A 71,746-nucleotide genomic window follows, 5' to 3' on the forward strand; every position below is an offset into this window, starting at 1 on the left:
CCGTCAACTCTAGCTGGGTGTAGGCGCCTGCCAAATCCAGTGAGCAAAAAACTTTCGATCCCGAAAGGGTTGCAAAAATATCCTGAGCAAGAGGAAGTGGATATGCGTTAGGTATGATAACTTTGTTAACCGAAACTTTGCAATCTATCACAAGTCTCAAGTCATTATCCTTCTTGACAATAGCAATTACAGGCGATGCCCACTCACTAGCTTTAACCGGCGTTATAACACCGCTTTTTTCTAAAGAATTCAGGTGCTCAATAACCTTTTCTTTCAACCTTAATGGTACTGTATAAGCTTTTTTGAAAATTGGACGATCTTCTTTGAAAATTAAATCACCTTTGTAACCCTTAATAGGCGTTGAAAAATTTTGATCGAAAACTGTTTTAAATCTTAGTTTCAAATCATCTATGATTCGTTCCAGATCATTTTTAAAAACAAGATTGTTTACTTTCAAAAAACATGTAAAATTTTCTCTCCACTTCATAAAAAATACATCAAGCCAATCTCGTCCAATAAGAGGGACGAAATTATTTGATCCTTTCAACACAATCAGTGTTACGTTATGCTTTAAATTATTTAGAGAAACCTTAACATCAAGGCAGCCCAAAATCGTCAATTTTGCTCCATTTACAACAGACAATTTTCTATTGCAGGTTTCTAGAACATAATTTGATAATTTCTCCAAAAACATTTGTTCGCTAATTACGGAAACAGCTGATCCGCTGTCAACTTCCATACGAAATCTTACACCGTTTATAAAAACATAAATAAAAACAGGATCATTTACCTTGATCGACATGCATTGCAGTTCGTCATCTGAATCGCTTTGATTTGGTTTTGTTGTCCGCTTAAAATCGAAGCCCGGAGATGCGTTTTCCGTCGAATCATCCAAAAATCGAATAGATTGTTGAGATTGTTTCCTTTCGTAGCAGTTTCTTCTAACATGCCCTCTGGCATTGCAGAAACTACACACAACACTCCCTCTAATTCTGTCCCGTGAATATGATCGATTTCGTTGGTTGTAATTGAACCGAAAATTCGGACGATCACGAGACGACGGGTGAACTTCTCTTCTTCGATCGTCTCTTGGTCTTCTCCAGTTTTCCCGGTCATCATTCCGCCGGTGACCAAGTCGTTCAATTGCACTAACTCTCTCGTTAGGTTCATTCCTGAACGAATGTCTGGCCATTTGTTCACGAGCTATGAGAATTCGTTCGATTTCCTCTAAAGTTGGGTTTTCCAGCTCGTATATTCGTTCGCGAGCTTTCAAGTCCGATGCTCCAAGAGCAATGCGGTCGCGAATTTGCCCGTCTTTTTCTTCGGCACCGAATCCACAGCTTTCAGCCAATAACTTCACATCAAGAATGAAGTCCTCGACCATTTCATCTTTTCCCTGCGATCGATTGTAAAATTTTTCTTTTCTCTTCATCTTGCTATCGGTTTTATCATAACGGTGTTTGAGACGATTAATAACATCGTTGTACTGGAGCGTGTTCAAATCAACGCCAGGGAATAGCTTTTTGATCTCACTGAAAACCGTTGCTCCCCCGACCGTTATGAACAACGATTTCCTGCTAGTTTCAGGCACATTATTGTAGTTAAATACGTATTCTAAACGCTCTGCGTAATCGGCAAAGGAAGTACCGGGTATATAAGGTTCGACTGACCCAATGAAAGTATTCATTATATCGCGAATTTGGCTGTTGAAAAACAATAAAAAATGATGCTACAATAATATCTAACAAGAAATGTTCTTGGCTACAGAATGTCGCGCGACACTACATAAAATTTTGTCACGAGTAGATTTTTTGTTGCAGTGTTGCGCACGATTGAAATCGATTTATCGCAACGTATGTACACAGCAAGAAAAATTCGTGTAATTTTAGACCGAAAACGATGCACGAAAACGGAACATAGTTTTTGATGTAAAATTCTATCACGATGTATTTTTTTCAAGAATGTAATTTTTGAGGCGTGTAAATTTAGATCGAAAACAATGCACGAAATCGGACGACGAAAGCCGTCGTGTAAAAATAGACGGCGATGTAAATTTTAAGATTTATTATCGTAAATATTAGAAATCTTTGCTAAACATTCAGGTTTTGCTGTTGTCCATGAATGAATACGCTGCTTTTAAAAATTTAATTTCGCATATATTTCCAAAAATAACCTAAAAGATATACACCATCACGCACAGCTTCAGCCTGGAATTTTTGTTTCATCCGATGATTCCCAGCACGGTGATGTTGAACAGATAGCCGTCACCAGGATCCTCGATTCGTCCCAGAACACCATTATTTTTCGGTCCGCGTCACCTCCGCCTGACGAAAATTTCTGCGAAAAATCACTGCCACTGCAAAAAATCTGATCTTGCTGTAATGAAGAGGAAACTGATTAATTTCAACATCTTTCTTTTTTCAATATGACATTATTATGAACCTACCAGCTTTTGAAGGATTATGGAAATGCTAGAGCTACGCCTACGACTCGTTTTCGAAAAATTTTCATACTTGTTTACTTTGTATCCGACGCGCGCCACACAAGTTGCACATTTCCATTTAATTTTAAATCAAACATACAATTTTACACTGTTTGTGATATAAAATTCATTGACCGCTTGATTTTTACATCACGGAATGTAAAATTATAGCAAAACAATGTATTTCTATTCACTTTTTGAAAAAAGACTAAAATTACATCAAAAGGAGTTGAAAATTACATCGTCTTCGATTTACACTTGTAAAAAATTAGACTACTCGTGTTTTAGATTCCGTATACTTTTAGAAATTTTTTGCTGTGTATGTTTCGAGAGAATAATGAACCAAAATGGGTAACTCACCTGACCACTTATGATTTGCGTTTACACTCCTGCTCACGAGACTTGTCTCTCGGTTTACAGCTTGCTCGATTAACAGAGCTTGATCGATTAACAGCAGTCTTCCTCCGCCGAAAAATGCAATGGCGATAAAACAACGCTTCTTTAAACAATTGACTTTCAAGCCAAGATTTGGACAATTGAATCAGTCAAACAGCAGTAGATTTTTTCACAAAATTACCAAATCCGACTTCGGAACAATTGCTTCCGCCTACTTTTTGGCACCGCAAACAAAAGAAGCACTTGTTTCCAACCAAATGGTTTATCTTATGTTCCAATACAGAAACCCACTGTCACCACGATTTATGGTTTCTAAATACACTAAAATGCACTTTTGTTCGTTCTGTCGACAATTCCGATGTAATCCGAGGTCCGAGGTCCACAATTATCCTCGTCGCCACTTTTATGTCAGGGAATTTCCGGGAATTCTTCCGTGATAATCAATATTATAAAACACAAGTTTACTACTCAGCAGTCTAAACAGAACTGACTCCGACTTTTTATTCGAGATCCTCTCAGCCGTGCAACAGCTTTTCGCGTACCGTTCTCAACCAAATGTTGGACACAACAGCCATTACTATCAAAAGAAGAAGAAGATCATAGAAACGAAATAGATTCAATTCACGTGTTGGAAATGATGGGCTATGTATCGATCATCAAAAGGCGTGTAATCGAAGATTCCTCCATTCCGGTTAAGATACTGGAATTGTTCAATGCTGGTTGAACGGAACGGAAATCATCCAGGGTCTCGACAAAACACGCCGAGCGCAGATTCGTGAACCAGCATCAGCCAAATCACAAACGACGGCGACAGATTCCTAATTGAGGACTTGAGCTTCGATGGACAACGGGCCGAAGATGAAAGGTACTAATGAAGGGCTCAAAAGGCTGGCGTATTTCGAATATCTGCGTCATGGATGGGAAATTTGACATGGACACTGTACACAGCAAGAAAAATTCGTGTAAATTTAGATCGAAAACGATGCACGAAAACGGAACATCGATTTTGATGTAAAATTCTATCACGGTGTATTTTTTTCGAGGATGTAATTTTTGAGGCGTGTAAATTTAGATCGAAATCAATGCACGAGATTGGATCACAAAAGCCGTCGTGTAAAAATACACAGGGATGTAAATTTTAAAATTTATTATCGTAAATATTGATATTTTTTCTAAATATTAAGGTTTTTGCTTTTGTCTTGAATAAATACGCCGCATGTATCATTTTTAATTCACATTTATTTCCAAAACTGAACATAAAAAAAAACATTCGGAAAACGTCAGGCTGATATTGTTGTTGCATCCGATGATTCCCAGCACGGGGATGTTTTTCGAATCAGCATGATCAGCATTCTCGAATGGTTCCGGAAATCATAATTTTTCGGTCAGCATCCTGCACACTTGAATTGTTATGACAAAAGTTTCCCCGGATAATCACTGGCCGGATATCAGCCGCTGCGAAAAATCTGACCATGCTGTAATGGAGAGAAAATTAATCAGTTTCAACCATATTCTTCATTTCACGTCTCAAAAACTTACTACTTTAAAGACTCTCAAAGTGCTCCTCTAGCTACGCCTTTGAATGACTCGTTTCCGAATAATTTTCCGACTTGTTTACTTTGTGCCCGACGCGCAAACTAACTTGAAATATAAAAAGGCACAATTTAAATATTTGCATTCAATTTTAAATCAAACAGATATAATTTTACACTGTTTGTGATATAAATTTCATTGACCGGTTGATTTTTGCATGATGCAGTGTAAAATTAAATCAAAACAGTTTATTTCTATCCAATTTTGGAAAATAGACTAATATTACATCGAAAGAAGTTTAAAATTACATCTTTTTGTAATTACACTCAAGAAAAAATAGATCACTCGGGTTTTAGATTCCGTGTACTTTTAGAAATTTTTTGCTGTGTAATGTGCACCGTATAATAACAAGATTTTCCCACAGGTGTTCTTTATTATGAGCTCTAATTTGAGGCTTGATTTAAACCCTTTACTGATATTCACGGATTGGGGAAGATCCCAATTCGAGTGTCCACAGTGGCACGAGGGCTGTTACTTCCATTTGTCCAAGAACTTCATCTTTCTATCCATTGGAGGGGAAAAAGCCCATATGAATTAGATTGGATCTGTCTCCAATGCGCGTGAAAACACTAATCATTTGCATCGACAGATTACAATTGAGGCGCTTAGGATCAGAGGGGTGCAAGTGCCGAAATGATGATTTCGGGAAAACGGGCCTCAAAGTTTTTTTTCTAAATCAAAATTATCGAATCGCTTTTTCTACCCAATTTTCGATGGAGTGTGCCTCAAGAGGTCTAAAATGAATGATTCTGAAAGAAAAACCAAAGTTTTTGTGATATTTATGTTAAAACGGCGAACTACTTTTTTTGATTTTTTTCACTTGCACCCCTCTGATCCCAAGAATGACACTTGCACCCCTCTGACTCCAAACAATATGATCGCATCCTTTTGGAACCTGTATGTAACGAGTATTTTCAGTATGACAATAGCTGTTTTGTTTTTGTTCACAAATTTGATTTTTTGCGTTGTCGGGCTACAAATTTCCATGCAACTCATAATGGACGAGTTTTACCAGTTCCACAATCCTAATTCCCAGAATTTGTTGAAAACTTCCAATCTCTCTTTTTCCTTAATGGATACACAAGAATACCTGCTTATGTGTTCATCCATTGGAATCAACTGTTTAGTTGTTCTTTTTTTCCGATAGAATCAACTAACGTTTCCCCTTGGTTTCGTTTTTCGCAAGTTTAGTTTTCAGACTGTCTGATTTCGTTGGCATTTTCGGGGTCTTGAGGAATGGCCAGTTGACTATCCAGAAGTGGACTCATTCTCGTTAGCAACTGCAGCAGCAGCAACTTCTGATTCTCCAAAAGAACCGTGGATGTTTCATTTTTCTTTTTTTTGTCCAATCCTACCATGCTCCTTTGCAAAAATGTTATGTAAATGTTCCTTAAAAGACTTAATGTTATTTTTTGTAAAATATCTTCCGACAACGACTGATCTGAACTTTCCGAAGTTTCATTTTGTTCTTGGAATAGTATGTGACATCATGATCAGAGCCTATCGAAAAATGTGATTCTCCTGAGCTTTCATCCTAGAGATTTTTCTTAGATATATTTGGAAAAAAAATGTTGTTGCGTGCGTTTTGTGTCTGCCTTCTATCCTTATTAGCATAAGCTAAATTTGCCATAAAAAAAAACAAACCTTTTAGAATTTTTCATATACATGACAATTAGATTTTTCATGTTTATTAACCTGCCGACGAAGTTTCATCTGAATCTATTTTCATCACTTCTCTATCTGGGGACTTTGGATTATCCTGGTCAGAACCAGTAGAAAATTCTAAAAAGTCGGAGCTAGATTATGATTCCAAGTTTGTTTTTTCACTACTTGTTTTCAGCCTAAATGATTAATCCTTTGGTGTCAGAAGGGTGCAAGTGCACTTGCACCTTTCTGACACCAAACGAAACACGATTTCCATTAACACGTTATTTTTAAAACAGCCTAAAAATATCGAAATATTTTTTTTTCGAACTGTGTCTTCTACAGAATGTTAATCTATACTTCAAATTTCCAAAAAACAGTTTATCTCAGTTTTGATAAAAAATCACTTGCACCCCTCTGATCCCAAGTGCCTCAATTCTATTTGGTGTTCCGTCTCACGACATAATCTGATGAACAATATTCCTCCAATTCACTCAGTTTATGGCAACCGTTCTCTTCTAGGGCATCCCACATTCGCCAGATCATGCTCCACTTGGTCTAACCCGCTCTAACTGGCTCGTTGCGCCCCTGCTCGTCTCGTTCCTACCGGATTGGCAGCGAACATCTGTTTTGCAGGACAGTCGTCCGGCATTCTTGCAACATGTCCTGCCCAGCGTATCCGTCCAGCTTCGCCTCCACATTCCGTTCTCCTGCACGTGCCGTCAAAGATGGTTCTTGACACTCGTCGCTCGAATACTCCGAGTGAGCGCAGGTCCTCCTCGAGCAGTATCCACGACTCGTGCCCGTAGAGGACAACCGGTCTAATGAGCGTTGTGTACAGGTTACACTTCTTGCGCGGCTCGGTCGGTCTCGGATCTGCAGGCCAGCATATACTTCGTCTTGGACGTATTAATCATTAACACAATCCTTCCTGTTTCGCGTTTCAGTTTGCGAACGATCTCCCCCACCGCCGGCAAAGCAGATAAGTTGACTAGATCTGTTGAAAATCGTGTCCCGCATTTCGCCCACCGAATAGCATTTTTTAGCGCCACGTTGAACATCATGCGAAGATTCAAATGAACGCGACAATTCACCCGAAATCCGTACCCAGCACTGCGTTCCATTAACCGTCACCTTGATCAGTCTGGTCAGCTTCCCGGAAAAGCCGTTCTCGTCCATGATTGTCCATAGCTCGTCACGGTCGATCGTGTCGTATGCAGGGAAGCAAATCGAACAGATCTGATAATGATAACTGGTTTATCACTTGTGTTACACCTAGCGATAAATATGAGAACGTGATGACTTCTCATCCCTTTCCAATGCCGATCAAGATAACTCGTTCGAACTTAAATCTAGTGGGCATCAGATTTCTTGATGTGCGCCCCGTGCAATTGTTGGTATTTTTTGTTGGTGCGTCTACCGGTCGAGTCGGCCCGGCACCTTGTGCGTCATCAAGCAATTGTTGGTAATTTTGTTGGTGCGTCTACCGGTCGGGTCGGCCCGGCACCTTGTGTATCAAGCAATTGTTGGTGTCCTCCTTGGGTGCCTGCAAATTGTTGGTGCTTATCCTTAACGTTACAAGAGACGATAAATTTGAATCGGAATGCACAACTTATCGAGAGCTAAATTGAAGTTGATAAGCGCTAGGTATAGTGTTCTTGCGTGCGGATGAAAATCTCTCTCACGGGTGTTTTGATCGGCAAATTCTATCGGAGGATAACGATTTTTGGATTCCCTTGTCGTATGCGGCTTTGAAGTCGATAAATGAACGGTGCGTAGGGACTTGGTATTCAAGGCAGTTTTGGAGGATTTGCCGTAGTGTCCGTCGTTGACCGTCTCTCCATGAAACCGGCCTGATGACTTCCCACGAATCTGGGACAACACTTTGTAGGCGGAATTGAGGACAGTGATTGCTCGGTAATTCTCACAGTGAAATTTGTCGCCCTTCTTGTAGATGGGGCATATTGCCCCCTCCTTCCACTCCTCCGGTAGCTGTTCTATGTCCCAGATCCGGACTATCAACCGGTGTAGGCAATCGGCCAACTTGTCTGGGCCCATTTTGATGAGTTCAGCTGCGATGCCATCCTTCCCAGCCGACTTATTTCTATTCAGCTGGCGAATGGCTTCCTTAACTTCACTCATCGTTGGGATTGGCTCCTCTACGTCGTTGGCTACGCCGGCGATGTACCTTCCCCCACCGTCTTGATCTCCTGCATGTGCGCCGTTCAGGTGTTCATCGAAGTGCTGCTTCCACCTTTTCATCACCTCACGATTGTCCGTCAGGATGCCTCCGTCCTTATTCCGACACATTTCGGCTTGCGACACGAAACTTTTGCGGGATGCGCTGAGTTTCTGATAGAACTTTCGTGATTCTTGGGAACGATGCAGCTACTCCAGCTCCTCGAGCTCGTCCTCCTCCAGGGGCGCTTTTTCTCCTGGAAAATTCGGACTCACTTTCTCTTCCACTGTCGATGATTTTCCACGTTCCAGATCGGCACAGTAGATGGAACGCGGTTGTTGGACTACAGAGCTGCTGAAAATGCTTCAAAAAGTCAAAACGGAGGAAAAAAATGATTAAAGTATACCTCAGGTAACTACAATCTATTTAAAAAAAAATCGAAGTACAGCAACCTTGAACGATAAAGCCTTATTTAAAATTATTGGGTGGTTCCGTTTCCATTAATTTCTTTTACTTATACGTAATACAATCGTTTTACTATGAAATTCGGCAAATCCTGATTTTTCTCAATTTTCTATAGAAGAACAAAATCTTGCATTTCCAAAACAAATGCCTTTATACAAAACATCTTTGGTCCTTATGTTATATCCAGATAGCTCAGGGTGAAGCCAAGATTGTGTCGATAGCACTCGGGTACGTAGTTCGAATTGCTATCCAAATAGCGAACCGCGGTTCGGAACATCTGCTCCGATATTTCCACGTTAACCACATTGTAGTCCTGCATCCAAAAGTCGATTATGGGCTGATGGTCAAACTTCTCGTACCGATACATAACCTTCATCGCCCGGTGCCTGTCTAGATGAATAATTTTGTGAACTTTCTCGCTTGATTGCTGCTCTTCTTCGTTATCATCTGAATCGTCAACTTCGTTGTCATCAGTAGATTGTCTGCTGGTCTGTGGTCTCTGACTACTACTTGAATGGTCGGAGGACGAAGAATCTTCAGAATCTGAGGAAGGCTGGGAGATTTTGAAAACATTTAGATTGGCATCCATTATCTGCATCAGCATGTAAAACACGTCTCCGTTCAAACCGGGTCGACGCATCTCGAAAATGATTTTAAAAATTGGTGGTAATCCGAGATGTGAGATAAAGTTGAAATCGTTTACAGTTTTGCGCACCAGATACTGGAAGTGCGCCAAGTTTTGTTCAACTTTGAACAGACTCATCGAGACTGTGTTTGGCTCTACTATTTTCTGTGGAAGAAAATGAAATCAATGTTACTGTCTAATGATGATTTGAAATAGGCAAAAACTATACCTCAATTTGCTTCTCGAATCTCAAGTTCTCGTACCAGATCTTTGCACTTTGATTACGTTTCATGATTCCCAAATACTGCAGGCAGCGTTTGCAGTAGAAAAACCTATCCGCCTTCAAATGAACTCGTTTCATGTGTTTTCCATCCAACAGCGCATAGAACGGCCCGTAATATAAATCCTGTTCGGTTGGGGTGTAGCGGCTCGAATGTGGCGCCTTGGAGGAACATACTTCGTTCTCGGTGTTTCCTTCACTGCTGCCATTCTGATGGGGATGCTTATGGCAGTACCAATCGCTACTGTCCATAGTATCTGAGGGTAGTTCCAGGATCCTGTCAAATGCCACTGGTTGCTCATTGAGAGGGTTTTCGCAATTGCTACATACTATCTTATAGTTAACGTTCACTTCCAGAGCGCATTCCAGTCTCAAATTGGTACAGGCATTGTATTCATTGATCGCCAGCACCTCCGAGTGGAATTTGTTCTCGTTGGTATTGATTCGGAAGCAAATGTAGTTATTCTTGATCAGCAACGAGCTCAATGTTTGGGTGTGCAGTTTAAAATAATCACCCATTCGAAGCTCATAACGTTCGTCATTGTTCTGGGTGCTGATTATTATTCGATCTGAGCCCAAATCGATTTTTGTATTCCTTATCTCAGCAAATCGAATACTAAATAGTATGAAAAAGTTGGCACTTTGCAGTCTCGGTCGTAGTTCAACAAGCACACGATCTATGTTTCCGATAGGCATTTTTCTTGGTAAAATATTAGTATTTCAACTAGGTATAGTTATTATTGGATTAATTTAATTTTAGCTTTGATATGCGTCAAATAATTTATCTATTCTGCTAGCTTAACCCTTTTAGCCTCGGGTTCTTCGGTTCCGCTTCGGGCTGCTTTAAACTTCGCGTACAGTGTATCTGTTTCCTTAAGGACACAAGCCAATGTTGATTTTTGGTAGTATTCCGGTAACAATTCTAGATTGGAAATAACCGTGCTTAGGAGATGACTTTTCTCACACTTGATTCCTGGGGGATCGTGCTTTAGATAGGTAAAGTGAACGTGTAAGTGGTAGAAACTGGGTTGATAGTGCAGGTAGACTCGCAACTGATCCGGCGCTAGACCGTAGCGTTCTTTTATGGCTGCAGTTCCTTTGTCCCGGAGGTTTTTCAATAGAGGTAGATGGGCAGCAGTGAGATCACGCAACGATTTAATACCACGTGGTCGTACCAATGCTAGCAGATACAACTGTTCAAGGGTTCTACCGTCCCATTTTAGGTCCGGCAGGAGAATGAAACCGGTGTCGTCCGATGGGTCCTCGAATACGATACGTTCTTTTTCTTTGCGATGCTCGAGCACGTTGTACAGCCACTAAAAATATTTAAAAATAAAGTATAGTTTATAGGTTATCTATTTATTTATTTTAAAGTTCCTAAAAAAAACTTCTGCTAGTGGTTTTTTTTATCGTCGAAGTCAATATTTTCTTATCGATCCCCCTGGCGTAGAGGATAACCTTCCAGTCTTCTAAGCCAACGGTCATGAGATCAAATCCCGGTCACGGCATACATGGTACACTTTCTATGGGTTGGTGGTTTTAGCATTTGCAAGATGCTAGCCATCATGTCCTCGAAAGATGTACGCTCAGAGTAAAGGGAAAGGAATCTTTTCGAGGAAACATTAAGTTTCATTGAGATCCTGTACGTGTTTGTGTTCGTTTTTTAATAAGAAGATTCCCTGAAGGCATGGTGATTTAAGACGGTAGTTCCACCTGCTCGGGGTCTAAAGCAGACACGTGTGGTCATCGAGCCAGATGAAGGCGACGAATGAGGTCCGGCGCGTGCGTTGAAGAGGAGCAGTCCATCTTCAGGAGGAGCCGCCGAAGGCAGTAAGGAGACGCGAATGTGTATGTTGAGGAGGAGCGTTGAGATTTGTCTCTATCGTAGCATTCGATAGGACAATAACAACATGCACATAATTAACAAACAATTACTAAAGTAACTGTTGGGACACCTGATCACCCTAGAGGGTTTTTATCACTGGGCTCCTCCGCTGACATTATGCTGTCAACTGGATCGACGTCATCAAGTGAATGACAGGCATCAACGTGTTAGATCGTCATCTTGTAATCGCAACTTAAAGAGCGCGCACGCGATAAATTTTATATCCGTTTTTAATTAAAGTCTATTTTATTGTACCCCGATGTTCTTACTATAATGTAAATATCACCTCGTCAACGGGGATACAACAGTGGCGACGAATGTGCGTATTAATCGACGGTTTTTGCATCGCCCCGTAGATTAATCGCGAGAACCCGTGAGGACAGCAGTTAACCTCAAAACGCGCGCCAATTTCCACACACCACGATGGAAGAGCACAACCGGGGGATCAATCCGCCCGGCCAAGGAGGTCATCGTCCGGGATTCAATCCACCCGACCAAAACGGACCATCCTTCCAGCAGCAGCAGCAACCACCAACTACGGATGTCATCATCGTTCAGCTCCTCCAGCAGCTGCAGCAGCAGCAAACAATCACCAATCAACTCCTCCAGCAGCAGCGGGAATCGGCAAACCAGCATCAAGGCCTCCTCCAGCAGCAGGAGTCAATTTTCCGTGAGGCCATGTCCACCATCAAAGTGAGTGTACCACCCAATCCGGAAGCGATTCTGGATTCGCTAGCAGGGAACATCCGAGAGTTCCAGTATGACCCCGAAAGTCAAACGACTTTTGCTGTCTGGTTTGCCCGATACGAGGATCTTTTTGCGAAGGATGCAGAGCGGTTGGATGATGCAGCAAAAGTGCGGTTGCTGTTGCGACGTCTTGGCAGTAATGAGCACTACAGGTATGTCAGCTATATTTTACCTAGTGCTCCGAAAGATTTCACGTTCGACAGCACTGTGGCCAAACTAAAAGTGCTTTTCGGCAGCAAGGAGTCGGCCGTGAAAAAGCGGTTTTCGACCCTCAATGTTACCAAGACGTCGACCGAAGATTTCGTGACGTTTGGCTGCCGTGTGAACAAAATGTGCGTCGAGTTCGAGCTTACCAAGCTAACAGAAGAGCATTTTAAATGCTTAATTTTCGTCTGTGGCCTAAAGTCGGAATGCGACTCAGAAATAAGAACCAGGCTCCTGACGAAAATCGAACACGACGATGACGTCACGCTCGAATCATTGATGACCGAATGTCAACGGTTGATCAATCTTAAAAGTGATGCAGCGATGATTGAAGCCTCACCGAGCCAAGTTCAAGCCATCAAAGGCAAACAAAACTTCCGGAAGCAATTCCACAAGGCTTTTCCTAAACGAGAGCAGCAACAAAACAGCAACAACCGCAAAAAGGGACCCGCTACACCGTGCTGGAACTGTGGTGCAATGCACTTTTCAAACCACTGCAGTTTCCGCAACCACCAGTGTTCCGATTGTAAGCAACGGGGCCACAAGGAGGGCTATTGCCCCAGCTCAAGGCGTTCATCGAGTGGCCCGAATCAAAGAGGGAGGAAGTTCTCCACCAACACCATCACCCTAGCCATCAACTCGGTGGAAAGCAAACGTCGTTTTGTGTGGGTGGAGATCAACAACCATCCAGTCAAGCTGCAACTGGATACCGCATCGGACATCACCATCGTGTCGAACAAAACCTGGGAACGGATTGGCAAACCTGCTGCTCTTCCTATTACTCAAAGTGCCAAGTCCGCTTCCGGTGAGCAAGTTCCCCTCCAGTTCGAGTTCGACTGTAGCATCAGCATCAACGGAACAGCACACACCAGCCGCGTGTTTGTTTGCTCTGGTTCGCTCAACCTAATGGGTATCGACATCATCGACAAATTCATGCTCTGGTCCGTGCCCATCGACAACTTCTGCAGCCATGTAAGTAGCATCCAAACCAACACTAATTCCCTTCAGAAAGCATTTCCGAAACTGTTTAGTTCGACGTTGGGAAAATGCACGAAAACGGTGGTGAAATTCGAGCTAAAAGAAAACGTGCAGTGTTCCGTCCAAAGCGACCGGTCTCGTATGCTATGTTAGCAATTGTGGATCAAGAGCTCGACCGATTACAAAAGCTGAACATCATCTCGCCGGTCGATTACTCGGAGTGGGCCGCTCCGATCGTCGTCGTCCGCAAGGCTAATGGCACCATTAGAATTTGCGGAGATTATTCAACCGGATTGAACGACCGACTTCAGTCACATCAATATCCTCTGCCGGTTCCGCAAGACATCTTCTCCAAGCTCGCAGGGTGCACAATTTTCAGTCAAATTGACTTGACTGATGCGTTTCTGCAGATAGAGGTCGACGACAGTTGCAAACACCTTCTCACCATCAACACCCACCGCGGTTTGTACCAATATAACCGCCTTTCTCCGGGAGTAAAAGCAGCGCCAGGGGCCTTCCAACAATTGATCGATACGATGTTGGCTGGTCTCCCCGGAACGTCCGGATATTTCGACGACTTAGTAGTGGGTGGCCGGAACGAAAAAGAACATCAGCAGCATCTTTTCCAAACTCTCCAGCGACTGCAAGAGTTTGGTTTCACCATCCGTCCGGAAAAATGTTCTTTTGGGCAGAAACAAATCCGTTATTTGGGTCACATTCTGGACAGCCAAGGCCTTCGACCAGACCCAGCCAAAATTGAAGCCATCAAGAACCTGCCAGCACCCAATGACATCTCCGGCGTTCGGTCCTTCTTAGGGGCCATTAACTTCTACGGGAAATTTGTGCCGAATATGCGGGACCTACGGTATCCTTTGGATGAGCTTCTCAAAGCAAACAACTCATTCAACTGGAACAAATCCTGCCAGCAGTCTTTTATGAAATTTAAGGAGATCTTGTCGTCTGATCTTCTGTTAACCCATTATGACCCGCAAAAAGAAATCGTCGTTTCGGCAGATGCATCATCGATTGGCATTGGTGCAACCATTTGCCATAAGTTTCCCGATGGAAGGTTAAAGGTCGTGCAACATGCTTCCCGAGCCCTCACGGCCACTGAGCAGCGCTATTCCCAACCAGACCGTGAAGGACTTGCGATCGTCTATGCCGTCACCAAATTTCACAAGTTCCTTTTCGGCCGGCACTTCCGGCTCCAAACAGACCACATGCCCCTTCTACGAATCTTTGGCAGCAAGAAGGGCATCCCGAACTACACAGCCAACCGGCTCCAGCGGTGGGCGCTTACACTACTCTCATACGACTTTGCAATCGAGTACGTGTCCACAGACAAGTTCGGAAATGCTGACATCCTATCACGACTCATCAGTCAGCATGTCAAGCCGGATGAAGACTTCGTAGTCGCCTGCACCAACGTGGAAGAGGATTTAAGGTCAGTTATCACAAGTAATATTAATCACCTACCTCTCAGTTTTAGTATGGTGCAAAACGCAACACAATCCGATTCTTTACTGGGTAAGGTGGCCCGTTATACAAGTGCTGGATGGCCACGCAATCGTTCCGATCTTAAGGATTGGGAGCTACAATGTTTCTTCGACCGCCGTGAAAGTCTGACCGTGGTCCAAGTTTGCGTCGTATTCGGCGAAAGGCTTGTGGTTCCCCAAATCTACCGCAAACGTTGTCTCGCCCAGCTCCACAAAGGCCACCCGGGCATCCAGAGGATGAAATCCATCGCCCGAAGCTTCGTTTACTGGCCCAGTATCGATCAGCACATCATCGACTACGTCAAGGCTTGCCAGCCATGCGCTTCCGTTGCTCGCACTGCAGAAAAAGCTCCGCCTGTTCCTTGGCCTGCTACACCTGGTCCATGGTATCGGGTTCACATCGATTACGCAGGCCCACTCGACGGTGATTATTTCCTGGTAGTCGTCGATGCTCACAGCAAGTGGCCAGAAATATTCCCCACGAAAAGCATAACTTCAGGCGCCACAATCAACATTCTGCGCTCACTTTTTGCCAACAAGGGAATGCCCGAGGTTTTGGTCTCCGATAACGGCACGCAATTCACCAGCGCAGATTTTGGCAAATTCTGCAGCGAAAATGGCATCAACCACCTTACTACAGCCCCATTCCATCCGCAATCCAACGGCCAAGCCGAAAGATTTGTGGACAGTTTCAAGAGAGCGACGAAGAAAATCCAGCAGGGGGGAAGGATCCGTTAAGCAAGCTTTGAATACCTTTCTGCTTACTTAACGGACAACCCCGAATGCCAACGTACCTGAGGGTAAATCGCCAGCGGAATTAATGTACGGTCGACCGATTCGTACATGCCTGGATTTACTACGAATTCCACAACCAAAGCCGAAAGTCGAGATGGAAGAATCCAACAAACAACCAAGGTCGTTCGAGCGCAAACAACTAGTCTACGCCAAGGTTTACGCAAACAACAAGTGGACTTGGGAACCAGGAGAGGTGCTAGAGAAAGTCGGGCACGTGATGTACAACGTTTGGGTAAACGACCGGAAGCTGATTCGGTCTCACATCAACCAACTTCGTCAACGTTTTCCGGCTCAAGAAAAATCTGGTCCATCAACAACAAAAGACACCCATCTGCCTCTTAGCATCTTGTTGGATGAATGGGACCTCCCGTTCCAGACTGAAACGACACCGAATCCCGAGCCAGGGCTTGAACCAATGCTGCAATCACCTGCTCAACGTTCATCTGTCCATGTCCCGTCTTCGTTGTCCAGTGACCAGTCGTCAGCGTCTTCATCTTCGTCTACGTCAACATCTGCAGACTTCGAGTCTGCCAACGACTCTACTCCAGCTCTTAGGCGTTCTACCCGTACTCGTAGACCGCCTCAAAGGTTCCTGCCGTACCGTCGGTATTAGGAGGGAGATGTTGGGACACCTGATCACCCTAGAGGGTTTTTATCACTGGGCTCCTCCGCTGACATTATGCTGTCAACTGGATCGACGTCATCAAGTGAATGACAGGCATCAACGTGTTAGATCGTCATCTTGTAATCGCAACTTAAAGAGCGCGCACGCGATAAATTTTATATCCGTTTTTAATTAAAGTCTATTTTATTGTACCCCGATGTTCTTACTATAATGTAAATATCACCTCGTCAACGGGGATACAACAGTAACCATATAGATGGTTTCTGTATAACAAACAGTTAGGTGAAGTGTAATAAAGTATTCCAAGTTCTACCATCACATAGAACAGATCTCTCCTTTCCACTGCCCAAAATGCTTCCAACAATAGTTTGCACACTGTCTTCGTCTTCTTCTTATATTTTAGGTGTGAATTTGGTTGTCCATCGATCCAACGGTAACAGCGACACTGTCTTCGATTCTGGAAAGTTTAGTTCGGGATCTTAGCTGTAGGCCCCACTGTCACGAGATCTGCGAACACTTGACTACAAGGAACTACAAAAAGACGTAGCTTTAAACCTATTTTTTAGAAAGAAGTGATATCAAGACGCGACATGATGTCAATAACACAAAATCCTACCCTTAGAATTTTAAGGATAATCATGGTGTCTCACATTCGTGAATGATTGATTATTTTTCTAATAAAAAAAAATAATAATCCAATAAAGAAAATCACACACTTTACTCGCTAACAAAATGTGCGAGTAAAATTCATACCAGCGGATTTTCCAGCGAGATAAACTTACCAGGAATAACACACTTCAAAAATCAGTACGATTAATTTTCTGAGTGGGTGATCGAAATTGCACACCATGCTAACAGGGTACTAACTAATCATGCGAAAAAGTTTCACAATTTTGGAATGTCGTCAGCTCAACATACCATCGAACCGACAGATAGACATAACAACAAAACGGCAGCGCACCGTTTGAAAAATTATAAATCGAACAGCGACGTCGCAGAGAACAAAGTGCACAAAACGAAATTCAGCGAGCACGGTCATCGTCGGTCGCAGTCTTTTACCACACCACACACGCATTTTCAGTTCGGTCGAATATTTCGTGCGAATGTTATAGATGTAGGTAAGTACATTTACCTACTACACTCATGATTCATCGACCATGCTGTTGCTGATTAACTGACGACGTCGACAGACTTCAAGGTTAGTGGCATTCGTCAATGAAAAATTTGAGCAGTGGTCTTTGAGATGGAGTAGGTAAATGTAAAATAGAAACGACTCCTACGAAAGTAGTATCTGAGCGAATGAATGTTCCCTCTACCCGAGATTAGGTTAATGAACGAACCCGTTAGCGCAGACAATAACAATTTTTGTAAGCAGAAAAATATGATAAGCCATTGGGAGAGCTCTTATTAATTACTTACCTCCAGGCTCAGCTGTTCCTGGTTCAAGTGGGGCAATGTCACGGTCTGATAATCGTGAGCAGTTTCTTCAATAAGATAGATTTCTTGAGCGGAGTATTTCACGATCAGCTTCTCGTTGGCTGGGTAGATTATTGTTACTTTGAGTTCTGGGTCGAAGAAACAAAGAGAATTGAAAGGGGGTTAATCTACTTTCGAAAAAATATCCTCAATTAGTAGTAAGGTAAAAAACAAGCTTACGATTGATTTCCGGATCGGTCACGCACTGGAAGCTGCCGTAGATATCGTTGATGAATTCGGTCTTTAACCTGGAAGCCGATGAGAAGAAGCTGAAGCACCTCGATGCTTCCACTGATGCAGTTTCACTTTCACTGTTGGCTTTTGTTTTTGGCAACGTTGCTGAACGCTGATCGCCTTCGTTGTCGCCGTCGGAATTTGCTTTCGTCACCGACGAGACAAGCAATTGCTGCTCCGTAAATGCCTTCTTTTCCAATACGACGATGGCGTAATCGTTCCCGTCACCTTTTGCAGATAAATTCGTGAAATGGCCCACAAGCGAGACCGATTTCTGAGCGCTGTTGTTGTTTAGAATGCGATCTGGGACAAAATAACCCAAATCGTATGGCTGCTTGCAATCGTCACCATTAGCTGTGTTGGCGCAACTTCCATCTGTGGATGTTGACTGACCTTGATGCCGACGCTTGGAACCTTCATTGTCGTCGCCCCGTTTGGCGTCGCATGTGGTGGCGTCTTCGACGACAGCGGATGTGCTGTTGTTGGTATTGGTGCTGTTTTCGTTCGTTTGATTTGCTGCTGACGATGGCGACGATTGATTTTGATTGGCGAGGTCTTCTAGCATGTTCAAGTTTCCTGTAACTGGTTAGCTAATGGCATACAGGATTCACTTTTAGGTCCACAGAACAAGATTTACTGATATCTAACCAGTTTAACAAATTTAAACACAACAGAACGACTTAACTCAGGAAAACGTAACTTTAAAATCTGCGCGGCGATCTTCAAATTTCTGCAGCTTCGGTTTTTTTGTGGGAGTGTGCGTGTGTTATCAAGGGGTTAAGCTATTTTACCGAACGCGCTAGATTTTTTTTCCGTTTGGTAAAACACGGCTGCTGCTGACATCTCTTCACGGCGCGTTCGTAAACTGATTTGTTTGGGTGACGGTCTCAAAAATTCACTAATTCACGTGTCTTCAGCCTTTAATCATCTTGATCTGGAGAAGTTATTCAGCAAACGTCATTAAACGTCAATTGACGGATCATTAAAAAAAAAAAAGTCAAATGTCTGTCTGGCAGATGTTTCGCACCCACTTTTTCCCTCTGTGTTGTTTTTTTTTCGTTTCACTGCCCCGACTTTTAAACCTCCGGCTTGTTGGTCGCATGCCGCAGTACGCAGAACCAATCATGAAGTCTGCGGCGCGATAAAAATTTGTCGATCTTAAGCGACCAACATGCCTCTCAACCGATTTTTTTTTTAAATAAGTGTGAGAGAAATGATCTTTTTTACAGTTTTGGGCACCAAAAATAAAATTTGTGAGGAAATTTATTCGTTATTTCAAAATTAAGCTAAATGAGAAATCATAAAAAAAAATCTCATCGCATAAAGAAAATAAAAATTCCCCTCTCATTCCAATCAAGCCGCCATCATGCAGGGCAATTTTTCCACAGTTCACAGTCTGCCAAGTTCCAATGGTAGCGAATGGTTGAACAAAGGCTGAAATAGTGTTATGGAAGCAACTCTTCAACTCCTTTCATTGGCTGCACTGAATCTTCTTTAAACGCTGAAACATGGTTATAGTTTGTCTTTATTCAACCATTAAGCTGAAGCAGCAATTACGATTTAGCTCAGCTTTTGTTCAGCGAATTGCCGTTCTTAAGCAGCCAAAATGTTAATTGCGAGTTTAATAACGGCGTGTTCGTAAATTGATTTTTTTCTGTCGAAGTGATTTTTTTCATCGATGCTGGCGTTCGTAAATTAAACAAACTTTATAAAAAAGCATTGGAAGGTGATTTGACATCTACCAAAAAAATCGATGCATTACATAAAAATCAATTTACGAACACGCCATAAGTTGACGAACATAAAACCAACTGTTAATTAAATCTCGACAAAAGACATTAGAAAAGGCGAAATTGCATGAGGTTACAAAGAGGAATAAAGTTGACTGATTTTCAAATTTCCAAAATGTTGAATACGAATATCACTGTTGATTTATTTACTTTTATCCTCTTTTCGAACAATAAGTTCATGCTCCCATTTCAAATAAAGCGCCTGAATTGGCGAATTCGCAAAGGCGGTAAAATGTGGTAACACCGAAAAAATTGCAATCTGTCACTTTTTTCGGCGATTCGCGTTTCACAACGGCCGGTTTGTTTGTTGCATTTGGACGCCTTGCGTGTGAGCAGAAATAATTGTGTGAATTATCTGTAACAAAAAGAGTCCTGTTTGTTCGCGTTTTTCTGAAAAAGAATTCTTTTCATTGCATCGGAAGTAAAGATTTGATATAGAATTGTTATCTCAATCGTCCGACTCCACTCGCCATGGAAATCAACGAGAACAACTTTGAGCGTCTCGCAAATTATTTGCAACAAACGCTCAGCCCTGATCCTGAAGTGCGTCGCCCCGGTAAGTCCATTTAAATATGCATTCGACTTGTTCGTACAGATAAGTAAGGTTAGGTCCTTGAATAATTCCCTTGATCCCTTGCAGCGGAACGGTTCATCGAGAGCATCGAAATTAGCCAGAATTATCCGCTGTTGTGTTTGCATCTCGTCGAACGACCCCAGGTGGACATCACGATTCGGGTGGCGGCAGCCATTGCGTTCAAGAACTTTGTCAAACGCAACTGGGGCTATCACTTGGAGAACGATGGCCCCGATAAAGTGGCCGAGTCGGACCGGAACGGAATCAAGTCGATGATTGTTCCGTTGATGTTGAAGTCACCGCTGTCAATCCAGAAGCAGCTGAGCGATGCGGTATGTATTGTTGGTGAAATTGCATGTAGTTGACGATAATCGTTTTGTAAAATTACATTATTAATTATGTACATTATATCAAGTCAAGGAAATTTTACAGGGAGAAAAAAAATTCTGGAATGAATGAACACTATGTTTTAGTTAAAGTTGAATTAGGAACATATCTAACATTACACAAGGAAATAGGTAAAAACTATAGAACTTTAAAAGTAAATTAAAAAAAGATAAATACATTGTAACCTGCTATGTGACAAATGAGTAATTGTTACCTAGCGAAATATCGAAATATTTACCGAACAGACGGGCTAAAAATTTTCATCATAATTAGGGTTAGAAGGCCAAAAAATTATCGAACGCTCGTTTTAATTTTTTTTTTTCTTTTACCGAAAAATCGAGTATCATAACCGAAATTTCGGCAAATTCTACTGAAATTGTTTTTTTGAATGTTTGGTAAAGAATAACGAAACCGAACACCCACTAACCGTTCGTAATTTGGAAAATCTGTTTTGCAACCATCCAGGTCAGCATCATCGGCAAGTACGACTTCCCGCTCAAGTGGCCGCAGCTTATGGACGAAATGATTGAAAAATTTGCTACCGGCGATTTCAACATCATTAACGGTGTCCTCCAGACGGCACATTCGCTCTTCAAGCGCTACCGGTTCGAATTCAAATCTCAAGAACTGTGGGAAGAGATCAAGTTTGTGTTGGACAAGCTGGCTAAGCCTCTGACGGATTTGCTACAGGCTACCATTGGGCTGGCCGAAGCGCACTCCAGCAACGAGGAAGCCCTGAAGATTATCTACGGCTCGCTGGTGTTGGTATGTAAGGTATTCTATTCGTTAAATTCACAGGATTTGCCTGAATTTTTCGAAGACAATATGGAAACGTGGATGAAAGCGTTCCATGGTATGTTGACGGTAGATATCGGTTGTCTAAAGACCCCGGACGATGAGGATGCGGGAGTCTTGGAGCATTTGCGCTCCCAAGTTTGTGAGAATCTCTGCCTGTATGCACAAAAATATGACGAGGAGTTCAGTCCATATATGCCGCAATTTGTGACTGCCGTTTGGGAACTGCTCGTTAATACAGGAATTATGACAAAGTACGACACTCTTGTCTCAAATGCATTGAACTTTTTGAGTACGGTCGCTGACCGAAACCATTATCGGCACCTGTTCGAAGATCCGAATGTATTGGCGAGCATCTGCGAGAAGGTTATCATCCCGAATATGGACTTCCGTTTGTCGGATGAGGAACTGTTCGAAGACAATCCAGAAGAGTACATTAGGCGAGATATCGAGGGATCTGATGTGGAAACCAGGCGCCGTGCAGCATGTGATTTAGTCAAGACCCTATTCCAAAACTTCGAGGGAAAAATCATCGAGATATTCGGACAGTATTTGCAGGTTTTGTTGGCTAAATATGCTGAAAATCCAGCCAATAATTGGAAAACCAAGGATACCGCAATTTACCTGGTTACGTCAATGGCATCCAAAGGTCAAACTCAGAAGCACGGTGTCACGCAAACTTCCGAGTTGGTCCCACTTCCCCAGTTCACCCAGCAGCAAATCATTCCCGAGTTGGAGCGAGCGGACGTCAATGAGCTACCTGTTCTGAAAGCTGATGCCCTCAAGTTCATCATGACCTTCCGCACAATTCTGGGACCGCAGATCATTGTAGCTACCCTGCCCTTGGTGGCAAAACATCTGGCCGCTGGAAATGTGGTCGTTCACAGCTATGCCGCATGTGCAATCGATAAAATCCTCACCATGAAGGGTCCAGATAACAAACCGATCGTCACGAAGGAAATTTTGGCACCGTTGAGCGCTGAATTGATTACCGGACTGTTCGCTGCATTTACCGTCCAAGGCTCTAATGAAAATGAGTACATTATGAAGTGCATAATGCGTACTCTCAACACTCTTCAGGAGGCATCGTTGCCGTTCATGATTGTAGTGTTGCCAAGACTGACGGAAATACTAACGGTGGTTTCCAGAAATCCATCGAAGCCGCATTTCAATCACTACTTGTTCGAAACATTGTCACTATCTGTGAAGTAAGTTTTGGAAAATTGTTATTAGACGTCAGGTTAACTATTTGATTTCTTTTCTAGATTGGTATGCAAGGCAGATCCAAATGCAGTAAGTTCATTTGAAGAAGCGTTGTTTCCTGTATTCCAAGGAATTTTGCAGCAAGATGTTCTCGGTAAGGTTTCATAGAATCACTGAAAGTTCAAGTTATTATATCTGGATCTCTTATAGAATTCATGCCGTATGTTTTCCAAATGCTGTCACTGTTTTTGGAGATTCGCGAGGGAAAGAGTGCCATTCCCGATACCTACCTGTCGCTGTTTCCCTGCTTGTTGGCACCGGCTTTGTGGGAGCGGCCCGGCAACGTCACGCCGCTGATTCGTCTTCTTTGCGCCTTTGTACGGCAGGCATCACCTCAGATTAGTGCCGAGGGAAAGCTAAACGGCGTGCTGGGGGTATTCCAGAAGATGATCGCCTCCAAAAGTAACGATCACGAAGGTTTCTATCTGATGCAAAACCTGCTGATGCATTATCCTCCGTGAGTTTCATGCTTGTTAAACGTTTTAAATTTTACGTTAAGGATTTGGTTTTGTTTTGTTTCAGTGAGGAGCTCGGACAAAGTATGCGTCAAATATTCTCATTGCTTTTCCAGAGATTGAGCTCGTCCAAAACAACGAAATTTGTGCGCAGTTTCATCGTGTTCCTTTGTCTGTACGCGGCCCGCGTTGGACCTCAAGCTTTGATTCAAATGATTGATGGAATTCAAGCTTCGTAAGTTTAATGTGATGTTTAAAATATGTTCAATTATAAAAGAAACCCTTTTATTTTTAATAGAATGTTCGGAATGGTTATTGAACGAATTTTCATCGCCGATATGAATAAAGTATCCGGGGAGGTTGAACAGAAAATAGTCTCGGTCGGTGTTACTCGTTTATTGTGCGAGTGTGCCGAAATGATCAGTGAACCGTACGTCAAATTTTGGCCACTACTTTTGCAATCCGTTATCCAGGTCTTCGAGCTGCCCCCGGATGAGAACAACATCGAAGGGGATACGTTTATCGAGATCGAAGACGTTCCTGGATATCAGGCGGCTTACTCGCAGCTGAACTTTGCCCAAGCAAAACCAGTTGATCCGCTGCCGGACGTAGCCAATAGTCGGCAATTTTTGGTACAAAATCTCGGCAAGCTGGCTCAAAGCAATCCAGGTAAGATCGGGGCCCTGGTGTCGTCGTTGACGGCAGCGCACCAGGAAGCCTTGCAAAAATACTGCGCCCAAAGCGGGGTGCAAATTGCATAAAGTGAATTCTTGCTTGCTTATTGCACTAGGTGTTACTGTATGATTAGTTATTTCTTTTTCTGTTCGAAGCCAACTACATTGATGCATAGAATAGTTCACCAGTATAGCTGTAAATGTCTAACAATAAAACTACTAAGTGTTACTTTTTGATAAGAAGGGGTGTGTACCTATTTGTTAGAGAAATTCCGTATGTATGCAGCAGTTTTGTACGCTGTATAGTTGTGAGATACCTGGAGACTGGAGGTTCAAAAAAAAAATATTGTGAGGAACTTCAAGAAGTTGTGAAGACATCTGCCATAGTGAAGATCGTCAAGAAATGCCTATATTAATGAAGTCCTTGCAATAGTGCGACGAAATAGGCGAAAGATTTCGCCATATCGAATCAAAGACTCCGTCGGCTCCGACGTCCACATGGCGAGAGAAACGTGCATCGGTGATATCAGGAATTAGTCACCTGGTACTTTAAATTGCAGAACATTTACAAGGTTCATTTTGTGTCTGAAGTAGCCTATGAACCTGATTTGTCTTAAAGGTAAATTGAATGCATTTGAAAGAAAAAGCATGTGTTTTGATCAATTTATCTGTTTGTTTCAATGTAGTATTTCAAAGGTCAGAGGGAACATTCCCAGGAAAATTCATCAAGTTGCTGCTGGAGGAGCAGGTGGTGGAAACATTACTTCTTTTTGGAAATGTCATCGAAATCAAAACCAGGTAAGTATGTGAATAATTTTGTTATAATTTTTTATTCATTCCATCGACTGTTCAGACAAATCTCACTATTCACATTTCTTATTGGGTTTGACCGCAGACAAACACACGTAACACTTCGTAGTTATTTTCTTCGGAACTTCAACCTTAGGCATTGTAGGCATTATCGCAATCAAACTCTTATGAGTATTACGTTTTATGCTCCATCACGTAGCAATGACGATAGTGTTACGCCTGTTTGTGATTAGATCACACCACAAACAGTATGATTTTCATCTTTCAATCATTATCCGTTTTATTAGCACTTTAAAAGAAATCTAGTTTTTAAAACTTACAATTGCAGCTTTAACTTTACGTTTTAAAAAACACTCAGAAATACAATCAATCTGAAATTGGAAAGGCACGACAAACCAAAATACTTTTTTTTTTAATTTAATTTTGTCAGTTTTTCCTTCCCGATGATGTACACTATAAACAATTAATCGTTTCATATGACACAAACTTTTGCTGTAGATTAAACATATATCCATTTAAAATGAAAAAGGAATGGCGTTAGAGCGTTAAAAGAGGTAAAGTTCCGTTTGTATGAATGTATGTAGGTTATTGAGCATGATGAATCCACTTCTTCAGAGATGGCAAATAAATATGAATGGTTATACTAAAATAGGACAAAAAATTTGAAAGTGGAGTCGAACAGTAGCAGTAATAGTGGGAACCTAACAATATGTAATTAGTTTGCATTCATAGGAGTTGTCTATCGGTGTTTCCGTTGTCGTTTCAGTACGTCTGTTTTGCTCATACGGTTTTAATACTTGAAGAAGGATATCTATCGGAGCACATTGGCGTTGATTTCCCGACCGGTTTGGACCATCTCCTGCAGATTTTGATACTCGATATCGTCGGCGAAGAAACGGGTCAAGAATTTGAAGGTTGGCCGTGCCTTCGGGTTGTAGTTCCAACAGCTTTTCATAATTTCAAACACCTTATCGGGGCAGAGGTCCGGCTGCGCTAGCCGCTGGTTATTCTCGATCAGTTTGATCACATCGACGCCCTTCATATCGTGGTACGGGGGCGCTCCGAGCGAGAACATTTCCCACATTGTGACACCGAAGGACCATACATCGCTGGCGTGCGAGAAGGTTCCGTAGTTGAAACTTTCCGGAGCGTACCTTTTTTTAATGAAAAAAAAATGATATCGTTAAAAATAGGGATAGAGTCAACGGGATAAAGCATTACCATTTGATAGGCCACTTTCCACCTTGACTGGCCCGATAGTAATCGTCGCCAGCTCCAATAGCACGTGAAAGCCCAAAGTCGGAGATTTTCGCCTGGTAGCGTGATGCTAACAGAATGTTCCTCGCTGCTAAGTCCCGATGGACAAAGTGATGTTGCTCCAGGTACTGCATTCCTGTAAAATGAAATCAGCAAAATTTTCGCGTTAAAAATCGTTACAGTATCTATATCTTTGAGGTCGCACAGAAGCAGCTCCATTGTTTCCAGAAAACAAAAAAGTTCTACCGAAAGTTCAACCTTCGCTCAACGTAGTATCAATGTGGCGGGATAAGGATCCAGACGGGCGATCGTGAGGTGATCAAAAAATAGAAATAGCACCTCGAACGTGTGCTGTGACAGGCTGCGACCGACACAAGACGGGTAGAAAATTGACCTCATCGGCGAGGGTCACAACGATCGAAGCTGCGAGGATAAGACTCCTTCGCAGTGGAAGTTACTGGAAAAGAATTATTCCTCGATCGGGAAATACCGCGAGTAGTGTGGCTCTCGACACCGGGCGAGTCATTTGGGTTGGTGTGGGATGACGTCTTCGTTGGGAATAATCCGAGTCGTTACATTAAGACAAAGCGCGTGTGCTGTAATCGGCACGAGTCTAAAATAAGCTGCTCCCGACCGAAAACAACAGGTAAAAGGTGGTGATCTGTTTCCTCTTGAGTATGTAGTCAATCCTACCAATAGAGTGAAAAAAAAACCAAAGAACTCACCAACTGGGTGAGTGAAGAAATAGCGCTGCAGAAATTTTTGAGAAACAGAGCGAAACAATTTTTGTTTTCTACAGGGTCGTTGTTGAGGAGCTAAATTCCCATTTTGAGCCAATCAGCTAGTACGTGGCCAACAGACCCTGCTGCAGGCAGACGGAGGTGCTCCGGGCAGTTGGTATGCGCCCGTGGAGCAGTGTTGCCAGTTCCTTTGATAGTCGTCTCGTCGAAAAAGCTGTGATATTCCTGTGCCGAATCAACTGTGATATAGATGTTGTTCGTCTTGTTTGTCAGTTTGTACGCTAATGTAGGAAATACGGGCCCGTAAGTAGAATAAAATAATGTAAGCTAGCCTTGGTTTTGAAAATGTCCTATAGCTAAATCTCGAGTCGTTAGAGGAGAGATCGGGCCTTGAGTCGTGCAGAGAAGAGGTATTTATACGTTAAACTCGAGTCAATGCGAGGAAGGGTCGGATTTCGAGTCGTTAGAAGGCACTTCACGTACACCGACTAACGAACTAAGGTGCCTAGAATCCCGTGACGGTAAGGTAAGGACTCGACTATCGTCACTTCACGTGCGGCGCAGAATAAGAGCTCATGGCCTCGAGTCGCCAAGAGACGTTTGTGTGGGAACCTCGAGTCGTTACGAGGAGATGTCGGTTCTCGAGTCGTTAGAGGATTGTGCCACTCCCACGATAGTTCGGGGTGGAAACTAAAGTCCGCGGCCTCAGGTGGAGTATACGAAAAAGGAGGTATACATGGAGTATATCCTGACCCTGCCACACAAACCCAGAGCAGTAAACTGAAAGGACGCGGTAGCTCGCCGTAACTTGGGGTGCAATCGACGTCAATGAGGATTCTTAACGATGATTCCACCAGAAAGGGTTGTCACACCACACCACCTTTTTATTGGTTTCAAAGCCGATTACGATACGATTAACCTTGACGAGCTTTTATGGGAAGCTGACCAGACTGACCCAGGCTCCAATACATGGAACCAGGCGATGTGTGTACATTTTGCGTGATTTTTTGGTGCTAGAAGGTGTTGCTCGTCTAGCGGTGGGCGAAGTGTGGGACACATCTTTCCACAGCTCCAAGACAATATGTAACATGTAAATGACGCTCATTAGACCGATAGTCCTCTCTGGTCACAAGAAGTGGACACTGCTCGGAAAGGACCTTGCGTACACTCTGAGTATTCGAGCGACGAGTGCTAAGATCTATCTTTATCTTAACTCCACGCTACTATGGAAAACCCTCTCAAAACAAAACATCTTTAACTTACCGGATGCAATCTGAGCTGCCCAGATAATCAGTTCCAACTTGGGATTGATGGTGTTTTTGTTCGTCAGAATGTAGTCCAACATCGATCCCAGTGGAACCATTTCCTCTACCATCATGAGCGGCGGTCCTTTACAGATTCCAATCAGCTTAACGATGCAATGGTGCCGCAATCGAATCATCACACTGGCTTCCCTCAGGAAATCTACCCGATTTCTTTTTCCGTGGCTTTCGACCAGCTGTTTGATGGCGACCGGTAGAAATTCAGCCGAATTCTGTCTGGATCGGGTCACTGGCACAGGGTAGTCCGAACCAGGTTCCAACTGGCAAGGGGCCAACAATCCCTGATAGACGTAACCGAACTCGCCTCGTCCGAGTATTTTCTGCGTAAGGATGCATTCTTTGGGAATGAAATAGTTCGGTCGGTTGGAAATGCTTCGATTGAGACGTTTGGCATCCTCATCCTGTTGGTTCTGGATAATGGAGAGGAATTCCGAGTCGCCAGATTGAATGCTATCCCGGCTGGTAGTCGATTGGCTCGAGTTCAACCGTTCAAATGGTCCACCAGGTCGGAACGCGTGCTGCAGAGCTGGTGGTGGACTGGTCGGAGAAGCGCATTCCTCCACCGATAGGCTACTGATGATTGGGATGTTCCGAGTGGCCACGTAATTCGTAGCCATTGGTTTTGGCGGAAGATTATTGTTTTCCGTTGGCAGAGGCTAAAATGAGACAATCATGAGTAAGGAATTTCAAAGAAGGGATTGGGGTTCAATCCAATACTTACAATTGGTGGCCTTGGAGCAGGAACGGCCGGTGGTGCATCAATGAAATAGATTTCCTCGTTACTGTTATCCAGCTGGCTGGTATCGATGCCCAGATCTTTATCACTTTCGGTGAAATAGTCGAGAGAGTTCGTGGTGGGGAAGTTGGTCGGTGTAGCTACACTCGAGGCATCCACCGATCGCCTTGGCGCCAGCGGTGGAGGAGAGCTAGGGTGATCAGCAAGAGCATTGTGGTTGTTGTTGTTGTTCATTCTATCCATCAGTATGGATGGGTGTATGGACGGGATGGCTGGAGGTTCTCCAATATCGATGTCTACGATGGCACAATTGTTACTAGGTATGTTGTACACTTCTCCTGATTGATCCGGAGAGGTGGCTGACGGGATAAAATCGGATGAAAAACTAAGTTGTTGTAGCACCTTGGAAGAGCTGACGTGGGCAATCAGACTATCACGGTTCAGTTGGCACTCGTCGGCCGGAGGCTTCTGTCGCAGTTTGCTTTTACGCAAACTTTTAACACCATCTATGATGATGTTTTTCTTCTTCTTCAACGTCGAAGTGTTTGATTTAGCTTTGCTCTCGTCGATGTTGGGCGATGTTTTTGGAGTAGTTTCCCCTCTATCGGGACTCCGGTCGAACAAACCAACTTTGTTCATTTGTGCGAGAATAATATCATTCGGGACCGAAAGGTTACGAGAAGGAGCTGCAGGGTGTTGGGGCTTTGGGATATTATTGTCACTTGATTTGCGGAAGTAGGACGTACTTCCATTACTGGTGGAGGAGAAACGTGCGCTGGAAGGCGATGACGCTTCAGAAGTATTCGATAGTCTAGGTTTGGTTTTTGGTATCGTGGAAAACAGCGGGATCGGCGGTTTAGGTTTCGGTGGCACCGGATACTTCAAATTGATTTGTAATCCATCAGAAAAACGACCGTAGTGTTCTATGAGATGTTCTAAGGATTTCATGAAAGGACCATCATCAATGTACAGGTAGTTTTGCTGTCTGCGAATAATAAAATGCCTCGCTTCTCCGTCATAGAGCAACGTTAGCACATCGACTCCATGCTTTGATGAGTATCGGACCAAATAAGCTCCTGATGCGTCCTTAATATCGGAATGATTTTCTTTATCATCTTTGCACAAAATGGGAGCCAATTTAAGAGCGTGTTCGTTCAAAATTTCAACCGCAACGTTTCGATCGAGGGTGCCGTGGTACCACTGATTTTTATGAGATGCAGGCGGTGAAGGTTCAAAGTTCGTCAGATATTCAACTACCGCTGTGTGTCCTCTGTCCTTTGCCATATCTACGGGCAAGAGACCAAACGTTGTTCGAGGCATATGAGGAATCTGTCTATTAAGCAGATATTTTATTGCATCAAGGTTTCCATTCATCGCAGCCTCATGTAAAGGAACAAATCCTGTGTCCTTATTCCGTGCCTGAGGACTAGCTCCCGCCTCAACCAAAAGCTCTACCATTTCTAGTCCATCCGACCGCCGACAAGCGTACTGAAAAAAAAAACATACAAATTCAATCTCTCAAATTTTTTTTTATCCGATCCACTTACGTGCAACGGCGTGTTTCCTTCCGCATCTCGGTTGTGGATGTTCGAGCCCCGTTCAATGAGTTTCTGAAGAATTTTGGCGTCCGCATTCAAGCAGGCCAAATGTACTGCCGTCTGTCCGTCTTGATTTTTTGAGTCAATGTTTCGGTAGCCGCATTTCAGTAGCTCGGACACGATGATGTAGTTGTTCTCCTTGGTAGCTCGGTGCAACAGATTAGTCGTTCCGTGACGTCGAACGTCCGGTGGCGGAGGATCCTGCCGGCAGATGGCCTGCAGTCTCGTTACCAGCCCACTTGACGATTCCCGGTAGTGCTCGATCAGCGAATCCAACCCGTGGATCGGCTCGTGATCGTTGATGGAGAAGAATGCATCGTCGCCGTGCCGGCGAATTTGGTAGTGCACGACCTCGTTCTGGAAAAGCACCGACAGCACGAAGTCACCCTCGGACGAGTTGCTTTCCCGGACCATGAAGATGCCGTCGCCATTCTCTGAAAGGTTTACAGATAAAGTAGATATTACTTATGGTAAGATCATGTGCGGCCCTATATCTGCTACTCTGGGTCCATAGATACAGCTGGTTGACTACGCGCTAAACCCCACCAACGGGCTTTGACCTTGACCCTATCCGGGACATTGGTGAAGATGAGATTTTATAGGAAGGTAATTCTCGCGCTAGGCCCGACCTCTTCTCTTATCGACTCGTAGTCTGGCCAATCCCACTCGGAAGTGAAGTTATCCTACCGGCGGCGAGTTATCAGCGGGAGTCGTGTCTACTATGAACTCCACAAGCAACTGCGGTCGAGAAGACTTAGCCCTCGCACGAAGTGTAACCTGTATATTACGCTCATTAGACCGGTTGTTCTCTACGGGCGCGAGACATGGATATTGCTCGAAAAGGACCTGAGTACACTCGGAGTATTCGAGCGACGAGAGTTAAGAATCATCTTTGGCGGCGTGCAGGAAAATGCAGTGTGGAGGCGAAGGATGAATCACGAGCTCGCGCGACTCTATGATGAATATAGTATTCAGAAGATGACGAAGGCTGGCCAGATAAGCTGGGCAGGACATGTTGTGAGAATGCCGGACGACTGTCCTGAAAAACAGGTGTTCGCTACGAATCCGGTAGGAACAAGTCGAGCAGAGGCGCAACGAGCGAGGTGGTTAGACCGAGTGGAGCGTGATGTGGCGAATTTGGGATGTCCAAGAAATTGGAGAACGGTTGCCATGGATCGAGTGAGCTTTAGGAATTATGGTCGTCAAGTTATGTCGTGAGACGGATTAACGAAAACAAAAAAAAAAGTTTTCCTACCACGCACGCGATTTACACACATAGGCTGTAGATGCATCAACTTTGAAGTTTCAACTACTTATATATAAAAAAAAATAAACTGTGGGGTCGACCGCCCCCCTCCGATGGAGTTAGTCTACTCCGATCGTGCTACAGCCTTTTTCCTAGAAACTTTAGGTTTTTATATCACGTTTCTTTTCTTGCCATGCCTACATGTGTGGACCACATCACAACTTTACGGACAAATCAACGAATTCCAGGACTCTTCTGCTGGTGTTCGTCGATTCGAAAAAGCATTCGACCTACTTAACCATGAAAACATCTGGGCGGCTCTAAGGCGACGAAAAGTCCCAGGGAAACTAGTCCATCTCTTCGAAGCACAGAACGAGGCATTTTCGTGCCAGGTCTTGCACGACGGTGTCTTGTCCGAACACTGCTACTATTTATAATCGTAATGGATAAGATTCTCACTGGATCGATTGACTGTGCAACGAACCGAGGATTACCGTGGAATCCTTCAACAATGGAGCATCTGAACGACCTTGACTTGGCTGACGATATTGTTTTGCTCGCCCAAACGCAACCGGATATGCAGAGCAAACTCGACGACCTCACCGAAAGTTCCAAGGCAGCAGGTCTCAAAGTCAATGTAGGAAAGACCAAGTCGATGGAGATCAACACAGGAAATCCCTCCAGTTTCATGGTAGCTGGGCAACAAGTTGAGAAAGTGGAGTGCTTCCAGTATCTTGGTAGCCAGATAACGCCTGATGGTGGTACCAGGAAAGACATCGAAACCCGGACCAGAAATGCCCGATTTGCGTTTGAGAGTCTCCGCAACATCTTGCGCTCACGTCAGATATCTCGACGAACGAAAATTCGAATGTTTAATTCAAACGTCAAATCCGTATTGCTGTACGGGTTTGAAACTTGGTGCACATATGCGGTAACGACGCGAAACATGCAAGCATTTGTGAATCGCTGCTTGCGGAATATCAACCGCGCTTGGTGGCCTGGCAATTGGATCTCAAACGTGGAACTTCATCGCCGGTGTAATCAAAGGGCACTAGAAATCGAGATTCGTGAACGTAGGTGGAGATGGATTGGGCACACGCTGCGAAAAGGTGAGATAGAGATTTGCAGAAAGAGGCTTGAATGGAATCCAGAATGACATCGAAGGAGAGGCAGACCCAGAAACTCGTGGCGGCGAAGCCTAGCCGCTGAAATACGAACTGTCGACTAGAGTCCTGACTGGGACCAAGTGAAGACTCTGGCTCCGGATCGGGAATATCTGAGTAATAATAATGTGTGGTAATAATGTGTTTCAAAGAACACTCGTGTGTTTCAAAGTACACACTACCACACGAGTTTGGTAAAGGAGCAGAGTAAAAAAAAACCCATGAACACGTTCAGTCTCTTAAGGGTTTCCTGCAGGAAACGAACATCGATTGCAGCGAACGTTTCCCACTCACTTTGAATGCTCGAGCCTGTTGTTAATTGTGCGTTCAATCAGGAACCATCAAAAGATTTTATAAAGTCTTATTCGCAACAAAAAGTTATACGAAACAAGGTTCCAAGGTATGAATTTTAAGGTCAAACTTCTCTGCACCGAAGTATGTTTATTCATCAACTCGTTGTGAAGACCTTGTTGAAAGAATTGATCGAGCAGATCTGAAGGTCAGTCATATCTGAAAGAGTCAACGTAATACTAAAATTACTTTTAGTGTGCTAGCATAGAGTTACCATCATAACTTAAGCAAACCTGTGTTGTTGAAAAAATAAGCTCAAATACCTCCTCCAGGACAGTAGATCTAGTGAGAGTGTATAAGGTTGTCGTCTGTGTTGACGATCTGCTTATCATTGGCGATCAACTGAAACTAGTGAAGCAAATCAAGCTGCTCTTCTATCAAGTTTTACATAGGCAAACTAGAGAAAGGAGTATAACTTTCAATGTCCTTAGGAGGTTTTCTTGAAGACATTTCAATGTAATTCCGCAAACCCAATGAGGAAGCCATGTGCAATAAGTGAATACGGCAAACTAATAGCACTGATCATACTGACAGGACACTTAAAGCATGGATCACTACAAATCTGGACGCACTATTTATTTTACCATAGTGCTCCTAGTTGTCGGATCTGGAATGTTTTGGCAGCACTTTGTAGAGGAATGTTTCTTCTACCAGTGCTGAAAATTTCATTACGATTAGTTTTGTTTCAAAAAAGTTACACGTGATGGAAGCCGCGAGATGAAAATAAATTTTGAACACCCACGTCAAAAACCCGACGTGGTCGGGTTCAAAAATCGCGAAATCGTTAAAAATGGTCAAATCAACCGTGTGTAGCGTTCTCAAACGTTTCCGTGAGATGCGTACTATAGATCGGCAGGTTCATACCAAGCGTTATAGTGGACCTAATAATCAGAAACTGCATTTGAAGGTGTTGAGAACGATCAAGGAAAACACAGGGTAGTCGGACTATGACATTGCCAAGAAATTCAACGCCGACCGGTGCACCGTCAGCAAAATTCGTCTACGCGAAGGAATACGATCCTCTCGGACCAGTAAGCAACCAAACCGGACATTGAAGCAGAATTTAGTAGCCAAAGGACGTGCCCGCAAGTTATACAAAAAGATTCCAACGAATTTCGACGGATGCATCCTCATGGATGACGAAACGTACGTGAAGATGGATTTTGGGCAGCTTTCTGGCCAAAAATTATGTAAAGCCACTGCAGTGGTGCACTGCACTGGTCATGGTGATGTCCCCGGCAACTTCAAATTCGTTTTTGCTGATAAGTGTGCAAGAAAGTATTTGATCTGGCAAGGTATTTGCCATTTCGGCCTGCGGACGAAAAATTCCGGTTTTTGTGAAAAACAAGACCATGGACTCCGAAATTTACAAGGAGGAATGCCTGAAAAACTTTTTTTTTCGTACATTAGTGTTGAAACACGTGGTGTTGAATTGCGTCTAGATCATAGTAAGCGATTCTATGTTAGTAATAAGTATGTCATTAGAAATAAATTTAATCCTGTTCTAACTGCCAAGCAGAGTAGTTTGTTCTACGGCTCTCGTCCAAATACCAATAGGTTATGGGCCTTTTGAGAGTTCGTGAAGAAATCGAAGCACATCAAGAACTGAAGATTTGAATCATCAAGCAGTTTTAAGATGAACGGTCAAACCAATCCGAATGGAGTTAATGCGCCGGGCGCCGGTCACAGTCGCAGCCAGAATTCCATGGCTCTGCCGTCGATCGAGCTTCTGATGGGACGAGACAACTGGTCAACCTGGAAGTTCGCTGTGCAGACATTTTTGGAGCTGGAAGACCTGTGGGAAGCGGTCAAGCCGGGTCAGAACCCTGACGGAAGTTTCGAGAACGTGGATGCAGATAAGGATAGACGAGCACGTGGGAAAATTATTCTCCTGCTCGATCCCGTTAATTACGTGCATGTGAGGGACGTGCGAACCGCTCGAGAAACGTGGTCACGCCTGGAAGCAGCATTTGAAGATTCCGGATTAACCCGGAAAGTTGGATTGTTGCGAAAACTCATCACAACTAATTTGGATTGTTGTGATTCCATGGAAACCTTCGTAAACAGTGTCATAGCAACCGCACATCAGTTGCGTGGCATTGGTTTCGATATCAGCGACGAATGGGTGGGCACGTTGTTGCTTGCTGGTTTACCTGAGGAGTATCGCCCCATGATTATGGCGCTTGAAAATTCGGGAGCAGCGATAAATGCGGACATCATCAAGACCAAATTGCTGCAAGAAACGAGAGTGCCATCGTCTGGTGTTGCTTTTGCTGGTAAAAAGCATGGTCACAAACCGAAGCTCGAGGAAAAACCATCATCAAGCAACGGTCCCAAGTGTCGACGATGTGGAAAATTCGGTCACTTTGCCAAAGCATGTACTTCGAAACGCTCGGGTAATGCTTGGTGCACCGTTTTGTCCACGTTTGCTGGGGACGACAACAGCTGGTACTTCGATTCTGGAGCATCGTGTCACTTTGCAAAGTCGGAGAAAAATTTGCTGAATGTCAAGAAGTCCAGCGGAACGGTAATAGCAGCGAACAAAGGAGCCATGAAAGTAGTCGCCACAGGTGAAGTTGAAATTTTGCCCGAATGCTGTCCGAAAGACCCTCCAATTGTGATGCACGATGTACAAGTACTTCCGGAGTTATCGGCGAATCTGGTGTCGGTCAATCAAATTGTCAAACGGGGGCACACAGTGACGTTCAACATCGACGGTGTCAAGGTTACCAACCAGGAAGGAACGGTGATGGCGACAGGAAGTCGTGAGCGGAACCTTTTCAAGCTGAATCAACTAGAATCGTGTGCGTTGTCATGTTCGTCTAAAACAAGTCCCGAACTTTGGCATCGGCGCATGGGTCACCTCAACTTTAGCAGCCTGAAACGATTGAGAAGCGGTTTGGTGAATGGTGTCAATATGAGTGATGCTGGAGCTACAACCAACGACGAAAACTGCAGAATCTGTGCGATGGGAAAACAAACCCGACTTCCGTTCAGCAAGTCTGGTTCGCGTGCAAGTGAACTGTTAGAAGTGGTTCACTCTGACATCTGTGGGCCTATGGAGACGGAATCGCTCGGTGGCAGTCGTTACTACCTGACTTTCACTGACGATAAGTCTCGCAGAGTTTTCATCTATTTCCTGCCGGAAAAATCAGCTGACCAAGTATGCAGAGCATTCGACAATTTTGTTAGCATGGCAGAAAACCAAACGGGAAAGAAGGTGAAAACATTACGCACGGACAATGGCAAGGAATTCATCAACAAGCAATTGCAAGATCGTCTGCGTCGTCGAGGAATCCGTCATCAAACAACGACGGAATACACGCCGGAGCAAAATGGACTGGCGGAGAGGTTGAACCGAACCATCGTGGAACGGGCGAGGTGTATGCTTTTCGAGTCCAATCTACCGAAGAGATTCTGGGCTGAGGCTACCGGAACAGCAGTTTATTTGATCAATCGCTCTCCTACGAAAGGCCACGGATCAACGCCAGAGGAAATGTTCAGCGGCAAGAAACCACATCTAGGTCACGTGCGAGTGTTTGGTTCGCCGGTGATGGTTCATGTTCCCAAACAGAAACGACGGAAGTGGGATCGGAAAGCTGTGGAGTGCATTCTCACTGGATTCGACGAAGACACGAAGGCCTACCGAGTGTGGAATCCGGAGTCGAGGAAAATTGTTTTTTCTCGAGACGTCACTTTCATCAGTGAGAAACCCAAGGATCCAGCCAGCGAAGCACGCCGCCCCAAGTTGGTACCGTTAAACTTGAGTGGCGATGTGCAAATCGATGGGACCAAGGTTGAAGGTAACGACGCCGATGGTGAGCCGAACGATGTACCTCCCATGGACGAGGTCAGCGACGATAGTTTTGTTGAAGCAGAAGACAGCCAAGAAAACTTCCCATCCAGTGACGTGACAACCTCTGCGCTCCCCACGCAAACAGTTTCAAATCCGCCCGTGTCACAGGCGTTGAGGCGAAGCGGAAGGGAGCGCGCAATTCCAGGCAAGTTAAAAGATTTTCTTGTTCCGAGCAAATATTTGTCCTCCAATCGTTTTACAGCAATCGAGGGAAGTGGTACAACCAACCAAACGATGTCGGTATCCAAACCAGCGGCGAACCATGCTGAGCTGGGACTGGTCGCGAGGCGTACAGCGGATAGTGCTGATCCACGCACACCAACCGAAGCGTGGGCCGGACCGGATGCTGCCTTGTGGAGAGACGCGATGGACGAGGAGTACCGTTCTTTAATTTCCAACGGTACCTGGGAACTGGTCCAGTTACCCCCAAATCGTAAGGCTATCGGTTGCAAATGGCTGTTCAAAACGAAGCAAGATGAGAAGGGCAACATCGTAAGGCACAAGGTCAGACTGGTCGCTCAAGGATTCACCCAGAAGTTCGGGGTGGACTTCGATGAAGTTTTTGCCCCGGTCGCAAAGCAGGTGACATTCCGGACGCTGATGACTGTGGCAAGTCGTCGTGGTATGATCGTGAAGCACGTCGACGTGAAAACGGCTTACCTCAACGGTGAACTGGAGGAAACCATTTTCATGCGCCAGCCAGAGGGGTACGCTAAAGGAGGAGCCAACACAGTCTGCCTACTCAAGAAGAGTCTATACGGGTTGAAACAGTCGGCCCGTGTGTGGAACCAACGAATAGACGGCGTTTTTCGAGATATGGGGTTCAAGTCGTCCGAAGCTGATCCATGCCTGTATACTCGAAAGCGGGGCAATTGTTTCGCCTACATTATCATTTATGTAGACGACGTCCTAATTGCCACACAAACGGAGAAGGAGTTCCAACAAATTTTTGCCGTGTTGGAAAAGAACTTTGCGATGACGAATCTTGGAGATGTCAAACATTTTCTGGGAATCGACATACGACGAGAAAATGGAAGCTACTCGTTGTGCCAGCAGAAGTACATCCGGAAACTCGCAGCAAGGTTCGGATTAGAAAACGCGAAACCATCGAAAATTCCCTTGGACCCTGCACACCTACAGCAGAAGGAGGAGGAGGAGGATGATCGACTTCCGAACAACAAAAACTTCCTCAGTCTCATCGGAGGTCTACTGTACGTGTCCGTTCACTCTCGCCCTGATGTGTCAGCCAGCGTGTCCATTTTAGCTCAGAAGTCAAGTCGTCCGACACAGCGAGATTGGCAAGAAGCGAAACGGGTTTTGCGTTACCTGATTGGAACCAGTTCACATCGCCTACATCTAGGAGCCACTCAAGCCGGTCTGGAAATGTATGCAGATGCTGATTGGGCTGGTAACCATCGTGACCGGAAATCTAATTCTGGTTTCTTGATACGATTCGGAGGAGGTGTCATTAGCTGGGGATCTCGCCGACAGACTTGTGTGTCCCTATCTACGACCGAAGCGGAATTCATCGCACTCAGCGAAGGTTGTCAAGAGCTAACTTGGGTGAAGAAGCTTTTAACCGATTTTGGAGAAGATACGTCCACGCCAATCGCCATCTTCGAGGACAATCAAAGTGCGATCAAGCTCGTCGAAGGTGATCGGATCGAGAAGCGGAGCAAGCATATCGAGACGAAATACTTCTACGTCCGAGATCTCCATGTAAAAGGTATTATCAACATGCGGTACTGTCCGACGGAAAACATGCAAGCAGATATTCTGACGAAGCCGTTGCAGCACCAGCGAATCAAGTTCCTGCGTGATCGAATTGGAATCATCGGAGATCTAAACGAGGAGGAGTGTTGAAACACGTGGTGTTGAATTGCGTCTAGATCATAGTAAGCGATTCTATGTTAGTAATAAGTATGTCATTAGAAATAAATTTAATCCTGTTCTAACTGCCAAGCAGAGTAGTTTGTTCTACGGCTCTCGTCCAAATACCAATAATTAGATCTCACAAAGGACTAGTTAAGTTTTCGCCAGATTTGGCAAGCTGCCACTACAGCTAGGAGGTTCTACAGTGGTATTGGACCAACGGGTGGATTTTGTCGAAAAGGACATCAACCCACCCAACTGCCCTCAATTCCGCCCTATCGAAAAATTTTGGGCAATTGTCAAGCAGAAGATGAAGAAGAATGGTAGGACGACTCGGGAAGCAACAGAGATGAAGAGATTGTGGAACAAAATGGCCGCTGAGGTCAGCGAATAGGGTGTTCAAACTATAATGAGTGATACTCAACCAAAAGTTCGAAAATTCATCAAAACAACATCGGAATAATTTTTTTATTATTTTACCTTTAAAGTGTAATAAAAACCCTACATTTCAAGTACAAAACATTTTTATTTCGTTTACATAGCTCCGAGATAGACCCGTTTTAATGCGTCCAGATTTGTAGTGATCCATGCTTTAGAACAAAAATTCGATCATTTTCTGGCTAATTTTTTTCGTAACATTGAGCAGGTTCCCAATACCGACGGTAGGTGGCGAACCTACCATTTTTCCGATACAAATGCCCTGTAGAAAAAATGTACCTGTTCAGCACGATTTTATCGTCTCAATTGCCAATTTTTTTTCGAAAGTTGTGTGGAACTTCCTAACTGGAATAGCATTTCTTCAAATCAATCGATGCGCACTCTGGAATCAAAATTGCGTACTGTTGGAAAAATTATCCAACAAACGAAATCGAGTGTCCAGTCAGTATGTTCAGTGCTAATAGCATCATGTGCTATGCTATTGACTTTATTGATAGCAACAGAAGGTATCTGTAATTTCGATTCGAGGGCAAGCTGAGACCAAAATAAGGTATAACAGAAAGCTGCTAGCATAATTTCGGCTAGAAATTAATTCGATAGCAAAACTGGGCATCAGTTAGGATATGTAAAGACAACTAGTAAAATATTCGAATAATTGTTGAAAATTTGCTCGGTTGAAATTAAGCTATAAGACATGAATGATGTGTCAAAATTAATCCTATTTAGGTTAAACTTATTTGTACAAGTGGCTGCCATGATTGTTGTCAGTTGTTTTGCAAAAAACAAAAATAAATGAAAATTCTTAAAAAATATAAAACAGGTTTTTTTTACAGTAAACACTACCAGACAATGAGCAAACATTAACGAACATTAAGAATTTGTTCGGTAAAACAACCGATGGTTCGGTAAATGCTGCGTACGTATGAATAAAAAAAAATAAGAATTCCGTGAAATTTTACAATATTTCGGTAAAATCTTACCGAACACTCGGTAAACGAATGTCAATTTGATAAACTTCTAAAGTTTGTTCGGCAGATATTACCGGTATTTCGGCAATTTTTACACGAATAATACACGCCATAATCATAGTCCAATCAATCATAAAAAAACGAACAAATTCGAGATGAATAGAAGGGAAAAACAAAATGTACTACATACAATTGTACAACCATACATCAATTTGAATCTTGGAAAGGTTTACTACCTTTTGCTTTCTTTTACCCCATTACTCATTGCGAAAAATACTTTATCACGCTTGCATTATCAGTTTTGTCTAAGCTGCCGGTCTGGCGTATCACTGTTTGCGAAGTGATTTCCCCACCGTAGAGAGATCGAGCTTCATTGCAGTTTAAGAAGATGCACCATAAACCGGAATGAATCTCAATTGAGTGTCTCGTCTCAATCTCGTGCAGTGGAAGGATTATTCTGATATGAATTTATATGAGCATCACCGAAATTGAACCACAGACAACAGACGTGTGTTGTCTTGAGCAGCAACAACTTCCATGTTTGTTGGCCCCACTGAACTCTTTGTAAACTTATTCAAGTTAAGTTTCCCGAAAAGCAAAATTGAGTAACATGTATGTTTGTCTGTGCATGAACGACGCAGAAGCCCAAGGATAGAAAAAATATCTAATCGAACGCATATAATGCCAACTGCTGACCAGTGAGATTCCAATTGGTGATGTTGTTTTTTTCTGCTCCCTAATAGCCATGCATGCTATGGGACCCGCACTATACCTACTTATGTGTGTTCGAATGAAGCTGCGTGTTTCTCTTTCTTTCGGAAGTCTAGTACATACCTTGTCGCAGGATCTCCTCGGCACGATCACGAGTGATCTTCCCATGGAACCAGCACAGGTTCTCCTCCCGATTCATCCTAATGATGTAGGATTTAGTCTGAAAAAATCAAGAGATAATTTTCCTTAGAGTAGTGTATTCAAATATAGCTTATTTCTTTTGCATTGATTCAACTACATCATTGACTCGAGATCATTATTTTTTTGCTCGCGTCATTAGAATGGAGCAATTCGATTAAATATCTCATGACCTGATTTTTATTGCTAAGAAATGTGTGGCGTTGATATTCGACATCCTTTTTAATGATCTATTTTGTCTAAATCATAACACTTGCTGCAAGTAAGAAAATAATAAGGGAAAAAAAGGGCCTTACCAGAGTTAAATCTCCACACTAGTGTCGACACACAATGGTCACCACCCTCTTCCAGCAACGTCACTCAGGGATAGTTTTTTGCAAAACTTAATTTACACATTACAACCAATCAAACCGAGGTAAACTTGAAACTATCGATGTACTACGGAACGTAAAGATAACGATAAAATCAGAATCAAAGCAAGGAAATTAAAACAAAAGAGGAATTTTTCCTCATTAGTGCAGAGAATGAAAATCTACGATAAACTTGCAGCTACGACATCACCACTTTCAGTGAATCCAATCGAACTTGACTTAAAAATGCAATACACCCATACACAACCCAATCCATCCATTCATTTTTCCTGCTGTTTCTCATATGCTATGCTGGCTGCTGCGGGCTGGAATTTTTTGCACCAATACACATGGGTAGGTAACGTAAGATTACTCGTGCCATCTCCTGCTGGCGCACTGATGTTTTCAAGATTCCGCATTGGGGCGAAAGAGTAGGCATGGGTGATTGTAGAAGTCACACAAATGAAGAAAAGCTCATGAATGGATTGGCCCTGGTGGTAATTTTCAAAGGTTTTACACAGGCAGTCAAAAGTGTTGAGATAAATCCAAAAATCATTTTAGACTTATTTTTACAATAAAAACCAAACTTATTTATTGTTATTTTTAATTACAATGTTTTCCATGAAGAAACTTTTTTTCAATACATTTTTATGTGTAGAAGCTAAGCACTAATTTTAGTGGCTTGTGTCAACGTAAGAACTTTTAGCTACACAAATAACACACGACGTATTACAGGACACGACACTTAACGTTCTTACTAACTGAAAAAAAGAACTAAAATCACCTTTTTACCGACCGGTTTCGGGCTCGATGTTGCCTTCTACAGGACGATGTCCGACTGATTACGTAGAAGAAAAACACTAACACAGTATCATACTATCGTATAGTATTCGTCGAAGGATGGTTCGATTTTTAAACATTTTTGTTGGCCAAGGCGGAAAGCGGCGAGAGAATAGTCTTCCTCGTTCATTAAAGGCCTCTCTGAAGTTTTGATGGGGGAGAACTGTACAAGACGCACCAGCGAGGTAAAATGGCCCATGCCATTCTTTCTATAAAACCTAACCTTTGGCTTCGAATGGTGTTTTTCTTCATTTTTATTGTAGCAAACGAGCTTTTACATCATTTTTTAGATGAAAAGTTCACAAAAACGACTCTAATTCTTAGAAACAGAAGAATTAATGGATTGTGCCTAAAACTTGTTATTTTTTATGGTTAACATATAAGGTTTTATGGTAAACCAGTCTGCGCTATCTGATCCAACTGCAGCTTTTCGTTATAACACTCGTATGCACTTTCGAATGGCTATTAATATTTTATTATATTTCACTAACTTTCCACAAATTTTAACTAAAATTAATCATATCAAAATTGGGGCAGAATGCCCGCCAAACCACGTGTTTTAGGCTAATATTTTGAATGCTGTTAACTTTTGAGAAAAACCAAATGTCAAAACAAAATGTCTTTCTTTTCATTTGCTGACTCCTAAATTGCGATAAGAATGCATAATTACATCAAATTTCGTCCTTGTTTGAGTTAAAAACGTGCACCAATATTTGACTCGAAAAAATTATCTGCCGCCATGTTTGCCGCGATATCAGTCAAGAAATTGAATTTCGTTGCCTACCTGAAGGCGTTTTACCTATAAGGAAATAAAAAAGTGAATTTTGAAAAGCAAAATTTTCGTTAAATTTAGCAATAAAAAATGATTTTTTGCCAAAGTATGGTTAGTTTGCAAAATACGATGAACTTGTAATAAAAAATTTGATGTTTCAATTACTATATTCCGTATGATCTTTGTTCCATTTCTCACCACCCATTCGGAATGGTGCGTTCTGTCCACTAGTTTTGGCGTTCTACCCCGCGGCTTGTTTTCTGGCTGTTTAAGATTTTAACAAAAATATAACCAAAATCGTGTTTTTAACATATTATTTCTTTCTGATAAGATCTAAATATGATCCCTGAATCATCGTGAACTTTCAATTCGGTTCATAGATGATGGGTATCGCTGTAAATAGCGATTATGCTTAACTGGTGCGTCTTGTACAGTTTTCCCCTACATCGATTCTCAGACATTTAAATGCGACGCTTTCTATGGATCTTTGGAATGGTCGAATTCTGATTAAGTAGGAGCTGCTGGCAATGTGGATTGCGCTTTTGAAATTTTCTACATGAAACTCTACTTTGTTTTGAAAAACAACGTACCCTTGAATGGTCCTCAGAGATTCGAACAAACGAGACATCCATGGTGGAACTCTGAACTTATTTAGACGCCTCCGGAATCAGCTAAGAATGGTTCGTTTTTTTTTTTATTCACAAATTCGGTAAAATTTGCTACCGAAATGGTTTTTTTGAAGCATTTTACTTATAAAGTTTTTATGTGCCGGGAGTATTTTTTCTAACTTTTGATTATTAAGAGGGGTGCCGAAATCGTTACGGCGGATTATCACTTCCAAGAACAGTTTTCTTCAGGGTCCGGTGGTGGCTTCTTGTAGCTGGGGTTTCGACAGCTACTTCAGGTTTTTCATCTTCCTGGCCAGCCTTCTTTCTGGTGTTATAGGACCAGGCTTCCGAAAAGTACAGCTTTGCTATGACAGCTTTTTCTTGTCAAACAAACTGTTTCGGTTTTCCTTACCACTCGGTTCGCTGCTGTACCGTCGGTAACGAATCGAAATGCTTCGACTACATCGCACACGTGCGAGAACCCAGGCTGTATCTGAACAATCGGCTCAAAGCATGCGTTGCCGAAAATGTTGTGCTTTAAGCTGTAACGAACCCAACCGACAGTTCGATTTTCATCCCTTCATGCCTCCTGTTTCGAAAATAATTTCATCCAACTGTCGGCTGCAGGGCGTGACAGTTTTGGGCAGGACTGTCACGGGTGATTGTCATGCCCATACCGTACCCATCTATTCGCTCGCCATCTATTCGCACCGAGCAGCAGCATACGACCGAGGCGTAACGCGATGTGTGGTGCCGGTGCAGGTTAGGCGGAAAGGGGCGGGGAGGGTGATTGGGGTGATCACCACCCGCAGTAGCTTCAAGCAAAAGGAAAATACGTTCGTTCGAAATTTACTCGGCCCGAGCGAATCTCGGCTACAGTCGGACGGAGTAAGTAGTACTGTCATGCGAAATTCCACCCATTGAAAACTGTCACGAAGATATTCCCAAAACTGTCACGAAGCTTAAAAAATTCTCATATCCACCAACAAACTTTCGCAAGAGGTAAAAAAGGCATCGCTGTACATCGCACGACCGCTCCTTTTAAAACTGTCAGGGAAGAAATATTCGGGAAGCTTTCATCGACGTGCATGTGCGTCGTTCGCAAGAATACTGTCGTTCGCCAGTACTTTTCGGAAGCCTGTGTAGGACCCATCGAATAAAAGTTTGTTCTAATAAATAGACGAAACGAGCATTAGAAGGTTCGTAAATGTTACAATCGAAATCGCTCTGAAATTCATCGAGGTCACCTGTGTCATCTGGAACGTCAGTTTAAAGATTTAAATGACCTGCTCCACCGACAATATGTCTTGCGTCTCCAATAAAATCAGAGAAATGATCCGTCATTGTTTTCTACACAACATGGATTCGTGAAGATACAGTCCTGTAATAGCTTAGAAAATGATTGCCAAGTGGATTCAATCTATATAGACTTTGCGAAAGCATTCGACCGTATCCCGCACAGAATCCTCATTGCAAAGATGGATGGACTTAGTTTCCTAACTTGGTCACTCGATTGGAATGCATCATACCTCATTCACCGTCATGCTTTCACAAAAATTATATACGCTCGATCAAGAACATTCGCAACGCCATATGGAGTACCGCAAGGAAGTCACCTTGGACCTCTTCTGTTCGTAAATTTCGTGAATGACTTGTTTCGAACGCTGCTCTATACCAAAGACCTGAAGCTGTTCAGAAAGATTATCAGTGCTGTTGATTGTTTTGCTCTACAAACTGATATTCGAAAATTAGATAACTGGTGCCTCTTCAATGGACGGCAATCGTAAGAAACTGTAAGTCAACTTTACTCGTGCACGTAATTCTGTGAAAATCGTAAAACCAAAGACTTCGATGACTTTTATGCGCTCAAAGTAGTTTACTGCTCCTCTGTTCGTAGCATTGTGGGCTCCCTCTCGGAGCACACTCTGCTACCGCCTTTAACGTGCCCAGCAAAGCTTCGTAAGGTACGCTCTTCGGAGCCTTTCCTGGAACAAACCACTTCGGCTCCCGCCTTATGAGCAAAGGTGTACCCTGATAAGTATGGCTTCACTAGAAAAACGTCGGACCGAACTACAACAAGTTTTTATTTTTGACGTCTTCAAAAATTCCTTTGGATACCTTACTACATATGACCGAAACCATCCCTACGATGAATGTTGTGAACTTCTTAACTCAGTGTATCATCTTTTTAATTTTGATATTGTGTACGAACTTAATAAAGTTGTCAATCTTCGGATCGATGCTAGGTGGTTAAGATTATTCACCACGTAGTCTCTGCAGCCGGAACCTGAGGTTGTTTCTCATTTTATGCAAAAACTACGGAGAGAATATATTTTTTTTTTTTTCTCGAGGGATTTTAAGCATCTGTGGCTTATTCATCCCGACGGAGAGAATATAGCTTACAACAAATTAATTTAACATCTAATTTTCATTAATATGCATTTTTAGCGCGATAGGCGCCTTTGAGTATGCAAAGAGTAATCAATATGTACACAATGTGATCAGTTGTTTTCAAACTTTTTCACTCACCGCCCCCTTTTGCAAAATTTTTGAGCTCAACGCCCCTCTGGGCAAATTTCTAGAAAATCTAAAAAAAGATAAAATAGATCGTTGAATAATCATTCGGTTTTGGCTTTATGTTGTTGTAAGACTTAACTCCAAGTTCTTTAAAATTTATATGAGGCCCGCAGAGCCAAAGGGTTAGAGAGTAATATATGGATAAAAATAGTCAATTTTGATTTAATAATGTCGAACGATTCTTCATATTTAAAACTATATTTTGTTATTTTTCAGATTTCTTTTAATTTTTTTTCTATACTGTTTCATTCGAAATAAAAATGCAAATTTTGGAAAAATATATGGAAAATGACCAAACATAACAACTTAAAACCGTGTTTTATCGAAATTAGCTTCTATGCACTTATACCCTCTTGGCGCCAAGGGCCTCATATTGCTTCAAACCTCCAGTATTCTATGTAAAGTTTCCTGGACAATTGCTTAAACTAATTGATTAGTTCATTGGCGAACAAAATTCTATATTCAGCCGGTGAATAACGGAAAATATAGTATTATTTCTTGATATCTGAATTTGAGTCCTGTTCAAAGTTATGCTGCATTCACGGGTTTTAAAGTTTAAATTTGATTCTTTTGACTGAATTCGGTTAATGTTAGTGATAATCAAATATATTAAAAGTTCACCCATAGCAAATGGCACATTTGAACTATGAATCGATTGAAATAAAGACGAACAAATAAAAACTTAAAATAAAAATTCTCTATCCTAACAAAATTCTTTCATATTTTCTTTCAAAAAAATATATCATTAAATCACAGATGGCGCCTTTTTACACAGATTTTTTCGAAGGTTTTTCGGTTTAGCAGGTTTTTTGAGTCAAAACAATTTAAAGATTATCAAGCATTTCTATCCAAAATAAATCTTTTTTAGTAAAACCAAAATTATCTTACAAAACAAGATCAACATGTAAAGCGTATACATAAACTGTGACATGTTTATTTTGCCTTTATCAAGAAATAATAATTTTTCGTTTTAATTGTCCAGAATGTTTTTTGAATCTTTGAAACTGTCTTGAAGAAAAAGTCGTCTCGTTGTTGGCAATTGAATAACAATCGATAGTGGTTAACGAAAGAACGAACGGGAAAACCAAAAAGTTCTCATTTCATAAAAGTATTTCAAAATGTTTTTGAAAAGTATCACCAAACGAAAACATCATTAGTTTGCAATAGATTTCCATACGCTCAGCCAACAACAAGACGACTTTTTCTTCAAGACAGTTTCATAAATTCAAAAATTATTCTGGACAATTGAAACGAAACATTATTATTCCTTGATAAAGGCAAAATAAACATGCCGAAACGTCGGATGTTGTAAATAAACATCGTTTTATGATTTTTTGAGACTTGAAACTGAAATCGCCGAGTAACTTTTTCAACATTACTGGATCAGTCGACAGGAAATTTAAATACCCCCTTCGATTTTGGCAACATCCGAACAAAACCGTTCGTATTTGGCAACATCCATAAAAGATGATTTTATTAGGTCACTGTTTTATGTTTTATTTTCATTTCAAATTAATCAAAATTAATGTAAAACGTAATATTAGCATGAAATTTTTTAATTTGGCCTAAAAATAATAGTTTAAGACAGTAAAAACATGATTTTTCCATGTTTTACTGCTTAAAACTAATATAATTGAACGAAATTGAAAAATATCATTCTTATATTATGTTCAACATCAATTTTGATTAATTTGAAACAAAAATTAAAAATAAAAAGCGACAAAAAAACCGTTCGATTTTAACAACATAAAATTTACGAGCGTGTTGCCAAAACGAACAGGGTCTGTAATTTAAAAAATCTTTTGGATACATTTAAGAAAAAAATTGTGATACTGAAACAAAAATTAACTTGCAGCTCTGTAAAATTATAGATACTTATGTTTTGAACCTGATGTTTAGTTCTGTAACGTAATTTCATTGTTTTGCGTTGAACTTACTCGTTGTTATTTTCAATCTTCGTTGTTTCGTGATTTGTGAAAATGTGAATTACGACTTCACCGCCCACCTGAGTCCTTCCAACGCCCCCCAAATTTTAAAATAGAACTCAACGCCCCCCTGGAAGCTCCTAACGCCCCCAAGGGGGCGGTAGGGACCACTTTGAAAACCACTGATGTAGATAATTTGCTTGAATGCGCACAAATTTCAAATCATGATTGTAAAGGATGTGTACGCGACTTTAAAAATGGAAATGGATTGTTTTATAATGTTTTTTTTTATGGTTTCTCAGTATCAGTATCATCTAAATACTGATATCTCTTCGAAAATTCCAACTTTTGCATAACCTCAACAAATTAACAGTATTTGATTGAACTGAAATATTTTGGGTTCCATCTACAGTAGAACCACGCTTATTCGAGGTAGCATGGGCCTCCTCAGATAATACGAAACATCTATATCCATTTCCTTCTGTTTTGCATACCATCCGGGCGCAAAGCTCGATAAATTAATGGATCTTGTATCAACCTGATGGCTGAGAGCTTAAAAAATCGGAGTTATATTGAATTTTTGGGTAAATGATCTCAATGTACTCTTTTTGGTGTTGCGGGATCTGGTAACCCTAGTCTACATCCGTCTTTCGGCTTGAGCAGTCCATCTGAATATATCCAAACATGCCACAACGGTAGCATTTCCTACCTTTTCGATTCAGCTTTTTTTGTTGGATTCGCTTTCTTCCAACTAAAGCAGTGTTCATTTCTGCTATCAACTCTTCCATCCGGTCTTATTCTTACGCTTACAGTCGCTGCTTGAACACTTCCATCGAAAAATTCTTTTTTCCAGACTTTCGGGGGCTCATCTGGTAATGTCAGAAAAAAATGCGACATCAGATCGCTCGTTTATAACTTTGCCGCAGCAGATTTCAACTGGCCAACCAGCTGCGGAATAACGTCTCTATAACCTATAATCTGAAGCTTTGGGTGTCCACAGCGGCCAGAAGAATGAGGATCTTCAAGTAAGTTTAACAAAAGTTTAGGTGAGGTGATTAAAACGAACACAAACACATACAGGATCTCAATGAAACATGATGTTTCCTCGAAGAGATTCCTTTTTTCTTAACTCTAAGCGTATATCTTTCGAGGATATGATGGCTAGCATCTTACAAATGCTAAAACCACCAACCCACCGAAAGTGTACTACACTCAGAAAAATACTATTATATATATACCATAAGATTCTCTTATGAAGTGGCGCCATAAGAAAAATCTATGAAATTCATAAGATTGTCTTATGAAGCGAATGAATTCTTCAGATGAACACCTGCTTCAATGAGAGGTTGTTGCTTTTCATAAGAGGGGCTTATGGAAACAGAAAATTTTAAGTTTGATGAGAAAATATTAAAATAATTGATGTTTTTTTTTTTTTTGTAAATTATTTATTTGAAACGGCTCATACCTTTAGGCTTTAAGGAGCCAAACTCGTTTTGTTTGATTACAATTGTGTACTTAGATCTAGTTCACTTTTTTTTTTGAAGAAAAAGAAAGATAGAAAGGGAAATATGAAAATAAAGAGAATTATAGTCGAAGATCGATAGCTTTTAGGAAAAGGTATATCTCGAACATATAGTCCAAGTCCATCATACCTAATACATCCCTCACTGGAACGTCGGGTGGTTTTCCTCGGGCCCGAAGGGAATAAATAATTGATGTTGAAAACGTTCAGTTTATTTTCTGTGTAATTTTGTTATTTGTTTACAATTACATCATGATCACCATAAGCAGCACATCACGGCACGGTTCCAACAGTCATTCTGCCGCACCCGGTCCATTGAACTTATCCTTTTCGCCGGTCAACATGCTGAAAAGTAAACATAAAAATATGGGTTAACAAATAATTGGAACGTTCACAAAAAATAAACTTACCATGTAGAATAACGAAATCACTTTCAACTTTGAGAAAAACTAATGGCTCCACAACTGGTTGTTGCTTGGTACGACGACGAGGCTGATGGAATGAATATGTTCATTATTTTTCACAATGCTGCTGCTTCTATTTTCCATAAGAACTTCGTATGAATATTGAAAGAATTTCATAAGACTCTTATGAAATATTAGTTTGGACACAAAAAAGCGGTTCATAAGATGTATCTTATGAAATTTATAATAAGATTTCCTCTGAGTGTATGTATGCCATGACCGGGATTCGATCTCACACCCCCTGGCTTAGAAGACTTGAAGGCTGTCCACTACGCCACGGGCGGTGGCTAAGTAGAACTGAACGGGCGGCGGCTAAGTAGAACATGAATCACACTTCTGTGTGATTAATGTAAGGAAGAGCCCAAATTTACACTATTACGTAAAAGTTACTGTTAAGTTATACCAACGCCTCGAATTTAACCCAGAATGTTAAATTATGTGATGGTTTAAAAAGGGTGTAACATTTCCTACTTTTATCATCTAAGGTTCTTACCTTTATCAGTACATAATCACTTAGAGGCATTTTGTCTAGGCTGCTCACGTTCTGATGAGTTACACAAGATGCCTCAACCGTTTCGAACTTTTCCACCCAACAACTGATAGGTATCACTTGCGTTCAATTAATGCTCTGTTAATTTATTATTCATCCCTCGACGAAACGATTCCCCCTATTAACGAGGTTAATTACTTGCACTTGACCAAACGTCGCGAAAGGTCCGATGTTTGTTATCACAACGTTTCAACAGGCATTTTCACACAGCATAATTTTACGCAGCACCAATTTATCAGTAGCACCTGGTGATGCTGTTGGAAAATGAAGGCCATAAAGAAAAGCAATTTTCCCTTTGCCCTGGTACGAATAACGTAGCGAGAAACGAGCGACGAGATTTCACAAACTGTTTATTAGCAGCGATACGACCGAAGACGGTTATCATGACTCATCTTTTTGCAGTTTGTCGTGATGATTTTTTTTTCTTTCTGTTGTTTTTCCTAAGATATAAAGGCAGGGCCGAGAGCGATTTGAAGATGTTTTTCCGGTGACCATACTTCAAGTTCCCTTGACCCCACTTAATAGCCAAGGTTCACTGGTGTGTCCGGTTTCGGGGATTGGCACGACCTTTTGATCTCCCTTGGATGGTCCAACAGAAACGTATTTCCCCGAGGAAACATTTCGACCGGGATATCCTATTTTCATGTAAATGAAGCCACCCGCTGTGCTCTGTCAGACAGTGGCCACTTGTAACAAAAAATATAACTATGTAGGATCCCCAAAACCACCCACACTGAACCAAATGAACCCCACACAAAACCTGGTGGTGGCGATAAATCTGCAACGAATTCGCCGGACGGTCTCTGTTAGACTAGTGAAGCGTGTCACGTTTTCACACGGCTCAGCTGCTTCCAATCTGTGCTGTTGCTGCTGATGTCGATGGACCACCACAAGAGCACATCTTTATGCTCCACTTGATAACAATGTGTAGCGTAGGTTGGAAGGTATATAACACACAATTTAACGCGCGCGATTATGTAGGATCAAATTGATACATGAAACTTGGGAAAACTCTCCGCCTGAGTTACCCACCGCCAAAATTTTCCTACGAAACTGACCAAGCAAAGACTGTTTTGCTCGAACGAACACCAGTATGCATCCTTATCTTCGGTCAAAGAAGGCTCCGCTCCGAGTTTTAACTGAGTTCCTCGCTAAGAGAAGCATGCAATAAACACATAATCAACCAGGTTCCGGTATCCAGACAGAAAACATATCTCACTTGGAAGCTGTAGGTATATAACCTGCAAAACACTGAAATCAGAAAAAAAACTTCTTCCAGACAAAGTTCTTCTTGCGCGTGGTGACTTCCGGCAAGGACGACGAACGAACGCAGCTAGACAACCGTTCGCCTTGCTTAGCGTTCTGCGAGATACTAAAAAGGGAATCCGATTTGTTCCATTTGGTCCTGATAGTTCGTCGGGTGCGATATACTATCAAGCTATATGTATGTAGGACTAAATTTCACTATGCTGCTTCCCATGACTCATCGTTCCTGCTGCTAAATATTCATACCCATGTAACTAGTACGTACCTACTATGTATAACTACTAAATTTGGCCGGTCAGTGACGATGGGTTGGCGCTTAAAGCAAGAATTTGATCAAAGAGGGGAGAAATTGACGTGCGGGTCCGGTGGGCTGTCTGTGTCGTGCAAACCCGTGAGAATCACATGCTTTTTCTTATTCAAGTAGGGCTTCTGCTTTTTTCTACATATATGTAGGGTATGTATAGTTCATTACTGTTTTGATGCGTCCAGCTGAGCCGGGCGTATGTGTAGCTTTGATCTTGGTTTAAACTAATTTTTGATGATTAAACTATTTTTCTAATATTGTTCAATGAAACTCTGCAGGATCATCAATCCATTACGTACACACTAAGTTACAATTATTCCGCTCGGGATAGTGATTCTTTGAATCACAGGGAAATTATTCAGTTATTACGAAATTCGAACAAAAACCTACCCGAATCTCGAGGCAATTCCCTTCTCCCGAAATTGAGGATGACATTTCTCCGAGTGCACAGAAATTCGAACTAATCCCGTGAATTCAATATTGCTGATCCACTCTTTTTTTCTATTTCTGCGATAGCTGATTTGGGTTCCCGTAGGGTACCACTGTAAAAAAAAAAATAACAGTATTCAAGAAAAAAATGAGCATTGTTCTACATAAGGATTATTTATCGACTGAAATCAAATCGGATGAACAAGCGGAAAACATTGAAAGATGATTTAATAAAAAGTTGTCAAACAAACATGTATACCAAATATTATTATCGGATTCTCTATTGTTTATAAAACAAAAAATTGTGTTTACCTTGAGCTTGGTCAATCAGCGGTCAAAATCACGGAAAAATGAATAATAATAAAACCTGTTTGCGATGGGGTCAATCAGCGGACAAATTCACGAAAAAAAAAAAATGAAAACCTGTAGTTGTTTAGATAAGTTTAGAGTTCGACGACACGGTGGCGATCATTCATTGAATGTTGGATTTCGTGCTATGTTTTGCAGTCGGAGTTATCCGTATAAAGTTTAACTGAAAAGCGGTTAGCGTGTAGAAAACCGTCAGATTTTATACTGATTTGACAGATCGCACAAATTTCGCGGTAATGAGTGCGCAGTCCAATTTTTTGCGATGCGAATGGTATTATTTCCTAAAATAGATTATTCACCGTACACAACTCCTTTTTTAAACTTCTTATATACGATTTGTTACATTTTAACGACAACATATTTGAATTCGACCAGCATATAAAGTATCAAAGAAGCATTTATCGCATCAAAAATCTTCGTCATGCCAAATTCGTTAATTCTTAGGCTATGCAATAATGTAGATTGTTTTTTGTTTTGTCTGGGATTTTAACGCTCGTAATTAATTTAATCTCAATGAATACTAACCGTGCGGTTCTTTCGTACTGCAAGTTTCCGCTTGTGGGACGAACCACGCTAGGCCTACTATTGTGTGGTGGTTGCTACAGCTCTATCAGTATCAACCACTGCAAGGTAGTAGGCCCGTAAGGAACAAATCGATGAAATGTGATGAAAAGTTTTCAAATTAAAATTACCCTTCCGCTCAATTTCAACATCTTTCATCTTATTCTAATCTTCTATCCGTCTATAATCTTTCAATTCTTAAATATTCTTTCTCAAAGAATATAAATTTCACCGATATAGCCGATAAAATAATTTTTTTTTTATTTTTATTAGTAACAGCGCTGTTTAAACGTAAAAATATGCTTAAAAGGTATATTCTAATCCTTAAATTTTAATATTGGCTGGCAAATCCTGTCAGCAGTCTGAGAGGGTCAAATTATCTGAAATTATTAGAATTATCTAGAATCCATATATGAATCTATTTGAATCCATTGTCTTTAGATTTTCTGATTGCGGCAACACTGGAGGAAATTTTATCCAAAAAAAAAAAGCTCAATGATTAAAAAAATAAGTTAACACTAGGAAGCGCTATACTTTTTTTTTGTGATAACGCTTATCGTTATTCGATCTGGAGTAGAAACGTTTGTCTTAACTGAAGCTTTTAAAATTTAAGAAAATCTATATTCAAAAGTAAACGATCAGTTAAAAAAAAATTTAAAAAGAAATTATTAGGTATTTATACTTCTCCTGATTTAATTGTCTCAAAATTCCATCTGCACTTCAGACTCAAGGCAAATTGCTACAGCAGTTCAATCTAGTTTAATTTGTTACTGTCTTTTAATACAATGATCATGAAAAACTCGGAGTTTCCTTTAACCTATTTATTTAATCATTTTCCAGTCCAATTTTTGTAACCCTGCTGTACTCTGTGATTCTTCCATTTTATTCAAAGAGCATTACTGTTAAGGTTAAATAGTCTACGCTTCTATGCTTTCCAACCCACTATATTATTTAAATAATCTCTTGATTTTTTTTGTTTTAAATTGAATTTATAGTTTTTTTTGGAAATAATTTTATTTAATGGATGAATCTAGTCTAAAACTCTGATAAATTTGAAATTTTTCCAAAAAATGCATTTCAAACTTTTTGTCGATCTAAAATTTACAAAAATCAAGAGAATTGTTGTAAATTGCGAAAGTGAATTGCAAATGATCGATAGCATGCAGCGTGTAAGACTCATCATATTTTTTTTATCCCTTACTTATTTTAGTTATTTTACTGTACACTGAACTTTTTCTTTATTATTAAATAGAACCTTAATGGAGCATTAATGTTACAGTTAAAAAATCATAACTTCTATAATTTTATATCAATTATGGTAAAAATTATTGAAATCCTTGATTTGAATAAACCATAGAAACCCATAAAAAAAACGCATAAATCTTGTCTAAAAACGCCGATGAAATTCAAATTTCTCTTGTATTAAAATTCTTTTTTCATCGTTTTGTTGATCATGAAATCCAAAATATCATCAATATTTCAATTCTTTAGCAAAAATGAAATTCAAATGATTGATAGAAAATTTCTTCACCTAAATATGGGAAAAAGAAATTTAACATGAATGTTATGTAGCGAAAGATAAACGGATTCCAGTGCGAGTACTTTTAACTAAATTTTATATTTTAAATTCTATTGAAAACTGGTCTGCCAGGAAATGTTTAAAATTAAACTAAGGTAAACAAAGTTAAAAAAATCGTTCAAAAGAGTGGTGTCATCAAAAATTTTATTTATGTTTTCTAAAGGGCGAGCCTGCATATGGTGGAAATATTTCAAAGAACAATTTTGAAAAAAAGAAAAGATTTTAAATATTTTGTTAAAAATCAATCAAATGGTGTTGGACTGTTCTTATTCCTGTATCATTTTTTTTAACTAGAATAAGTTCTCCAAGATATACACATACGAATATAAATTAAAGTTACATTGAGATTACACCAATTAAAGCAATGATATCACAAATAATAATGTTTTAAATAAAAAATTCATAAAAAATGAGTTTTTCTGAAAATATAAATCACTTATCTTTCCAGGCGTTGAAATTTTTTATTGTTTCAGTATGACAAAAACTTGGATAAAAATAAAAAAAATAAATTTTCAATGAAAAAAGTTACTATTCCACTGCACTGGAATAATTTTACAGCTAAAAATTTCTAAATATGGACTACAAATCTTCAAAAAAACAAAACGTATGGGGACTCACCGACCAAATATTTTAATTTCGCCTGAAAATGATTCAGAAAAGGCTAAATTTTCCATTTCTGAAAAAATTAGAGTTACTGTACACACCGTGTTCTAATTGTGCTTAAACTGGTATACTTAAAACCAATATTTACGCCTGAACCGTTGCAGGTGCTCTAAAGCGTAGTTCATCTTAAATCTGGACGCACTGTATATTATACCACAACGCTCCTAGTGGTCGAATCTGCAATGTGTTGCCAGTACTATTTGTTTTGGAATGTTTCCTCTATCAGTGCTGAAAATTTCATTACAAGTCATTTTGTTTCAAAAAAGTTACATGTGATGGAAGCCGCGAAACGAAAATTAATTTTGGACACCCACGACATAAACCCGACGTGGTCAGGTTCAAAAATCGCGAAAATGGTCAAATCACCCGTGTGCAGCGTTCTTAAACGTTTTTGTGAGATGGATACTATCGATCGCCAGGTTCATACCAAACGTCATAGTGGAACTAAGGATTGGAAACTGCATTTGAAGGTGTTGAGAACGATTAAGGCAAACCCAGGGCAGTCGGACTATGATATCGCCAAGAAATTTAATGTCGACCGGTGCACCGTCAGTAGGATTCGTCGGCGCGGAGGAAAACGATCTTATTTGGCCAGTAAGCAACCAAACCGGAAATTGAAGCAGAATGTAGTAGCCAAAGGACGTGCCCAGAAGTTATACATTAAGGTTCTAACGAAGTACAAAGGATGCATCCTCATGGATGACGAAACGTACGTAAAGATGGATTTTGGGCAGTGTCCTGGTCAAAAATTTTATTAATTTACTGGTCGGGGTAATGTCCCCGGAAAGTTCAAATCCGTTTTTCCGATAAGTTTGCAAGAAAGTGTTTGATCAGGCAGTGTTTTGTGCCAAACACGCCCATGGACTCCAAAATGTACTAGGAGGATCGCCTGAGAAAAAGGTATTCTTCCGTACATTAGATCTCACAAAGGACCAGTAAAGTTTTGGCCAGATTTGGCAATCTGCCACTACAGCAAAGAGATACTACAGTGGTATCGGAACAACGGGGTGGATTTTGTCGAAAAAGACATCAACCCACCCAACTGCCCTCCATTCCGCCCTATCGGAAAATAATGGGCAATTGTCAAGCAGAAGATGAACAAGAATTGTAGAACGACTCGGGATGCAACAGAGATGAAAAGATGGTGGAACAAAATGGCCGCTGAGTTCAGCGAACAGGGTGTGCAAACTATGATGAGTGGTATTCGCCGAAAAGTTCGAGATTTTTTCAAAACCATATCGGAATATTTTTTTGTTATTTTTCCTTTAAAGTGCAATAAAACCCCTACATTTTGAGTAGTTCCCTCGTCTTGTATACTAGGTCCCTACTTCCGTCGTAAAAAGATACCAAAGTTGTTCCACTCTGGAGAAATTTAAAATTTTGCAGATGCGGTTCATGCAATTGGTAAAAATTTTCTTCACACGGATCAACCCCTAGAAAACCGCAAACGTTTCTATAAGATCTAGGAAAGGATCGATCTCTATAAGATCGATCTTTTAAATTTTTGTTAAAAGGGGTGCTGCCTCAGAGCTGATTTAGTGAAAAACGACAGAAAAGCTCATTCATTTGAACATTAAATGTATGAGCCATAAAAAATAAACATCCTTCGGCCGAGTTTCTACTATGATGAGACTTGAAATTTTCGATAAGAAGTTAAATCTTAAGCAGAGTAAAATGCTATAGAATATCGATTCAAGGCTAAATAAGCTTTTAAGTGACCGGTGTATGGACCTTACGACAACTTGAGCATTTGATAAAAGTTCTGATTTTCCTCCATGGTATAGAGTACAAAAAAGTACAGAAGTACAAAAAAAAAAACAAAAGATCGGCTCGAAAATAAGCCGATGTAATCGATTTTTCCAAGGCTAAAAATCGGGAATTTAAGTTCAAAAGATCGATCTCACAAAGATCGATCCAAGATCGACCAATCCTAATAAGATCTAAGTCGTAAAAATACACGCTCGTTTTTATTTAACCACTAGCTGACCCGGTGTGCTTTGCTACACCTTTCAGAGTCAAATGATATTTTCAGAAATCATTCAAATTTTTATTGTTTTTGGTATTATTTTAAATCAAATTATGACGAAATTAATAAACAACCACTATAAAATGAGAGCTTCAGCTGGAGTTTCAAATTGCAACACAAACCATAACTTATATTCTGAATCTTTATTTATAAATTTGTTTTAAAGATCTGATAATTTTCATCTGTTTCCTTAAGTTTCGCCCTAAAAAAGAAGGGTCTCAAATTAATCGTTCGTAAATAATCTAACTTATAAAGTATGGTTGTTTTTGCTTGATATGTTCTGGATTTATGCTAAAAAACTGATTAGAGAGCACCCCCCCCCCCTCCCTGTCCTTCCCTTCACCCCCTGCTGAATGGAGATTGTAATCTTTAATAAACATTTTTTTCGTTCCCAAAAATCCTCTTACATCAAATATAGTTCCATTGGTTGATAAGTATTTAAGCTTTACAACAAAATTTATATGGAGCTCCTTCCTTTCTTCCCCTCTCTACACTGTAAATCGTAAGAGTCTATAACAATCGTAGAAACATATCTCGTAACCAAATTCCTTTCCATGCCATATTTGTTTCCATTTGTTGGCTTCGTAAGCATAAATTGAGAACATATGCTAACAAAATTGTATTGGGCTCACCTCCCTCCTCCCATGTACCTTCTCACTGAAAGGAGGATGATGTGTCAAATAATCATAGAATCATACCAAAATGATTTTCCATGTTAAGTATTGTCCATTTCTCGGATTTTGTAAAATAAAAGTTAAATGTAAGCTTCCCTCTTCCCTTCCTATATTCCATGCCATGCCAAATTTGGTTTTATTTAAGTAGTAAATTTTTGAGTTATGTATAAACTTGAAAGGGAGTACCATCCCCCTTTCCGTTCTCTTCTTTCAATAGAGGGGTGATAACTTAATATTCATAAAAGTATTTTTCGTACTCAAATACTTTTTGATGATTATGATGAAATTTGGTTTCATTTGCTCGATTAATTCTCGAGTTATGCAAAAAAAAAATGGAAACCCCCCCTTCTTCCTTTATATCTTACCGCTTGAAAGGTACGGCTTCAATTTATAATAGAAACATTGCTCGTATCCAAATATACTCACATGTCAAATGTGGTTCAATTTGCTTGATCAGCTCTCCAGTTATACTGAAAATTGTAAGGGAGACCTCGCCTCCCCCTTTTCATCCACCTCTTCGAAAGAGTGAGGGATACCAAATATTCATAGAAGCATTTCTCGTACCCAAATATCGTTTCATGCCAAATTTGGTTCCATTTGCTGTTGTAGTTCTTGAGTTATGCTGTAAAAATTGTATGAAACTCCCCTCCCTCTTTCCTTCCTCCCCGCTGTAAGAAGGAAGGGGTCTCAAACAATCATTAGAACATGTCACGTTCCCAAATACCCGCCCATGCCAAGTTTGGTTCCATTTGCTTAATTACTTTCTAAGTTATGTTGAAAACTATAGAAGAGGCCCCTCCCCCCTTTATATCTCCCTACTGGAAAGAGGGAGGGGTCTCAAATAATCATAGAAATATTTTTCGTGTCCAAATACCCTCCCATGCCAAATTTGGTTCCATTTGCTTTGTTAGTTTTTGAACTATATAAAAAAATATGAAAGAGCCCCCCCCCCCTTTCAACTGGAAAGAGGGAGGGGTCTCAAATAATCATTGAAATATTTTTCGTATCCAAATACCTTCCCATGCCAAATTTGGATCCAATAACTTGATTAGTTCTCGAGTTAAATGAAAAATTGTAAGGTAGCCCCCCTCTCCCCTTCCTATCACGCCACAGAAAGGAGGGAGGGGTACCAAATATTCATAAAAATATTCCTCGTACCCAAATACCACCCCATGCCAAATATGATACCATTTGCTTGATGGGTTCTCGAGTTATGCAAAAAATTGTCTTTTGTTTGGGAGGCCCCTCCCCCCCTTAATGAGAGAGGGAGGGGTCTCAAACCACAATAGGAACCTTCCCCTGCCTCCAATACCCCCACCTGCCAAGTTTCACGCAAATCGGTTCAGTAGTTTCCGAGTCTATAGGGAACAGACAGACAGACAGACAGACAGACAGACAGACAGACAGACAGACAGAAATTCATTTTTATATATATAGATTTGTTTTAAAGATCTGATAATTTTCATCTGTTTCCTTAAGTTTCGCCCTAAAAAAGAAGGGTCTCAAATTAATCGTTCGTAAATAATCTAACTTATAAAGTATGGTTGTTTTTGCTTGATATGTTCTGGATTTATGCTAAAAAACTGATTAGAGAGCACCCCCCCCCCCCTCCCTGTCCTTCCCTTCACCCCCTGCTGAATGGAGATTGTAATCTTTAATAAACATTTTTTTCGTTCCCAAAAATCCTCTTACATCAAATATAGTTCCATTGGTTGATAAGTATTTAAGCTTTACAACAAAATTTATATGGAGCTCCTTCCTTTCTTCCCCTCTCTACACTGTAAATCGTAAGAGTCTATAACAATCGTAGAAACATATCTCGTAACCAAATTCCTTTCCATGCCATATTTGTTTCCATTTGTTGGCTTCGTAAGCATAAATTGAGAACATATGCTAACAAAATTGTATTGGGCTCACCTCCCTCCTCCCATGTACCTTCTCACTGAAAGGAGGATGATGTGTCAAATAATCATAGAATCATACCAAAATGATTTTCCATGTTAAGTATTGTCCATTTCTCGGATTTTGTAAAATAAAAGTTAAATGTAAGCTTCCCTCTTCCCTTCCTATATTCCATGCCATGCCAAATTTGGTTTTATTTAAGTAGTAAATTTTTGAGTTATGTATAAACTTGAAAGGGAGTACCATCCCCCTTTCCGTTCTCTTCTTTCAATAGAGGGGTGATAACTTAATATTCATAAAAGTATTTTTCGTACTCAAATACTTTTTGATGATTATGATGAAATTTGGTTTCATTTGCTCGATTAATTCTCGAGTTATGCAAAAAAAAAATGGAAACCCCCCCTTCTTCCTTTATATCTTACCGCTTGAAAGGTACGGCTTCAATTTATAATAGAAACATTGCTCGTATCCAAATATACTCACATGTCAAATGTGGTTCAATTTGCTTGATCAGCTCTCCAGTTATACTGAAAATTGTAAGGGAGACCTCGCCTCCCCCTTTTCATCCACCTCTTCGAAAGAGTGAGGGATACCAAATATTCATAGAAGCATTTCTCGTACCCAAATATCGTTTCATGCCAAATTTGGTTCCATTTGCTGTTGTAGTTCTTGAGTTATGCTGTAAAAATTGTATGAAACTCCCCTCCCTCTTTCCTTCCTCCCCGCTGTAAGAAGGAAGGGGTCTCAAACAATCATTAGAACATGTCACGTTCCCAAATACCCGCCCATGCCAAGTTTGGTTCCATTTGCTTAATTACTTTCTAAGTTATGTTGAAAACTATAGAAGAGGCCCCTCCCCCCTTTATATCTCCCTACTGGAAAGAGGGAGGGGTCTCAAATAATCATAGAAATATTTTTCGTGTCCAAATACCCTCCCATGCCAAATTTGGTTCCATTTGCTTTGTTAGTTTTTGAACTATATAAAAAAATATGAAAGAGCCCCCCCCCCCTTTCAACTGGAAAGAGGGAGGGGTCTCAAATAATCATTGAAATATTTTTCGTATCCAAATACCTTCCCATGCCAAATTTGGATCCAATAACTTGATTAGTTCTCGAGTTAAATGAAAAATTGTAAGGTAGCCCCCCTCTCCCCTTCCTATCACGCCACAGAAAGGAGGGAGGGGTACCAAATATTCATAAAAATATTCCTCGTACCCAAATACCACCCCATGCCAAATATGATACCATTTGCTTGATGGGTTCTCGAGTTATGCAAAAAATTGTCTTTTGTTTGGGAGGCCCCTCCCCCCCTTAATGAGAGAGGGAGGGGTCTCAAACCACAATAGGAACCTTCCCCTGCCTCCAATACCCCCACCTGCCAAGTTTCACGCAAATCGGTTCAGTAGTTTCCGAGTCTATAGGGAACAGACAGACAGACAGACAGACAGACAGACAGACAGACAGACAGAAATTCATTTTTATATATATAGATATGGCCGGCCTTCGACCAGACCGAACTGAGCGCCATTGGAAATTTTAAGAACAATAGAAATTAAATCTCGAATTATTCATATCTTAGATCGCAACACCAAATACGATTGACCAAAATGAATTCATGGAATTATAAACTATTGATTCTAGCTCATAAACATCAAATATTTTGTTCCTTGATGAAAATATTTGCACATAAGTTCAAGTGTTTCGAAAAAATGCTGATGGCGTTCAGTTCGGTCTGGTCGAATCCCGACCATATATGGTTGAAAAATAACTATATTTCACCATTTCCCGCGTTATTTTTTTTTAGAAAGGGCGGAATCACACTTCGTTTTGTCTACATTTATATTTTTAATCATGTTGAACCCTTGGCGAGGGATATCGGAACAAAACAACGCCACGATGATGCGCGAAATGCGCATCCAGCTCATCTATTCAAGTTTTTATCGAGCGGTAAAAGTTTAAGCAAGTTTAAGTTTTTTTTAAAAAATTTCCTTTTTACTCTTTTAAATTATTGGTTGAAAGGTGAAGTCACTATTGCTGCAAACACTCTACAAAGCACAAATAAATAGGGTTTTTTATCTGCAAAGTACTATCTGATAAGTCCTTTATTCCCATGTTGTTAGAAGCGCGCGCTAACAGCTTATGTGTGTGTAGTTGTTAGACCATTGTTTGTTTTAGATGCAAAAAAAAAAGAAATTTATTGTCATTTTTTCTTTCATCACTCTTAAAGAAGTTATTGACCGACTTTGGTATCTTCAGATGAAAGTTGCAATATATAAAATGGTATTATTTGCAGAACATTTAGTGATGCAGACGGTACTTTAAGACATCATTTAAAGCTTATTTACAATTTTTCATGTTGAAGGTCATTACTTAAATGTTTTTAAATATTTTATTTGAAAAGCTGGTAAAATTTCAATGCATTTTGATGTGCTACTTTATGATTTGCTTTGGAAAATAATAGTTATGAAGCTTTGAAATATGGTTTTATTTTATTTACAAAAAAAATCTAACCAAATCTAACTCGAAAAATAAAAATGTTAGAAATCTGAAAAATACAAGTATTTTTAAGTCGTAAAAATGAACCCAATTTTCAATTTTGGGGAAGATCTGAAGACCTCCGGCGCAAACCTGACAGATAATAAAAAAAAATCCCATAACATTTCACGGAATCTACTCACATAAAAAATAATTATGAGAATATCACAATCTATTGAGAATTAGTTGGAATAAATGCAATAAGTTAACTTATGCCGAATACTTTTGTCCAGCAGCGTAGCTGTGAGGTTTAATATGTTTCAACATTTTGGGAAAAATGATTGAAGTGTGTCAAAACTACAAAATTCAGCATTCAAGTTTTTCGTAGAGCATAAGTTGTTTGTAATCATTAAAGAAAAAAGGGTTTTAAAAGTTAAATTAAGTTCTAATTATGTGATTAGTTCTTTTGATAAGTCTAAAAATGATTGATTTTCTTCGAATCATCTAGCAACTTTTGTATGGGAGCCTCCTTTCTTCTCTTTCCATCTCCCAATTTTAAATTTGGGGAATGGGGTCTCGAGTAATCATATAAAAAAAACGTACCTAAATACTCTCCAATGCTCAGTTTGGTTCCGTTTACTTGATCAGTTCTCGAGTTATGCAAGCATGTTTCGTTTATTTGGGAGACCCCCTCCCCCATTCCAGTAATGCCTAGGAGTCTTAATACATTGATGACATTCAATGATAGATTTTTTTCCCATACATCCATTGCCTCCCAAATGTATATCTACATTATTGGAAATTATTTTAATGATTCCGGTTACTGTTGAAGTGCAAATCTAGGATTTGTCTGTGAATCGTATTTCAATAGTAGGTATATTTAAGAAAAATATTTTCAATTTCAAACCTTAAGCAAGCTTCACACATAATTCAAAATAGCGCTTAATAAATAATGTTCATCCTTGTTACCTCTCCTAAACGCAATATCTGCAAACGGAAACTTCCTTCGATACTCTATATAGAGGGAAAACCTAAAGTTACATAAAGTTCGAAGTTTTCCTCAGACATGCTTAGGTACGGCTCGGATGGAAAAAAGGAACTAGAAAAGGTGCCAAGTTTGATATATTTGGAAGCCGTCCAGCTGATGATGGGTGGCGTTCGTTGTTTCCTTTCCAGCCATCGGTTCTTGGGAAACAAACCCCAAGAACGCTGAAAAGTAGTAGCAGTAGGGTGGGAAGTTGTTTTCGTTTCTTGTGAGCTTTCCGAGCCATGCCGACGTCTTACAGTTACGACGTATAGTATATAGCTATGTACTACAGTACGCGTGAACTTGATGCAAAACTTTGTTGGGTGGGTGGCTTAAGAGGTGGAGGTCTGGATGAATCATCGCTTCCCTTCGCATTCGACAGGAAAAACTTTGCGAGAATCGGATTATCACAACAATGGTTCGTTCGTTGCTACCTGTTAGCCAACGCATGTATAATAAATACGGACATATTTCGTGAGGTTTCACAGGAAAATTTTGGTTGATTCTAGCTGCTTTTTCAAATAGCCAACATAAAATAAGATGGATTTTAGAAGAGGGTTTATTTATTTATTTTTATATACCTACATATGAAGTTTTCGAATTTTGTTAATTCTGTTTTTTTTTAACCTGAATTTTGTATTATGTAAGGTTTAAAATATACCATTCTATGCATTTATCTCTTAAATCGAGCTAGCGAACAACTCTATCAGTCAACTATGTAGGAACCATTCCCAGCTCAAATCTAGAGGGGTGGTTCTAGGTCAACAGCTTTGCCCCAGATTGAAAATGAGTGGCTGTACGCCTTTTTCCGCATCCTTGCCGATCAAATTTATCGATAAGGAAAAGGAACGGAACGTCAAGACTTGGTCCTCCATAGTTCCAAACATTTTATACATACACATATTTTAGGAGCTCCTTGCACAAAGTTGTTGGAGTTATGCATTGTACTTTTTGTAGAAACTGGCAATAAAGATAAAGATAGTAAACCAATAGAGCAGAAAATTAAATTTTAACCTGACGCCCTGGATGCAGAATTTGTTAATAAAAATCCAGAATTTACATTCCAGAACTTAGATTTTTTTTTAAATTAAAAATTATGGATTTTAATTCCCAAAATCAAAATTTTATGAGCTGAATTGATTTTTTGAGTAATGGTTGTGTCACGCATTTTAAATTTTGTGTTGAAAATTCAAATATCAGAATTCAGAGTTAAGTTTAAAAAGTACATACCTAATTAGTATTATAATACTTATTACAAACTATAACTCATAAAATGCTCATTAGCAGCTTGTTTTGAACATAAGCTCGTGTTAAGGGGGGGGTAGGGTCTAACGAGTATAAAAAAAACACCATTTTCACAATTTTTTTCTAGAGCTATCGTTCAAACAAATGTATTCAAATTTTTTGCATTATACAAAGCACTGTTAAAAGAACATTTAGTAATTTTTTCGTAGAAAAATATTGAAAAATGATCCGGTGACGGAGCACTTTCGAGGATGCCTTTTAGAAAACAGGATTTGCGGTGGACACTGTATCTCAGCACAGAATCATCTGAAGTCAAAAAATCAGAGCAAAATATTTTTAATATATGTTTTTCTAGACCCCAACGTTTTTATTTAACTTAAAAAAATTTTTATGAAATTTTTGTGGCTGTTTGAAGTAAAAACTACGATTTTTCACGAAAAAATCCGCCATTTTTCACCTGTAAAATCTCCCAAAAGTAAAAAAAAAACAAAAAAGAAAAACGTTGGGGTCTGGTATTTTATATGTAGAATATATGTTCCAAATTTGAAAAGAATCGGATAAGTAGTTTTCAAATGACGATGTCCACGGACTTTAAAAATGTGCTTTCGAGAAAAACGCGTTTTAAGTTTCTGCTTTTGCTTTCTTGCGGTATTAGATAGGAGGAGATAAAGGCCTATAATTTCTACAGTTTTGCTTCAATTGACTTGAAAATTTGACACAACATTCTTGAAATGTTTTACAATAAGAAAATCAAAAAATAAAAAAATCGATTTTTTGAAAGTGTTAGACCCTACCCCCCCCTTAAGTGAACATTTATTCATAACTGCTTTCATATTTTGTTTTGACCACTAGAGCATCTATCTACCGGGACGGTCTACCTACACACAGATTTCCCATCTTCCAGCCAACCACTCAACCACTTTCCTTTCGGTTTATTTTGGACATAACACATAAGGATGAGTCATACTTTTCCGAGTGCCAAATGAGCATGAGTGGAAAAGTTCGATGAAGGTTCTGAGATGGTGCGAGTTTGTGGTTCATTTATTGGGGAGCGTTTTTTCACTGAGCGGATAGTGGTGTTCGTGATTAATGGTCTTAAGTCTTAAGCTAGAAGTGAATACGGGTGAAATATTTAAGATCTTCCTTCCATCAACAGGTTGTTGGTTGATTATTTTTAGTTTGAGGTGGAATAATTTTAAACTCAAACAGCTGAATATAAATGAGAACTAATAATTCGGTGTAAATAAAATCTACATATATAGGTTATATTAAATGATTTTTCAAAAAAGAATCTGTTTCCACTAACATATGAATCACAAAAAAAATCAACTCAAAAGCGGATCAAAAGTATCTTCTATGAAGCCAAAATCTGTAAAACAAAAACACACTGGCCCTTATTCTGCGCCGCGAGTGACGTGACAGTTGGCGAGTCACCCCACCGTCACTCGACTCTTGTCACCTTATTCCGACAGTCGGTTTAAGTGAGGTGACAGCAAGGTGAGAGCAAGTGACAGATACTCATTCCGAGCTGAGTGACTGGATGAACCCATCTAGAAAAATGGCGAAATTTGCTCTGATTGTGTTGTGCCGGTGTTTACGAGTCGGGTTTTGAAAATTGAATTTAAAATAAACGAGTGAAAATTGTGCCCCGTCCTGGACAATTATCGGATTGTACGGTGTTAGCAAGCTGGTCAATAAGAAAAAAAAGGGCGAATTTGGCTACAAAAGTGGAAATTTCAGACACAGCATCAAACTGGAGCAACAAAAACTTGAACAGCATGCAGGGCGACTGCTGTCTCACAAACCGGTGTGCAAAAAGGCTTCCGGTGTATCTGCGACAACCTTAGCAGCTATTTCAGGTAGGAAAAATAAGTTGCTTCTTTTAACCTCACCATTTCTAACTTCTGTCTACCTATTTTAGGTTTTAGGTTTAGGTGTTTCGGCCAGCTTGGGGCGAAAATCAGCGAGGACAAGTGCTGATGGAATAAATCGACGCGGTCCTAGAGTCGGTGGTGTCGATTATCGTTTCCAATCCGCTGAAACGGGGCGAAGCAATGCGACCAGGTAAAGGAAGTCTTCCGCGGAGTCGATCAGCTAAAGGGTAATGTACAAGCTGTACGGTCTGTTGCACGACGTCCTCCAGGATACAAACAGTGAGCTGCTCGGAACGTACACGGACGAAAATACCAGCTACGCCCGGGAGGATGCCATGAAGTGTATCGTGATGGCCCTCGCCGATCCGAACACATTCCTGCTGGATCCGTTGCTGTCGCTGAAGCCGGTCCGGTTCCTCGAGCCGATTCAAAATCTGCTATCGGCGTTTGTGTTCGAGAAGCTATTTACAGTTTCTTCTAAATTTTTGTTTTATTTTACACCAAATTCAAAAAAGTTTTGAGATACGTGTTAAAAAAGTTACGGCTGCTAAATAAAAAGCAGGGTATCGACTTTTCGAAAGTGTTCACAATTTCAAACTATAAAAAGTTTATAAATTGTATACAAAATCATAAAAACTAATAAATTTATTTTTCCCTAAAGATTTTTCAAAATTTCAATCTCAATCCGGGCCCGGATGGACCTGAAAACTCGCACCGTGTACATCTCCTCAGTGTACATCCCCTCAGTGGCAACAGTTAAGATTGCATGCCAAGGAAGATTTGGTAGCCAAAATCCCTTAGATAAAACCAACTCTTTTAAACTCCAACCCTTCTCGTAAAAAGAAATCATCGTTGTGTTTACAAATTTATTAATAAATTAAGCTAAAAACATGCTAGGTAAAATATTTTGATGGATTTTTAACAACTAACAACTCCGTTTTCTGTAATTTTTGTAATTTTTCATTCCATTTTTATCTCGTCACCACCTGAAAAGGTACCGACAATTGTCACCTAAAATCGTCACCCGAATGCGACGATTCTCACCCACGGTGACTACCAGAATAGGGTAAGAACTCACAAAGTTCATCCGAAGTGACGTTCCTCACCTAAACCGACTACTGGAATAGTGTGACTTGGGTGAGTCGACTATCGTCACGTCACTCGCGGCGCAGAATAAGGGCCACTTTTCATGTTAAGTACGTACTTGAATTGTGTAAACAAACAATACAGTGTTTTTCGATTAATGTTTTAAAAAATAAAGTTGAGTTTATTTAGTCAGATTGTTTATTTTGGTCCAACAATTTATAGATGAAGAAATTATTTATACATTTTTGTAAATGCTGAACGTTTGCACTTGCTCTAGTGTACCTTCTTAACTGATCATTCTTCTGGAAAATGCATATCCTCAATTTTAGTTTTAAAAAAAGTTCTCTGTATTCGGCCTTTAAATACATCAATCCTATATAATCTATTTTATAGGACAGGCTCTTGTTCAGTTCATGGGTCTATTCTTTTTCATCGGATTTTTTTTGTTGTTCTAAGAATCGCTGCATTGCTGTACAAATGAGTTAGGAATCAAGAAGAAAAAACACAGCTCCATACCGCCACCAGGGCACCTGTATCCCGAGCAACCGCATCCGTGTTCCATTATACCAGTTTCATCTCACATTTTTTTAGAACTGGTATAAGGATTGCTCCAAAATAGATGAAATTTGGATCCAATTTTACCGCAGACACCAGATACCCAGACTGATCAGTGGCGCTTGAATCCATACAACTACAAGTCGCCCAGAATCATACGCCATCTGTCGGGGCATCGTGAAACTGCTTTGCTTCATCAAGAAAAAAAATTACACTTGATAATTAACAAGCCAAACCGTCTTGATTGAAAACCGTCTTGATTGAATCACCTATTAGTATTTGAAATTCTTTCTCAAATATTTTTATTATCGTTTTTGTCTTCAATGTTATTTGTTTACTTTAATTTACTGTATCATAATAAGAGATGAATGTTATACAAACAATGACTGTTGATCGATTGAGATGAAAAAAAGGCAACGTTATAGCGGTCCTTAGTTCAGAGCCAATTAATTTTGAGATTCAGTTTTGATTTCAAAATTAATTTATCCGGCTGAGTAACAGTATGAAAATTATAATGTCTGTTATAAATAATTCATTGAGTTCGGAATTGTTCGTCTTAATCTGAAAGGTTGCGACCAAAAAGGCAAACTATATAACTCCTTGTAAAACTTGAATTATAATTTATCTTAACTGTTTCTTGGCTCGTACCTTGATAGGTTTGGGGAGTGAAATAAGTTATTGACATATATTGAATAATATTTAAATGTGATAAATGTATTGATAAGTCCTTAAATCCTATTTGCCGCTGGAAGTGTTCCTGATATAATGCTGGTAATTTCACTAAAATTTATAAATTTTTGGAAAAATAACCTCAGAAACGACCATGTTTGTCGACCGGGTATTTTTCCCTGCTCAAATGTGCGTGAGAAATGTCAAAAAAAAACAACTGTAATGACCATATCGCGGGAGCTTTCATTACGTCGTATGAAACATCTTGAAAATTCACAGAAAATGGCTTCAAAAGTTATCAAAACAACTTTGAAATTTGTATTTCACATATAGAATATGTTGTCCAGGCTACAAATCTTTTAATCGAAAAAAAAATTGTTGAAAAATTGCACTGAATTTGGAATATTTCAAAATGTATGTTTCAAATCCATTTCTCTTTGCTTCCGAAATTTTTTCACCTTTGACATTCAACCAAATTCTTTGATTCAAAGTTTTGTTAAAACCATATTTCGAAAGTAATTAGTTTACTAAATTGATCCATTCTTCAAAAAACTATAATTTTGAATAAGGGTCATTTTAATGTTCCTTAACTGATGCCTAGTAAATAAGAAATAATTTTGCAGTAACTAAACTTATATATCGATTTCAATGCTTTTGCACACCACCAAAACGAATTTTGAATGCTAGAAGAACAGTACTATCTTGAGGCAAACGAAAGTCATTTTTATTTTCTTGTCGTTTTCTGGAATGTCAAATAGCGTATGTCTGTGTGAGTGAATTCATTTAATGTTTTGATTTTGATGTGACGAACTCACGTTTGTTTTATTTTACCCATGGATAAAATCAATTACACGTGCGATATTCAAAACATGGTTCGAAATATAACCAAAAAAATAATAATAAAAGAATAACTTAACAACAGTACAGGAAAAGCTAAGCTATTCTTACTAAACAGACTCGGATAATTGAGATTGTTTGTCAAGAATCATCATTATGTCAACCAACGCTCTTTGTTAGAAATTGTACTAAATTTGCAGGAAAATGCATTATCTCGAAGCCAAAAATTTTTTTTTTCTCAACTGCCTTTTCCAGTGGGCGGTAAAAGGGCTAGTTTGATATCCAAGTTTAGTAAGATATTTCGAAAAGAAGACATTTCTCGAATGTGACTAAATTTTTCATAGAAAGGGAAGTTTTAGGATTTATTGGAGAAAAAAGTAAATAAACATCTGACACCGTTTTTTTGTTGTAGATGGTGACTTAATGGTATATTTCGTTGTTGCGATTTTCATTAAGCTTCTTCTGTTAACAGAACATTCCTTACAAATTTTGTTAATATCACCTCTACTTTTATTTTATTCAGTTTTTGTAAACCTAAGCGGCGATTCGGCTAGGTGAAGGGTTTTGAGGAACTCTAACTGAAACAGATTGTTCAATAAAATTTTGTAAGAATCTCGTCCATTCAACTGATTTAACAGTTCTAAACAGTAATATAATTTAAAGCCACATTCAATATACTGTAGTTTTGCAATATACAATTAGTGAAATGTTTTTACAATGTCATTTGTCGTTTTCTCAACAAGTCCTAGATCGTTTTATAACTATTTACAAATAATTGGGTTTGTCACAGTATTTTTCTGCTCGGAAAACTTGAACTTACCCTTGACGGAGGTTTCGGGGTTAACGAAATCTTGCAGTTGAAAGTGATCTTCACAAATGAAGCCATAAAATGGTTATTTTTCAACCATAACGCAATAAGGAAGTGGTGCAGAAAATCTCAAGTTTTCATTCAATTTTAATTTATGTCGAAGTCGATGTATTTTTTATAAGCTTTATGGTTGAATTCTAACCACATTTGGTTAATACGCTCCAATTCAAAAACGGTTCTTTAATGGTTTTTCGAAATATATCGTGTTATTTTTTTCTATCAAAAGTAGGTAATCAAAAACGACCGTGCGCATCGCTAGATGTAAAAAAACTAATATTATAGCGCCAGCACTAAATTTTACTTCGGAAGTCCGGACTTCCGATCCCGAACTTACTTCCGAACTTTTGACAGTTGTGTTTAAAAAAATAACAGTGTATTATATGCAACGTTGCCACACATAAATTTGTATCCACCAGTTATC

At 40.4% G+C, this 71,746-nt stretch overlaps 4 protein-coding genes across 5 annotated transcripts; 1 reads left to right on the forward strand and 3 right to left on the reverse strand.

Moving 5' to 3' along the window:
• Positions 1-8,891: 8,891 nt before the first annotated feature.
• Positions 8,892-10,360, reverse strand: LOC129746066 (uncharacterized). Its single transcript, XM_055739505.1, has 2 exons — positions 9,614-10,360; positions 8,892-9,549 (listed from the first exon to the last, which is right to left on the reverse strand). The coding sequence occupies exons 1-2, from the start codon at positions 10,358-10,360 to the stop codon at positions 8,932-8,934; spliced, it is 1,365 nt and encodes a 454-aa protein (XP_055595480.1). The 3' UTR covers positions 8,892-8,931.
• Positions 10,361-10,449: 89 nt separating this feature from the next.
• On the reverse strand, positions 10,450-18,872 carry LOC129746067 (m7GpppX diphosphatase). The gene is made up of 3 exons (XM_055739507.1): positions 18,051-18,872; positions 17,814-17,959; positions 10,450-10,980 (listed from the first exon to the last, which is right to left on the reverse strand). Exons 1-3 carry the CDS (start codon positions 18,667-18,669, stop codon positions 10,450-10,452), a joined length of 1,296 nt encoding a protein of 431 aa, XP_055595482.1. The 5' UTR covers positions 18,670-18,872.
• Positions 18,873-20,176: 1,304 nt separating this feature from the next.
• Positions 20,177-24,285, forward strand: LOC129744766 (exportin-2). The gene is made up of 7 exons (XM_055737465.1): positions 20,177-20,450; positions 20,535-20,800; positions 21,321-22,858; positions 22,916-23,007; positions 23,064-23,370; positions 23,436-23,603; positions 23,667-24,285. Exons 1-7 carry the CDS (start codon positions 20,366-20,368, stop codon positions 24,127-24,129), a joined length of 2,919 nt encoding a protein of 972 aa, XP_055593440.1. The 5' UTR covers positions 20,177-20,365; the 3' UTR covers positions 24,130-24,285.
• Positions 24,286-24,847: 562 nt separating this feature from the next.
• Positions 24,848-52,249, reverse strand: LOC129744068 (tyrosine-protein kinase Shark). Of its 2 annotated transcripts, XM_055736415.1 has the most exons (8): positions 52,136-52,249; positions 50,860-51,170; positions 41,234-41,330; positions 30,455-30,939; positions 28,893-30,395; positions 28,113-28,827; positions 26,074-26,245; positions 24,848-26,006 (listed from the first exon to the last, which is right to left on the reverse strand). In XM_055736415.1, the coding sequence occupies exons 2-8, from the start codon at positions 50,887-50,889 to the stop codon at positions 25,664-25,666; spliced, it is 3,345 nt and encodes a 1,114-aa protein (XP_055592390.1). In that variant the 5' UTR covers positions 50,890-51,170; positions 52,136-52,249; the 3' UTR covers positions 24,848-25,663. The 2 variants fall into 2 exon arrangements, with proteins under 2 accessions (XP_055592390.1, XP_055592392.1); XM_055736417.1 differs by lacking the exons at positions 50,860-51,170; positions 52,136-52,249 and adding an exon at positions 41,605-41,893.
• Between the last annotated feature and the right edge of the window lie 19,497 nt (positions 52,250-71,746).

The sequence above is a fragment of the Uranotaenia lowii genome, chromosome 2 (assembly GCF_029784155.1).
Source record: "Uranotaenia lowii strain MFRU-FL chromosome 2, ASM2978415v1, whole genome shotgun sequence".
Classification (NCBI taxonomy): domain Eukaryota; kingdom Metazoa; phylum Arthropoda; class Insecta; order Diptera; family Culicidae; genus Uranotaenia; species Uranotaenia lowii.

What these genes read in the sequence shown, in the direction of transcription:
- LOC129744766 (XM_055737465.1), top strand. Translation starts at nt 20,366, where the DNA reads ATGGAAATCAACGAGAACAACTTTGAGCGTCTCGCAAATTATTTGCAA. An exon ending in TCCTGAAGTGCGTCGCCCCG is followed by an intron (nt 20,451 to 20,534) that starts GTAAGTCCATTT and finishes GATCCCTTGCAG; the next exon opens with CGGAACGGTTCATCGAGAGC. An exon ending in ACATTGTCACTATCTGTGAA is followed by an intron (nt 22,859 to 22,915) that starts GTAAGTTTTGGA and finishes TTTCTTTTCTAG; the next exon opens with ATTGGTATGCAAGGCAGATC.
- LOC129746067 (XM_055739507.1), bottom strand. Translation starts at nt 18,669, where the DNA reads ATGCTAGAAGACCTCGCCAATCAAAATCAATCGTCGCCATCGTCAGCA. An exon ending in GACCGATCCGGAAATCAATC is followed by an intron (nt 17,960 to 18,050) that starts GTAAGCTTGTTT and finishes TCTTCGACCCAG; the next exon opens with AACTCAAAGTAACAATAATC. An exon ending in AGGAACAGCTGAGCCTGGAG is followed by an intron (nt 10,981 to 17,813) that starts GTAAGTAATTAA and finishes AAATATTTTTAG; the next exon opens with TGGCTGTACAACGTGCTCGA.
- LOC129746066 (XM_055739505.1), bottom strand. Translation starts at nt 10,360, where the DNA reads ATGCCTATCGGAAACATAGATCGTGTGCTTGTTGAACTACGACCGAGA. An exon ending in GATTCGAGAAGCAAATTGAG is followed by an intron (nt 9,550 to 9,613) that starts GTATAGTTTTTG and finishes TTTCTTCCACAG; the next exon opens with AAAATAGTAGAGCCAAACAC.
- LOC129744068 (XM_055736415.1), bottom strand. Translation starts at nt 50,889, where the DNA reads ATGCCTCTAAGTGATTATGTACTGATAAAG. An exon ending in GTGATTATGTACTGATAAAG is followed by an intron (nt 41,331 to 50,859) that starts GTAAGAACCTTA and finishes TGATTTTTTCAG; the next exon opens with ACTAAATCCTACATCATTAG. An exon ending in AAGGAAACACGCCGTTGCAC is followed by an intron (nt 30,396 to 30,454) that starts GTAAGTGGATCG and finishes TTTTTTTTTCAG; the next exon opens with TACGCTTGTCGGCGGTCGGA.